General features: G+C 37.1%; 4 protein-coding genes across 6 annotated transcripts; 3 read left to right on the forward strand and 1 right to left on the reverse strand.

Moving 5' to 3' along the window:
• Positions 1 to 23,306: 23,306 nt before the first annotated feature.
• On the forward strand, positions 23,307 to 24,239 carry LOC141659132 (dau c 1 isoallergen Dau c 1.0301). Its single transcript, XM_074465886.1, has 2 exons — positions 23,307 to 23,624; positions 23,757 to 24,239. The coding sequence occupies exons 1-2, from the start codon at positions 23,444 to 23,446 to the stop codon at positions 24,038 to 24,040; spliced, it is 465 nt and encodes a 154-aa protein (XP_074321987.1). The 5' UTR covers positions 23,307 to 23,443; the 3' UTR covers positions 24,041 to 24,239.
• A 1,089-nt stretch (positions 24,240 to 25,328) lies between these two features.
• Positions 25,329 to 26,318, forward strand: LOC141661858 (pathogenesis-related protein 2-like). Its single transcript, XM_074468869.1, has 2 exons — positions 25,329 to 25,697; positions 25,819 to 26,318. Exons 1-2 carry the CDS (start codon positions 25,511 to 25,513, stop codon positions 26,109 to 26,111), a joined length of 480 nt encoding a protein of 159 aa, XP_074324970.1. The 5' UTR covers positions 25,329 to 25,510; the 3' UTR covers positions 26,112 to 26,318.
• Positions 26,319 to 41,760: 15,442 nt separating this feature from the next.
• LOC141659134 (uncharacterized) lies at positions 41,761 to 44,876 on the forward strand. Of its 3 annotated transcripts, XR_012549629.1 has the most exons (4): positions 41,762 to 42,041; positions 42,156 to 42,240; positions 42,333 to 44,327; positions 44,750 to 44,876. XR_012549629.1 is itself a non-coding variant. In XM_074465888.1 (3 exons), exons 2-3 carry the CDS (start codon positions 42,196 to 42,198, stop codon positions 43,397 to 43,399), a joined length of 1,077 nt encoding a protein of 358 aa, XP_074321989.1. In that variant the 5' UTR covers positions 41,761 to 42,041; positions 42,156 to 42,195; the 3' UTR covers positions 43,400 to 44,876. The 3 variants fall into 3 exon arrangements, 2 of the variants coding, with proteins under 2 accessions (XP_074321989.1, XP_074321988.1); XM_074465888.1 differs by having other exon boundaries at positions 41,761 to 42,041; positions 42,368 to 44,876; XM_074465887.1 differs by having other exon boundaries at positions 42,333 to 44,876.
• Positions 44,877 to 54,111: 9,235 nt separating this feature from the next.
• Positions 54,112 to 55,836, reverse strand: LOC141661859 (uncharacterized). Its single transcript, XM_074468870.1, has 4 exons — positions 55,490 to 55,836; positions 55,363 to 55,414; positions 55,206 to 55,273; positions 54,112 to 54,669 (listed from the first exon to the last, which is right to left on the reverse strand). Exons 1-4 carry the CDS (start codon positions 55,652 to 55,654, stop codon positions 54,199 to 54,201), a joined length of 756 nt encoding a protein of 251 aa, XP_074324971.1. The 5' UTR covers positions 55,655 to 55,836; the 3' UTR covers positions 54,112 to 54,198.
• Positions 55,837 to 61,909: the final 6,073 nt, after the last annotated feature.

Consider the following 61,909-nt stretch of genomic DNA (forward strand, 5'->3'; position numbering starts at 1 on the left):
TAGACTTGTATCTAATATTCATAGCTAAACTTTCTGTCATTGTACCAACAGTTGAGATGTCTCTCTGATTTTTTTCTTGTAAGAGCATAGAATAAGCATGATTTATAACATGTAAGGGATGCATAAGTAGAATCTGAACCCTAGTGCTGGTAAAAGTCTCATTTAATCCCATGAGAAATTGACTCAGCTTTGTTATCTTTTCATATTGCTCTAATTTCACAACCCAAGCATAATTGCTTGCAGCACAGATGCATTTTGGAATTGGAGATAAGTTATCCAATTCATCAATTAAGCCTCAAAACTGAGTAAAGTAGGTAGTTATAGATTTTGTGCCTTGAGTCAATGATGCTAGTTCTTTACGAAGATTAAAAAGTCATGTTACAATACTCTGTGCAAATATAGTGGCCACGTCTTCCCAGATCTGTTTAGTAGTGTATAAATAGACTACACTTTTCCTAATTTTAGATGAAATTGAGTTAAGAAGCCATGAAATTACCAAATCATTGCTTCGCATCCAAAGAGAAAGTTGAGGCAAATTAGCAGCCGGTTTGACTTGTGTTCCATCAATGAATCCAAGTTTCAGCTTCGCGAAAATAGCAATTTGTACAGATCTACTCCATTGATGATAATTCCGATCTGTAAGTTATTCTAAACTAAGAGATAAACCTGAATGATCAGACGAACTCAGATAGTATGGATGATTGATGTCAATCACAATATTTGCAGTAGATGTAGCAGCGGATGTATTAGCCATGGCTGAAGTTGATCGATAACTTAACGCACTCGCATATGAACGCATCTATATCTAAGCATTTGTATCTATGTATCTGTACATGTATCTATGTATTAATATCTAGAGATTGAATTGTCCAAGGCTTTGATACCATGTTATATCAGTAATAGAGATCTAGAACAACAATAGTATTGCAGGAAATGAAAATGTTGAAGAAGTTGTGTATCAAAGAAATGTATTGTTTATATACTGAACTTGTGAAAACTTACAAACTTGAAAACTGATCTAACATATTATCTATCTATATAGACTTATTAGAATATTCTAGATCTAACAATCTGTAAGTTGCAGTAACTAAATTTGGTGCTGCCTTATTCTGTAAGTTGTAGTTGTCCATCTCAGCATTCTTTGTTGTCTTATCTGTTAAGTTGGATTGAGTAGTAGTATCCATAACAGATTAAAAATTATGTGCTAGTCACTTCAATCACTACTCACTAAGGTAGATAACCAAGTGTTCATCTTAATCCATGTTTAGTGAAGAACGCCCATCGATCATGGAGTTGCCTTCCAACTACGTTTCCACCTAAGATCCTAGCAACACACCCCTTGGAAAGAAACACTGGAAGTGCAGACAATTAACCTGTAGATCAGAAACTTAATGATGAAGAGAATACAGAAATTTCACATTTAACTTAGTGAATCAAGTTGAGTACAAATATATATTTATATATACCTGAGTCTTCTAATCAACTCCTAACCTATTTCCCTCTTATTTTCCTTACTCGATTAATGCAGTACATTGAAAACAACCCTGAGTTAATTTGCATAATTACTTGAGGATATGCCCTTTGACTTTGGTTGACATGAATTAGCAATCTCTTCCACAATAACCCCCTAAAATTTGGAGTGATGATGTTTAATGCTTTTAATTTTACCGACAAGTTAGTTGTAGGGTACAAAGGTTTAGTGAATAAGTCTACCGTTACAGATTTCTAAATGATGAGGATGAACCAGGACTTAACATGATCTTTGACAGGAAGACATTCTAATTTTATGTGTTTAGTATGTTCTCTTAATACCTTATTGTTAAATTGAGTGTAGAATAGTTGTCACAGGCCAGAGGAATTGGAGTTGGAAACCTAAAATGTGTAGAAACCAAACTGATATACCTTGAACACATAAATATAGATATACCAGATTTACACAAAAAGTGAACTGGGAAAACCAAAATGTTTATTTCTTGCAACTACTTAGATAAGACTAGTAATATGCCAGTGCACCCGGTTTATGTCATTTTGTTAATTTCAATTTTAGTAAAAGTTAAATTCCTTAATTAGTATAGGTATATGTCATTTCGTTAATTTTAACTTTAAAAAATATTGATTTTCATATATCCATTTTTTTAAAATACCTTGAAATACCTATATAAATTATGCTTTATCTTGGACAGATGCAAATTTGCATGTTTAAAGTTATTGAGGTCCGGTTTTTTTATGATCAGAATAAGAAGTTTATACTTAAAAATTGTTTGAAAAAAGTTCCATTGACTTTTGTTTAGATTTCATTCAAAATAAAAATAAAATGGCAAGTAAGATATTAGTAATAGAAAAAAGTGCTAAATAAATAATTAAAATTGTAGGGATTAATGTTTAGAATTTACCTGAAATCAATAAAACAAGAAAAAAAATACCAAAAGAATCGTTCGAGGCACGTGAGCACCACGCTATCCTTAAAACAGATAAGCCACTTCCGTGTGTGCTTGAAGGTGTTGTGGCTTCTTCTGTCTCTCAGGATACAATGAACAAAGGTAGTCTCAAGCACTTGAAGAACCGCCTTCTACGAACCGATCAAATACTACTTTCTATCTCGCAGAAAATTCCTAGAGCTCTAAGATGATCAAATGATATATAAAATGCTTGAAGGATATAGGAGTAGGATTGTGTAACTTATACACAAAATCAAACTTGTAACTTATGAAATAATGAGTTATAATAATGAATCATCAATATTATGTCATTATTAGGGAGTTACAAAATTAAAATAATAAAAAGTACTATAATTTTTATTCAAATAATTCAACGATCCCCCACATGAATAAAAATTATTTTCCAAAATGACTATTTTGACACGGAGATAGAAAGTCACGGCAGAAACTAACATAGGATAAGTAGGTATTACCCCTTGAACCTTCCCTTGTAAGAACATATTTACATTTCTAGAATTACGGTAGTCACGTTGACCTTGAACTGCCCTTCTGTATTGTGAAATGATGATACATCCCCCACCGGAGTCTTTCCTATATTTGTTCAGTTCTCACTGTTAAGCCCATTTTGGTCTTGAGCTTTAGCCCGGTTCTGTGAGTTTTACCTGAAATTATCCCTCATAATTTCTTCTTGAGGCGACCCCACTTCACCCACATAGGTGATCTCTTAAATAATACCAACGTATTATTCGATCGACATATTGATACATAAGGATCAGTAAAAGCATAGCTTAGCCTTTTCCATATTTTATCACTGTTTTTCATCATAGAAATGGACCCAGGAGTAAAACCCCCACAGTGATCTCACTAAATCTTTACAGTTAGGTTGTCCCTTTGAACCATGATCTTGGGATATCCAGTCAACAAGGTTGGGTTTTCCTTTGTAACAACTTTTCATATGGGCTTTAGTTTCATTCCTTGCGATGATTCTCAACTAACTCTCTTGTCAACCCTTTGGTTAGCGGATCCGTCGTGTTATATATTGACCTAATATAGTCAATAATAACTTTACTTGAGAGTAATTTTCTTACGAAATTAAGTCAACGACAAATATGCCTCGACATTCCATACAAGTCTCTTTCAAAAGACCAATTTTCCATTCTTTGTCATTCTATCCAATTTTGTACGAATTCAAAAGAACTACATACTCTACCAAACATCAATACTCCAATTCATAATTGAAATTACTAATTTTCAGCGTCCCAAAAATTAGAAATATCAATTCACCAATTTACCAAATTTGAGCGTCCTCAAATTGGCAATTCATTTTGATCTTGTTACTTAATTTGAGTGTTCTCAAATTAGCAACTTAACCGTAATTTTTGAAGTCATTGATTTTGGTGCCCATTTAGACTCACACATCCTTGACCAAATATGAGTCTTTTCTCACGTATCCGATTCGACGGACTGGACTTTCCTTTGGTTTTTTTCCCGAGGAAATATATATTCAAAAAATTGAAACATTTCTCGACACCATTATTATATTCTTGTGTATGTCGGGGATTTCTAACTCTTGCATACGAAACATATATGACGTACTGTTAGACACATACCCAATAAAATTACAATTCATTGTCTTTGGATTTAATTTCACCTTGTTCGGTTCCGGTACAAGAACCTTTACAAGGCACCCCCGCACTCATAAAAATTTCGAGTGTTCCATGTTTGGACTACACTAATAAGCTGAACATTATACTCATCATCTTTCAGTTTTGGTGCATCCTCGATTAAGAACCTCATAAGGTTCAAGGTAGTCAATTAGAATAACAATTTTTTCTCCACCTCTTCAAATTCAACCCATTGACTAAATTTCTCCGATTGTTTCCGCATGAGCGGTTACCGATACAACTTTATTAGGCACCGGAAGGGTCACCCATATTAGGCACTGCCTCGGCAGTTACACTCCCGTCACCAGTCAAACTGGCCCAAAATTCAGTCATTTCTCAAATACACTGAAGAAATATAAGATTCCAATAACCCACATTCAGTGATTCTTGATCAGCTGATGCTGTTAGTCCCTTAACAATGTAACAAGAATTATAGAAGGGGGGTTGAATGGAATTCTTGAAACTTTTTTTGAATAAAAATGTTCTAACTCAAATATATATATAAGTGAATTGATTAGCAGAATGCGGAATAGTTACTTGAAATGAATCACAACACAAGTAATTAAAAACAAGAGTCTTTAAAAACTTTCTGGTGGATTTGAATGATTCCACCAGAGATATATAATATATATCGAGAGAACTCTGTGTGCAAAAAGCTCACAGCTGCTTACAAAATGATAACAACTAAGAATGAGAGAAATGCTAAGAATACAGCTTACAAAAGTTTCTCTCTTGGTTGCTTAGTTCCTTAGTTACTATTCTATTGTTGCTTCTTGGTTTATATATCACCAAGATTACAAAGTAATAAGACAGGATAATAAAACAAAAACTATCAAGTCTAATACAATGCTGCTTCATTACTCTATTCCAGCATCTTTGAATATCTTCATAATAGCATGGAAATGGCAATGCTTCTTTGTTCTCGAAAACCCAGTTGAATAGGCTACCACATTCCATTTGCATACACTCGACGCATGTGACTGTGTTGTCACTGTCAACAGATATTTGAATTCTTTATCCGTCGTGTTTATGATCATCCGTCGAATTAATGATCATCCGTCGGGTTGTTGATCATCCGTCGAATTCATTGTTGTTTATCCGTCGGGTAGCAATCAGGCACTTGACTTCATTTTATTTATGCAGAATTACAAGACATCATCTATGTACAATTAATCAACCTATTCTGCATATCTAGTTACAGTCAACATGACTTAGGTACTACTACAAATTCTAAATAATGTGTATGCAGAAATGTCAACATGACTTAGGTACTACTACAGATTCTAAACAATCTAGTTACATAAGCTACTCACTCGATGGATAATAAGTCATCATCCGTCGGGACTAAAATGAGTTATCCGTCGGGACTATAATCCTTATCCGTCGAGTGCTATATTTTCACTAAGTAAAATCTACCAAGGTGTTTTGTTCATGAAATCATCAAGTACACAACATATACACAACAATCTCCCCCAATTTATGTCTACTGGTATTGTAGCCATAAATTAAGAGATACTTGATGATAACAAAACACCCTAAAAATACAACTTCAAAAGAAAGTAGATAATACTGAAAAGTGCTTCAATTAACAAAAATATACAAAATTTTGCTCACAGTCATTTTCAAGATGCTCCCTTAGCTTGAGCAAATTTATCTAGTTCCTTGAAGGTCTGGATCTCTTTCCAAGCTTTCTGTTATTTTCTTCAATCTGATTTTGGAGCTGCCTGTGGAATTCCAGTTCATCAGATTCTGAGAGATTTAGCTTTTCTTGCATTTTCAAGAGAGTCTCATTGCTAGAGATGCTAAATTGGTCTTCTAATCTGAAAAATCTTCTCACTCCTTTGTCATCCATGAACTCCATCAGCCAGTAGGGCCTTAGATGCACTATTTTCCCTGTGTAAGGGATGATTAGAGTCTTTGGGAGTGCATCTTTAGCTCTAACACTCCTTAGTTCTTCAATGTTCTTCAGTACCAATCTTCTTGCAGTAACATTGAACCCAAAGTTCTTCTTGAAAGATGAATAAACCTTAATCAGTATAGCTTGGCTTTCTTGAAGGATCCTGTGAAGTGGCCACTGAATCTCCTTTCCTCCCTTGTACTTGAACACTAACCTTTCAGGTAGGTTTCTGTATGCATCAATTCCTCTCACTTCATCTAGTTCATCTAGATAGAGGTTTAGATCACAAAACTCCTTGATGTCACACAAGTACATATAATCTCCTTTGTTGACTTTAGATTGAGCTTTGACTAGAGATTTGGATTTGAGAGGTGACAACTTCACTTTCTTGACTGCTCTTGACTTTATTCTATTTGGCTTGTTAAGGATTGGCAGATTGAAGTCAGGAATTGGTATGTTCTCCCATTCTATTGGCTCATCCTTAGGCACAATAGGTTCACCATGAATGTTCTTGTAAGGATCCACCACCTTGATATCTTCAAATATCATAGAGGGTTTTGATGCTCGAGTTGTAGTTGGAGTGGATTCCTTGGGAAACTGATTCTCCAATTCCTTATCAATAATGTTCAGTTTCCTTTTGGTTCTTTTAGCCAATTCCTTGATTGTAGGAGACTTCTTCTGTTGCTCAACTTGCTTCTTTGGATCTTAAGATTCAATGATTTAAGATGGCTGAGCAGGAATTTGTTGAGATAAATTTACAGCATGAAGCTTGGCCAAGATGGCAATTTGCTCTTTCTTTTGTTTAGCCTTTTTAACATCTAGAGCAGCTTGCTTCTTTTCCTGCTTCAATCTAGCATTTTCTTCTCTCTTTGCTTCAACAAATTGAGGGTGTCCAACCACTACACAAATTTCTTTCCCATTCCTGAAAACTTTAGCAATTCTCTTTTTCAAAGCTGAATCAGCTGGATCTTTGTAGAAGGCAATTGACCTTGACAGAAGTTTATTTTCATCAGGCTTAAGTGTCTCATACACAGTATCCAAAGGGTTCTTCAATGATAATTTTGGATAGTTTACCCTTGGTTTCAGAATTATTTTAGCCTTTGGAGATTTGATGTAGGATGACTGCCCCCTTTCCAGATAGTTCATGCTCACATAAATTTGCTTGACTTGAGAGTGATGGATGGCTGACTTTACTGGCTCCTTGACTAGTCCAAACTTCTGTTGTATATCCTCATCAATCTTCTCCCAGTTGATTGGCTTCAACTGCTTCATATCAGCTGCTCTAATGTTGGCTGCTGCTGCATTTATCAAATCTATACTGTCTGTAATTGGTGGCTTTGAGATAGTAATTGAAGGCACAATTACTTTACTGATTTGAATTTGAAGCCTCTCCCCCTCACTTGGTCCTTTCCCCCTCTTTTTGTTATCATCAAGTTGAATAGAGGAGGGGGTTTGAGCAGCCACCAGTTTTTGAAGTAAATATGTGTTGAGCTTGATGAAGATGAATGGCTGTTAAAGATGCTTCCATGGCTGACATTCTTGTATCCAAGACATCTATCTTGGTTGCAAGATCAGAATTTTTCCTTAATTGCCTCTTGATGTCAAGCATTATAGCTACTGGATGCTTAGAATCCATTTTGTCTGAAATGGCCTTCTTCATCTCCTCAATATCACCCTTGATGGTGTTTACATCCCTAGCATGTTGGAAGCCTTGAATTTATTGAAGTTGCAGAGAGGCTAGATGTGCCTGAAGAAGCTTCTTGGTGCTGGCATTTGAAGTGGTTTGAAGAGCAGTATTTTTCTGATTGATTAGTTGGATCATGGTTGTCTTGAAGTAGTGCTCATCACAGTGCTTTGAAAATACCCATGATGGCATACCTGATCTTGAACTGGAACCTACTTCTCCCCCTATGTCCATTGCTTCATCTTCACTATCCCCACTTTCATCACCAAAGAAATCAGCTGAGCCACTGTCTCATAATCCACATCACCAGCTGCAGAGGGCAAAGCTGTGATGACATCCTTAGCTCTTATCATAGACTGTGTGGTAATCACCAGATTGAGCATTCTTTCTGCATTGTCATTGCCCTGTTCAGCTAGCAGTTGATAAGCTGGAACAGGGTGAGTAAATGCCTCAGCATCAAGGGAGGTGGAATCTATAACAGCTTTAGGTTGCTGAGATAGTCCCTCCCTGTCTGCATCATGGACATTCATTGACTCAATAGCAATGACATCCATCCTTATAGCTCCAGTACCTGCATTTCTCTCATTTTCTCTCTTTTGTTGCATCAGGGTCTCACCCTGGCTCCCCACCTTCACACCCTCACCTTCACCTTCTAAGGTGGGACTCCTCTCACTTTCTTTTGGCAATCCTGAAGAAATGGATTGCATAATTTCACTCATTTCCTCTCCTTTTTCCTGGGAGCAACCCAGACTCTCACTCAAAACACTCTTCTCTCTCAATCCTAATAATGACTGTACAACCACTAATTCTTCTGCACTTGAAATAAATGAAGTTTGAAGCTGTGCAGAGATACTCGACGGATGAGTGATATCCATCGGGTGAGTGGTTTTGCTAACCAACGGATAACTACTGTTAAGCTTATCCGTCGGGATACAATCACTACTCGACGGATGAGCAATATCCATCGAGAGAGTAGAAATGAATGAACTAGGAATGGAAACTATTGTGGACTCTGTGCTGATTGAAAATATTTTGGGCACAGATGATTCAACAGTTCCTGAAAGAATGGGCAAGTGAGCCAACAAATCATCTAAAAGATGATGCTCACTTGCACTAGATTTTGGCTTCCCCAACAAAGTTAAAGAAGGGGAATCAGGAATTGATGTGTTTATCATATCCACATCCAGTGAGTTTGTGGGTGAGTTTGGTGTTTGAGGTGCTTCAATTACTAGAGATTTTGGCTGTGACTCCACATTTATTGGAGTCACATCAAACTGAATTTGTGAAGGTGCAGTGACTGTGTCTTTAGCACCAGTTTTCACAGTATGTGTACCCTGTGCATCCCCAAGGGTTTTAGATTTCTTCTTTCTGGCATAAGTTTGGGGTGAGATTGTGTCCCTAACCCTCTTGGCCTGTGCTCTTGGTTGAGAGATTTGTTCAATAGCTACATCCTTTTGGGAGGATGCAGCTAGAAATGAGCTTTTATCCTTTTTAAGCACTGCAGTTTGTTGGGAAACTGCAGTGTGGCTAGGCTGGGAACCACTCAACTCTCCATCCTTATTCTTAGGGTTTCTTTTATGTTCACCCCTTCCCTCACCTGTCTTACCCACCTGCACACTCCCCTCTTTGGTTTTGGTGGATTTTGTAACTAGCATCTTTTGAGAGATACCAGAGGGGGTTTTCTTTGATTTGGGTTTTGAAATTTTTGCAGGTTTGGTAGCTTGGGTAGGCAACTGTTGGGTCATTGACACAGTTTCCATAGCTATACTGGAACTCAAAGAAATTAGTGAGTTTGGAGTAGTAGTAGGGATATATGAACTTACCTCACTTACCTGAAGTGCTTCCATTACAGAGAAATAGAACAGTGGCACCTCCTTGTGATGATTGGCCCTGTTCAAATCTGCAATGAGCCTTCTCTCTTGAACCTAACAATCTAATTTATTGTTAGGGTTCTCAAGCACAATACCCTCAGAGAGATGGTTAGCTAACTTCATAAAGAATCTAGCATAATACACATTATTACCTCTTTTATTTAACTCTCCTAGTTTGAAACCCAACTCAAACAAAACAAGGTCACTGAAATTATAGAACTTATCTGTAACTAGCATGTAGAGCATGTTAAGCATAGAGATATTGACTGAATCAAAATTACTGACTTTACCTAAAAAGACCTTTGTCACTATATCACACATAAAACTCCATTCTTTCCTAAGGCCCAGTCTCCTAATGTTACTTAACTTAGAAGTAGAAAGAGCATAGTTCATGGAATTAAGCATATTGATTATGTCAGTGTCAGTGTGTGGTGAGGTCACAGTGTTATCAGGAATCTTGAAACATGCTTTTATAACATCACTATTGATATAAAATTCCTTACCTTTGATGGTGAGTATGATTGTCTTATCTGTTGAGTTGTATGTAGCAGTGGTCCACATCTCTTCAACAACTTCACAAAAGATTGTGGGTGATTCCACCATGGCATAGCTAAGCTTGCAATTCTTCACAAAGTCCATCATCTTGTGATAGTCACCAGATTGCTGAATACCCTTGTTTATTAGTGCAGTGAAATTGTTCTTCTCATAAATAAACCCAGTTTGAGACATAATCTTGACAACGGGCGCCATTGCTAGAGAATGAGAGCTTGAAGAGAAAGAGTAAGTGCTTTGAAAGAGAAATAACTTGAAGCAGTTGATTTGAGAATGATAAAAGAAAAGCAATTGAAATGAAATAAGCTGTTATACTATCTCAAAATTAACTGCTAAAAATAATAAAGTAAAATAAAGTAACCAATTAAAATTGCCTAAAATAGTCGTTTAAAAATAAACTGTAAAAATTCACCCCATTATCCATCGTGTTATGCTTACAAACTGTAAGTATACTCGAAGGATAATGTTCAGGGAATTAACAGCTGAGATTAAGACAATTCGACGGATGAGGATAGACTTTTATCCGTCGAGTCATAAAATATTCCAGAAAAATAATTAAATTTTATTAGCAAATAGTATACCGACGGATGATCAAACTCGATGGATAAAGATCATCCGTCGAGATGTAAATTTTGACTTAGCCAAAATTTCATCCAAGACTGAAAAATCAATTAAATTTTTGGCTACATTTCAACTTGCAAATTATCTCATATAGATTTAAGAATAATTAAGCATACCTAACTCACTTACCAACCTTGAAAAGGTGGATTCATCCAGTGGCTTGGTAAAGATATCTGCAAGTTGCTTCTCACTTGGAACAAAATATAGTTCCACAGTACCATTCATTACATGTTCACTTATGAAGTGGTACTTGATATCTATGTGCTTTGTCCTTGAATGTTGTACTGGATTTTCAGTGATAACAATTGCACTTGTGTTATCACAGAATAGGAATCCTCTCAACTTGTAAACCATAGTCTAGCAATTGATTTTTCATCCATAAAATCTGTGCACAGCAACTGCCAGCAGCAATATATTCAGCTTCGGCTGTAGAAGTAGAAACTGAATTTTACTTTTTACTGAACCAGGACACAAGCTTGTTTCCTAGAAATTGACAGGTTCCTGTTGTACTTTTTCTATCAATTCTACAACCTGCATAATCTGCATCTGAATAACCAGTTAGATCAAAACCAGAATCTCTAGGGTACCAAATGCCAAATTTTGGTGTTCCCTTGAGATATCTGAAAATTCTCTTAATAGCTATTAAGTGAGATTCTCTAGGATCAGCCTGAAATCTAGCACATAAAAATGTAGCAAACATTATATCCGGCCTACTAGCTGTTAAGTATAGAAGTGAACCAACCATGCCCCTATAACTTGAAATATCCACAGACTTTTCAGTAGTGTTTAATTCAAACTTAGTTGCAGTAGCCATGGGAGTTTTTGCAGATGTGCAATCCATTAGATCAAACTTCTTTAAAAGATCAAAAATATATTTAGTTTGACTAATGAATATTCCATCACTAACTTGCTTAACTTGCAAACCAAGAAAGAAAGTTAGTTCTCCCATCATACTCATTTCATACTTACTTTGAATCAATTTGGCAAACTTTTTTGCAAAGTTTCTCATCTGTAGAGCCAAAAATAATATCATCTACATAAATTTGAACAAGTATACTAGAGCCATTAACATTTCTAAAGAATAAAGTTTTATCTACAGTACCCCTTGTGAAATGATTTTCCAAAAAAAACTTTGATAAAGTGTCATACCAGGCTCTAGGTGCTTGCTTCAATCCATAAAGTGCTTTCAAAAGATAATAGACATGTTCTGGAAAATTTGGATCTTCAAAACCAGGAGGTTGACTGACATAGACTTTCTCCTCCAAATCTCCATTCAGAAAGGCATTTTTGACATCCATTTGATAGACCTTGAAATTTGCATGGGCTGCATAGGCTAAGAAGATTCTGATGGTTTCAAGTCTTGTAACAGGAGCAAATGTTTCATCAAAATCTATTCCTTCTTGTTGACAATAGCCCTTAGCAACCAATTTAGCTTTGTTCCTGACTACTATACCATTTTCATCCATCTTGTTTCTGAATACCCACTTGGTGTCTATTGGATTCTTTCCTTTAGGATTGGGCACCAGCTTCCATACATTATTCCTTTCAAATTGGTTTAGCTCCTCCTGCATAGCTAAAATCCAATCAGGATCCAACAAAGCTTCTTCTACCTTCTTTGGGTCTTCCTTGGAAAGAAAGTTGTTGTATAGACATTCTTCTTGAGTTGCTCTCCTGGTTTGAACTCTAGAAAAAACATCACCAATTATGAGTTCAAAGGGGTGAACTTTTGTCCATTTTCTTTGTTGAGGTAGATTAGCTTTAGATGAAGAGGCCTCATTTTTGTCTTGATGTGTGATTGAGTTTTGATTGTTAGAAACTCCCCCTGAGTTTGTGGATCTTTGATTTGAGAAAGGGGAACTTTCTATAGGTGATCTATCCTGACTTCCTGCTCTTTTTGATATCCCGAAAAATGGTGAATTTTGAGTACCGACGGATGAAGCTGGTTGTCTCCCGACGGATAACGCAGATTGCCTCCCAACGGATGAAGCATTATGCAACTCGACAGATGTTAAGTTTTGTGCTTCATTTGTAGTAGATTTTTATGCATTATCCTTTGACACTGTTTCTTGATAACTTTCATCATCACTGTCATCACTAACCATCTCCACATTGTCGAATTTGAGGCTCTCATGGTAATCTCCATCTTGAAGTCCTTCAATCTTTTTATCATCAAACACAACATGTATTGATTCCACAACAATGTTGGTTCTTAGATTGTAGACTCTATATGCCTTACCAACAGCATATCCAACAAAAATTCCTTCATCTGCTTTAGCATCAAACTTCCCATTTTGATCAGTTTGATTTCTCAGAATATAACATTTGCAGCCAAAGACATGAAGAAAATTTAGAGTTGGCTTCTTGTTCTTGAACAATTGATAGGGAGTCATGCATCTTGCTTGATTAACCAGGGAAATATTCTGAGAGTAGCATGCAGTATTTACAGCTTCAGCCCATAAATATGTTGGCAGTTTAGATTATTCAAGCATTGTCCTAGCAGCTTCAATAAGTGATCTGTTCTTCCTTTCCACTACTCCATTCTGTTGTGGAGTTCTTACTGCTGAAATCTCAAGTAGAATCCCATTTTCCTCACAGAATGCTCTCATGACTGAATTCTTGAACTCAGTTCCATTGTCACTCCTGATTCTTTTAACTTTGAAATCAGGATGATTATTGACTTGCCTTATGTGATTGATGATGATTTCACTAGCCTCATCTTTAGACTTTAGGAAATATGTCCAAGAGAACTTTGAGAAATCTATAATTACTAGGCAAAATCTTTTCCTTGAGATGGACAACACATTGACTGGTCTAAACAAATCCATGTATAGCAGTTGCAAAGGTTCTTCAATTGTTGAAACAAGTTTCTTCCTGAATGATGCTTTAATATGCTTCCCTTTTTGACAGGCATCACACAGTCCATCCTTAGAAAACTCCACTAGAGGAATGCCTCTAACCAGTTCTTTCTTTACTAGCTCATTCATGGTCTTGAAGTTTAAATGGGATAGCTTCTTGTGCCATAGCCAACTTTCATCCCGACTTGCTTTACTGAGAAGACAAGTAACAGATTCTGCATTAGATGAGTTGAAATCAGCTAGGTACACATTTCCCTTTCTCACACCAGTGAGAACCACTTTGTTGCTTCTTTTGTTAGTCACAACACAGGCTTCTAAATTGAAGGTTATTGAGTTGCCTTTATCACAAAGCTGGCTGATACTCAACAAGTTATGTTTGAGACCATCCACTAAGGCAACTTCCTCAATGATGACATTGTCCTTTGAAATCAAGCCATATCCCACAGTATAACCCTTGCTGACATCTCCAAAAGTAATACTTGGGCCAGCTCTCTCCTTGAACTCTGTGATCTGGGTAGAATCACCAGTCATGTGTCTTGAACAACCTCTATCCAAGTACCAAAGATTCTTTCTGTCTCCCTGCACACATCAAAATCAAATTAAGTTGATTTTGGTACCCAAGTTTCCTTGGGTCCTGCCTTGTTAGCTTTCTTTTTCTGTTTCTTAGGCTTTATCTCATTTGACTTGGGGATATCAGATTCATCCTTGGTCATTTGAGTTGGGCCTTTGAAACCATTCATTGCAACAGAATTATCATACATTTTATAATCAACAGGAAATGGCATGTTATTAGTGAACATGTTATTCCAGTAAGGCATGCTAAATGGCATTTGTGGCATACTAAATGCAGCATAATAAGGATTAGGTGCAAATGGCATATTAGCAAACTGTGCATTCATATTCTGTGTAGACATAACATTTATAGGCATGGGAGGCATGGCATTCATGTTGGGAAAGTGAGGTGGCACAGACATGGGAGTAGGCATGGCAGATTTGCAATTAACAGACAAATGATTTACACTACCACACTTGACAAAGATTTTTCTAGGAGCATATTTATCAGGTGTGTAGTTATTGTGTTTTTTAATCCCTACTTTACCATTTCTATTATTTTTCTTTTTAGCCTCTGTTTTCACTTCAATCTTTTCAAGTCTGTCATTTAACTGTTTGACAGTCATGTGACCAACATTAGCCTTTTTCCCTTTCTTAACTTGACTCGATTCTCCTGAAACAAAGTTCTTGGAAACAGATCCATACTTTTCATTCAATAACAAGTTTGGCTTTACTGATAGGCTTGTTTACAGCCGACGAATGAGGATTTTCATCAGTCGACGGATAACCCTTTTTGTTATCCGACGGATGATCCTCATCATCCGTCGAGTCTACATCTGTTATCACTCCATCCACCAAATTTGGTTCTAGTTTCTCCTTGTTCTTTTTCCAGGATGCATCACAGAAGGACTCGATTCCTTGAACTTTGGTGATTTGAGCATGGACATCTCTAGATGTTTTCCATGCCTTTATCACCTCTTGTTCACGCTCAAGCTGTTTCTTCAAAATTTCTTCTTTCTTCAAGGACTCAGTTAATTCCTCCTTGGAAATCTTACACTCAATTCTTAATTTTTTAAAATCAATAAACTGAGACTCTAGCACATTGTTTCTCTCACTCAAAAACAAATTGTTTTCTTTGATTTTAGCATTTTCTTTAGTAAGAGACTTAAGTATAACACGCAAATGATATAACTCTGTAGACATGCCATTTATAGCATCATTACACTCAGCTTTAGATAAATGTGCAAGGTTTGTAGTAATTACCTGATTACTTGAAGAACTTGTTTCTGTTTCATCAGACTTGGCCATTAGGGCTAGATTGACATAGCTGACATCTTCATCTTCATCCAGACCATCTGCTGCCCAGTCATTTTCTTGTGTAATGAAAGCCCTATCCTTTTGTTTGAGCAGCTCAAAGTATTTTTGCTTATAATCCACAGGCTCAAACTTTTTCTTGCTGGAATCTGACTTTCTACACTCACTGGCAAAGTGCCCTGCCAAGCCATATTTGAAACATTTGAATTTTGATTTAACCACCATGTTTCTATCTGGATTGGCTGCTCCAAAGTTCTTTTTGAACTTAAGCTTGGAAAATCTTCTGGAAAGAAATGCTAAATGTTCATCAATATCTTCCATGTCATCTTGGCTCAAAGAATCTTCACTTTCTACTGCAAGCCCCTTGCCCTTGCTTTTACAGACCCCTGAAGTTGACTCAACAGCTTCCATCTTCATCTCCTTCTCTTTCTCTAACTCAGCAACTAGTGCAATGGACCCTCCTTTCTTCTTTCCTTTCTCCATCCTCTCATCTTGCTCTATTTTAAGCTTTTCAGGATTCCATACAATCTCTCCAAAGTAAACTCCTTATAATCTTGTGAATTTCTCAATGAGACTGTCATTGATTTCCATTCCTTTGGAAGAGATCTAAGGAATTTCAGATTGGAGTCTTTTGCCTGATAGACCCTTCCATGCAACTTTAGAGCATTTAGCAGTTTTTGAAACCTACTAAAAATGTCAGTGAGAGACTCACTTTCTTCATTATGAAAATGCTCATATTGCTGAATCAGTAGTTGCATCTTATTTTCTCTAACTTGCTCAGTGCCATCACAGATGATCTGTATTGTATCTCAAACATCCTTGGCAGTTTTGCAGTTGATAATGTTGTCAAACATATCACCATCAACTCCATTAAACAGGATATTCATGGCCTTTTTTCCTTCCTGACTTGTTCAATATCAGGATCAGTCCATTCATGCCTTGGCTTGGGGACAGATGGCTCATTTCCAATTGCAGCTCTCATTGGAACATGAGGGCCTCTTTCTATGCAGTCCACATATGCCTCATCTTGAGAAAGCAAATGAAGATGCATCTTTACCTTACAATGATGGTAATTATCTTTATCCAGAAAAGGAATCTTGACTTCAACATCCTTCTTGTTCATCTTGCTGTATTGTTTTGATCTTTAAACTATGTGTTCTTCAAGAGCTTGCTCTGATACCAATTGTTAGTCCCTTAACAATGTAATAAGAATTACAGAAGGGGGGTTGAATGGAATTCTTGAAACTTTTTCTGAATAAAAATGTTCTAACTCAAATATATATATATAAGTGAATTGATTAGCAGAATGCGGAATAGATACTTGAAATGAATCAAAACACAAGTAATTAAAAACAAGAGTCTTTAAAAACTTTCTGGTGGATTTAAATGATTCCACCAGAGATATATAATATATATCGAGAGAACTCTGTGTGCAAAAAGCTCACAGCTGCTTACAAAATGATAACAACTAAGAATGAGAGAAATGCTAAGAATACAGCTTACAAAAGTTTCTCTCTTGATTGCTTAGTTCCTTAGTTACTATTCTATTGCTACTTCTTGGTTTATATATCACCAAGATTATAAAGTAATAAGACAGGATAATAAAACAAAAACTATCAAGTCTAATACAATGCTGCTTCATTACTCTATTCCAGCATCTTTGAATATCTTCATAATAGCATGGAAATGGCAATGCTTCTTTGTTCTCGAAAACCCAGTTGAATAGGCTACCACATTCCATTTACATACACTCGACGCATGTGACTGTATTGTCACTGTCAACAGATATTTGAATTCTTTATCCGTCGGGTTTATGATCATCCGTCAAGTTAATGATCATCCGTCGAGTTGTTGATCATCCGTCGAATTCATTGTTGTTTATCCGTCAGGTAGTAATCAGGCACTTGACTTCATTTCATTTGTGCAAAATTACAAGACATCATCTATGTATAATTAATCAACCTATTATGCATATCTAGTTACAGTCAACATGACTTAGGTACTACTACATATTCTAAATAATGTGTATGCAAAAATGTGCTACAGACTTATTGTTACATAAGCTACTCACTCGATGGATAATAAGTCATCATCCGTCGGGACTAAAATGAGATATCCGTCGGGACTATAATCCTTATCCGTCGAGTGCTACATTTTCACTAAGTAAAATCTACCAAGGTATTTTGTTCATGAAATCATCAAGTACACAATATATACACAACAAATGCGTTAAGGTTGATAACATATTGAATTTTTCTACTTTTCCAATATTCAAAACTATAATCCATCTTACTTGACTAGGTAAGGAAAAAAACAGAAAAAAATCATGGCCATGAATTCATATTCATGCCCATGAATTTCTATTGTACCTCAAGTTGGTTCCCTTATATGAGCATGTTTCGTTAACACTTTTATAATAAGCACATCCGGTCAATATTTAAAATACGTAAAGAAAATACATATGCATTAATATTTAGAAATGCATAACAGTATAACATGATGATGGTACATTGAATTCAATCTACTTGTACATTGAATGTAATCTACTAAATATGTAGCGTCTATCACGTTTCACCCATTTTCACCTTTATAAATTATCTCATAATTGGCAGACATGCAAACATATAAAGAACCTAGAGTTGCTTTTGACACATCCTCTATGGAGCAAAGGGGTTTTAACCATCGACAAAATATGAAATGACCGCGTAGATTAGCAAAATAAAAATTTAAGCATCTACTAACACATCCAAGTATCCAACCAAACTATCATTAACTCTACTAAAGAACTAAAATAGTATAAAGCTACACATGCATAATAAATCAACACTAGTATTATAGCAGTAAAAAGAAATAACTATAGTCCCGAAATATTCAAACAAATTAGTTTATTGATCAAACCAATTTATATGAATTATGTTATCTATTTTAAGCTTGTAGGGAGTAATGTTTAGAATTTACCTAAAATCAATAATACAAGAACAAAATACCAAAAGAATCGTTCGAGGCATGTAAGCATTACGCTATCCTTAAAACAGATAAGCCCCTTCCGTGTGTGCTTGAAGGTGTTGTGCCTTCCGTCTCCCAGGATACAACGAACAAAGGTAGTCTCAAGCACTTGAAGACCTGCCTTCTACGAACCGATCAAATACTACTTTTTATCTTACATAAAATTCCTAGGGCTCTAAAATGATCAAATGATATATAAAATGCTTGAGGGATATTATTTCAAACCAAGAAGTTAAGGTCCCCTTATATAGGAGTAAGATTGTGTAACTTATACACAAAATCAAACTTATAACTTATGAAATAATGAGTTATAATAATGAATCATCAATATTATGTTATTATTAGTGAGTTACAAAATCAATTTTATGAGTTACAAAATCAAAATAATAAAAAGTACTATAATTTTTATTCAAATAATCTAAGAAAAATATAAGTAGGTGTTGTCAGTAATAAAACTCCTAAATACAGTAAAAACTCCAATTCCACTTTTCATGTCAATGGCGGTAAAGTACAATTCTAAAATAAACAACGAATGTTTGGTAGGATGAAACAAATGAGGTGAAGATAATAAGTTGCAACAAATTTAACGTTTTCTTTTTTGGTTGTCGGAGGATGAGGATGTGATAGTATTTGACATTGTGATCATTTCATACTTTTATTTTAGTTATTTGTATTCACCTCTGCACTAATTGTTTTCCATATCTCTGAGAAATGGATACATGTGGGACATGAACAAATTATTAGCGCAACAGTTATGTTTTTAACAGAGTATGATCTACGGGGAATTTTTCATCTACTGTTATACTTGCTAATATTATTCTATTATATTATATTATGAGTCTAATAATTTAGCATAGCAGTATAAGTTATCTAGATTCTTTAGATTCTTAACATGCCATGCCTATGTCATTATTAATACAATCTTAAAACTGGAGTAGTAAGATTAGAATTAGAGTCGTCATAACACGAATTGTCATTATATGAATTAGTAAGATAAAAATGAAAATGAAAAACATGTCTGAGTGACATATATAATTCTAATACTTCATAGTAAAAATGAATGTGGAGTGAAGAAGTATAGTACTTCCATGACGTATTAGAAACCAAAATAATGTCATCGAAACAAAATGCAGGGTTGCTGGTTATAATTAAAAATCAAACCAAAGTACCGATGGAAATTAGAAATAACATAAATGAATTCAAACAGGATTGTCTAATCACATTATTTAAAATAAAATGAAATCATTTGAAACATCCATAAAGCTAGGATATAGCAGGCCTGCAACAAAATTATGCATACTGCTCATTTCTCCTGCAATATCAAAGAAAAAAGTATTTATTATTTAAAATTGATTAATATTGTAGTAAAAGGGTCATAGAACTTAAGTTATTTCAGGATATGTGAAAAAAACATTAAACAGTAGTGCAACATACGGTTTTAATCTTCTTTGAGGTTGACAGGGAGGATCCAGGAGTATCTCCACTGCTGGACAAATCAGCCATGTTTTGGTGCACATAAATAAGTTTTGAGTGGTGTTAAACTTTCTATATAAGTAATCTAAAATCTGATATGTAAGAATAGGAAAAACAGTCGTCCAAAATAAGTATAAAGAATGTCAGTGAAAATAAATACGGATATGGTTAGTTTGTATAGTATTTGTAGTGTGAATATTTTACTTTTGAGAAATTAGAAATTAGAAACAGTAGTTCCTCTGTATGATGCATAAGATGGTTAAAGAGAGGAAAACTATCCTCTTGGTCACAGGTTCGAATCCCACGGGAGGAGAATTTATGATTATGCCTCCTGAGTCAGAGCCTGTCGCTTAAATGCGGTTTACCTTGGTTCACATGGTTTGCAGGCTATTGCGTGAGCCCGTAGGGTTTACCCAGTGCGCACCCTAAGGGTAGCGGCTGCGGGTTACCTACGATAAAAAAAAGATGGTGATGGGCTATTAGGATCTGATTTGTACGCATCAGTGACATCGAAAAATTTGCTCGTCAATTGAACATTATTATCATTTATGATAACATTGAACTTAAGTTCTTTTCCAGTGATATCGTTAAGCTTTTGAGGATAAACATTGTTACTTTTGCTCTGAAAAATTATAGTGGTCATTAAGATAAATCATCAAAACAACAACTATATCATGTGTGTCAGTTTAATACCATTGGATTATCAGTAACCAACTTGGTAGGGTTTTAAGCAATAACTTTTTTAACAATACGATCCATCAGAACAAAGTTGTAAGCCTCTGTTTCATCACCATCAAGAACAACGATTTTGAACCTAGAGTGCGCGTGTAATAAATTAATATATTTACAAATTAAAAACCGAGAAAACTGAAATCGACTACCGGTTAACCGTACTGAAAAATAATCATTTCGGACAGTTCGGTTACGGTTAATAAGTAGAAATTGAACTAAACCGACTTATACGGTTCGGTAACGATTTTTGGTAAAAACCGAGCCGAGCAAAACAAACCCATGCACACCCCTAGGTTAATCTGACCGGCTTTACCCTAGTCGTTACTATGTAATACCGACCGATTATTCTCATATGACCGATTTTACGGTCGATGAGGGCTCTGTTTCTTGTAATATGGTATTAGATGTTGATTTAGGGAGAGGTCTCGGGTTCGATTCCTCTCACCCTATTTATTTAATTTAAATATTTAATATTAGTATTGGTAGTAGTATTAACTATAGGGATATTCTATATGGTAGCACCATAGAATTGGTTTTTCATTTTGATACCATCAATTTATTGGCTTCTACCCGTGTTAACCCTATACATTTGGTTTTTTTACTTCGAATACCCCCGATTAAATAAAATGTAATAGAATTAATTTCGGACCGAAAAATAAATTGTATATCTTATCTTTGCAAAAAATGGACTTTTGAATCATGTAAAATGGAGTTAAAACGAGTGAGATATATTTAAAATTCATAACAAAACTTTGATCATTAATATTTTACTCATATCGACTCCATTTTACATGATTTAAAAATCTATTATGGCCTTATTTGGTTCAGTGTAACCTTGGAACTTCCTAAAATCCCATGTTTGGTTGTGTAATTTCTTGATTTAGCTAAATAACTCAAAGTTCCATGGTAGCTCTAGTTTCCACAAAACAAAACACTTTAAGCTAGTTGCTTTGGTGATACGTGATTTTTTTGAGTTATGTAGTTATCACATATTCATAATTTTTTGTTCTGGTATTATATATCAATTACCAAAACTCTTACTTTACAAAATAAATAAAAATTTGTAAATTTAGATTAAATGTTAAAATAAATTAATTTCATTTTAAAATTTATTCATCTTATTATATTTTATATATGTAAGTATAAATTTAAATATTTAGTTTGAATTTAACATTATATATTATTTTATATTAATAATTTCATTATATATCTTAGTTTGTCTTTAAAATATTATATAAATTGTATCTTATTTAATAATTTATTTTAAATTTAATTGTTACATAAAAATTCATATTATTTTATTTTACTATTAGTATTTATAATTAAATTGATTTATCATACAACAAGTAAATTATTTTTATTATTTTAGATGAATAATAATCAATAATATAGCTTTAAACAGTAAGTCAAATAAAAAAAATAAAGTGACAATAAATCACGTATTTACAAACCAAACACAACATTCTACTCTTCACGTTAATTAGTTCATTGTAACTAGGTTTTATGGAATTTCAAGTTACCAAATAACTATAAAATCTGTGAAACAAATGAGGCTTATATGTATTTTTTTCACAAATAATTTAAATATACAATTTATTTAGCTAACCGAAATCAATTATATTACATTTTATGTAACAGGATGATATCCAAAATAAAAAATTAAATATACAAAATTACCAAAAGTATTAATCAATAAATTGATGGTACGTAGGGAAAAATTCCAATGGTATGAAGAATAGTGAAACCCAGTACATCCGATGTGTGAAATAGAAGGAAAAAGAAGGTACTAGTGTTAGCACACTTGGGAAACGTGATTTAGAGTACATTTGGGCGAATGGATTCTTAGCCATACCTACATTCAGCTGAACGAGTTGTTAGTCGACGCCTTTATATCTTTCTAGTGATAAAATTTTGCTTTCCGAGTCAAGAATGGAAGCTTCAAAACTTTTCTACACAACCATGTCAAACATTTATCTTATTAACTCTCGCCTACTTGCTGGTTGATAGTTAACAGTTGACAGTTTACTTAATTTGCACCTTTCTTCAATCAACCTCACTAATTGCCTTTCATCACCGGCATTGTTTTTTTCCCCAAGACCGGCACTGTTAATTTATGCACCTCCCTCCTTGTCATAGTTTTACATAGAGGGGGTCGCGCTTGAACAGTTTTTCAGCATTTTTATTTTTTATTTTCAATCATAGTAAAATGTATAATGTAAAATCATTGTGTAAAGTGTTAAAAGTGTATAAGATCCTTTCCAGCAGTCTTGCTAGCTCTAACACCATTAGGTAGGGATGGAGTATGTATATATTAGCAACCCGAAATCTGATTTTGAGACCCGACCATTGTTTGCATCACGGAAATTCAAAACAATTCATTTGATTTAGTAACAAAAGTTTTATGTGTGTATTAAAGATGAGCATTATGTTAATATACATACCCTGGTATATATGCTTAAATTTATTTAAGTTTTAGTAAATGTGCCTCGGGTGTGCATATATGACATTTTCCTCTCAGCCTATAGAAGTCAATGATTTCTAGAATTACTTTGAAAACTTTAGCTCGGTGCAATAAGTAGTCTATCTATCTAAGTATTTAAATTATCTTGTAACATCTTGAAACGGTAAGAATGAAATACATACATTAATTCCAGTGCTATAAATAGCTGCTCTGAGTTGTTGATAATCATAGTATCAATCTCACAGCATAATCTCTAAGTTCCTTAATTCACAACTTTATTTTTCTTTGCTTTTATCTTCTGCTTATCATTTTCTAAAAATATCATGGGTCTCCAGAAGCACGAACAAGAGATTACTTCCTCTGTCTCAGCAGAGAAAATGTTCAAGGGCTTGATCCTTGATGTCGATAACATTCTGCCCAAGGCTGCTCCCGGAGCTTATAAGAATGTCGAAATCAAAGGTGATGGTGGAGTTGGAACCATCAAGAACATCACTCTTCCTGATGGTTAGTTTCTTTATCCATTGTACAGCATATTAGTTTCTTCTGATTTTTTTTGCTTTTTTTATATTTTGCATGAACTATTAAATCACATAACAAAATCTCACTTATGTTTTGATTACTTGAATGAATACCCAGGTAGCCCAATCACAACAATGACTCTGAGAACTGATGGCCTTGACAAGAAGGCATTCACAATCGATTACAGCATCATCGATGGAGACGTTCTGTTGGGATTCATCGAAAAAATTGAGAATCATCTTTCAGTTGTGCCAACTGCTGACGGAGGCAGCACTACCAAGACCACAACCACATTCCACACCAAAGGCGACGCAGTTGTCCCAGAAGAGAACATTAAGTATGCTGATGCTCAGAACGAAATGCTTTTCAAGGCTGTTGAGGCCTACCTCATTGCAAATTAGTATGTCACTGGTGTGGGTTTTTGTTCTTTGTGTGACAAGTAATTGCATGTTTTCTAATATTTTAAGTATCATGTATCCCTAAAATAAAGATTCACAACTACGAGATATGTTATTTTAAGGAATTGGTCTGCACATTAAAGTGCCTTGACTATGTATTGCGTTTCCACAACAATAAACGTTTGCTGCTATGTACACTTCAGTTCTTCTTCTCAATAATGATTTTGCTTAAATATTCTGGTGATAATAGTACTTTAACTTTAAAACAGGCAGGCCCTTGACATAATCAGAATAACATAACTGCTAATAAATTACGTAGTAAAGCAATGTTAAATATATAGGTATTTAAAAATATATAGGCAATTAAAAATTACGCAATTCTTATTAAAAATGTACTTAGTAATAATTAAATTCGACCTTACGAGTCTATATTAGCTAGACAGTTTAGCATTATCAGCATAACAAGTTTAGTTATATTACAAAATGGAGCCCGGTCCCGGCACCGTTTTTCAGGGACGTCGTTTTTTGTAACAAACGGTTTCAAAACTGTTGAATTGTTTACTAAGGCTCTGAACTCTGATTAAAAACAATTGACCCCAACCCTGTGCAAACTCAGAATCGGATCTACTCAGTTCCGTCTTTAAAATTCACGAGGAGTAATCAGTCAATTTTCGGACTACTCGTTTACGGCATCCGAGTACTCGGCCGAATACTTGCTTAAATCTGAATTAATTCACCTCCGATTAGTGGTCCGAGTTCCGTCCACCTATTCACTTGAATAGAGTGACCTATATATATCTACCGGATACCAACCTTAGTTTTGTTTTAAATTACCACCCCCAAGACATTGTAAATTTCTTTAAAGCTCTGGCTTTCTTATTAACTCCCTTCTTCAATTATTACGATACCATCTGAACCCAGGGAGGCAACTCATACACAGACTGTAATACTACGATAATCGTATGAAGTAAGGGTCAATGGTCAATTTTGATATACTTAATTAAACCAGGTTTATATGTAGTCTGCAGTTACGATTTTTTTCTATAATACCTGCACCTAAACGCCACGATCGGCCGGCCAACACGACCTTTAATGCTTTCGTATTTACATTACATATACGTCGAAATGCCGAATGGTATTCAAAATCTGAATGTATATACATCAATTATCTAAAATATAATTTCACAAATTAACTAACTAAAGGTTACTGATCCCTTGCTAACATGCAAATAAATTTCTACTTGTACATTAAAGATGATCAACTCGACTTAAAATCAGACGTCTGATTAAATTTAGAGGCATAAACATGCCGTTCATGTTTGGTGTCTTGTATAAAAATAATCAATTAAATAAATAGGAGCTGCTAATATAAATAGGTACTCTGGTTACCATATTTCCTCGTACCAACTACAAGTGATCTTCTACTACAGATATCTTTGTTCTTCATCTGTTTGTGTAATCCGTTAACGCGTTATGGGTGCCCTGACATTCACGGAGGAGGTTGCTTCCACTGTCCCTGCAGGAAAACTGTTCAAGGGCTTTTTCCTTGACATTGATACCATTCTTCCCAAAATATTGCCAGACTTCATCAAAAGTTTCGAAATCGAAGGAGATGGTGGAGTTGGAACTATCAAGAATGTCACTCTTGGTCTTGGGGCAGGTTAGTCCCCTGTAATCTATTATTAATCCACAGATTATTACGTAAGCAGGGGAAATGTTATTATCCTACATTCCGAGTCTTGCAATTATCACCATAATGTAACTGTGAATTTGTGGTACAGGCTTGAATGTTGTTAGCATGAAGCAGAGAATTGATGTGATTGACAAAGAAGCATTGGCCTACAGCTACAGCGTTATTGGAGGGGATATACTGTTGGGGAAACTTGAGTCTATTGTTAATCATTTCACAGTCACTCCCACTGAGGAAGGTTGTGTGGTCAAGAAGACAACTATTTATAATCCGATAGGAGATGAAGTGATCCCAGAAGAGAATATCAAGGAAGCTGCTGAGCAATCAGGAAAGCTCTTCAAGGCTGTTGAGGCCTACATCCTTGCCAACCTTGATGCTTTTTGATTAACAAAATTTACCATCCAGTGTGTTTATGTATCTTGTTTTCAATGCCTTCATTGTGCTATCGGCATGGTTCATCTGCCAGTGCCACATGGATTAAGCACCTTTCAATCCATACTCCAAAATAAATTCTTGTTATTTGTATTTCGATCAACACATAGCTGTGCTACTGTTGTAATATATTTCCTCTTTTAGTGAAATTGTGATTGATTAAGCAATGGTTTCTCCTTTTCTAAATTTGATTAAGTAAATCTTGTTGCTGATCATGCCAAGAATCAACATATTAACTGATAACTCCGGTGAGCGGGCGGCTCCGTCCGACGCCGTCCCCGGACCTTCTGGGTATAAAGGAGGTGTAGCTGCTGGTTGAGCGTCTGCAAAACAACACCGGAAGGGGGGTTTGGCTTCCACGGCGCCTCCGATGTAAGAATAAGAGCAGGGTTTTGGAGAAGATGAAGATGTATGTGTGAGAATAGAGAGGCTGCTGTGTCTGTGTATGGATATGAGAGAGTGAGTATGTAAGAGTGTGAATATTTTCCTAACCCCTAAACCCTTCAGCCTTGGGGGTATTTATAGCCCAAAGGTAGGGTTTAGGGGTTGTTACCTCTAAATCAGGGCCGTTGGATCTTGGGAGCAGAGGACGCCTGACTTGGGTGGATTGCTCACACGTGTCCAGGGAAGGACCACCTCCAGGGTGTCCTAACGGCCTTCTGACACGCGTCATGCTTGTCTGGTGTGCTGGTTGTTGATAGCTGTCACCGTCACGTGCCCACGTACCCTTCCTTGGCGGGTTGTGGGATGTGCATGTGTTTGCTGGGACCCCCCTCATGGTGGTCTTGACCCTGATCCGGATCCAGGTGGGCAGATGATCCGGGTCCCGGGTTGGATCCGGATCCGGGTCATGGGATGAACCCGGGCCTGGTCCCTATACTTGATTGTTCTGGGAGAGGGGGGTCTTGGTCCATCGGTCGAGCCTGGTATCTTTTAGATCCAGGTTGAATCCTAGCCGGGTCTCTTATACCCTATCATTTGCCTCCCACTCCCTTATGCAGATTCTCTGTATGAGGGAGTAGAGTAAAATGACATAGCTGTTGCCTTTGGAGAAAAATTTTGTCAGTCTGTTGGCTCCCAATCCGGATTTGCGTTGAGTGGATAGGTCTGGATTAAGGTAGTAAAATTTGGTTGCTTCAGAAAAATTTCTGCTCCTGGTTGCCCCCCAATCCGGAATTGGTGTTGTAGACGCCAATCTGGATTAAGGTATAATAGTTACTTTAGATAAATTTCTACTCCTGGTTGCCCCCCAATCCGGATCTAGTGTAGTAGATGCCAATCCGGATTTAGGTAGAATAGTTGATGCTTTAAAAAAATTTTTGCTCTTGGTTGCCCCCAATCCGGAATTGGTGTTGTAGATGCCAATCCGGATTAAGGTAGAATAGTTGCTTTAGAAAAATTTCTGCTCCTGGTTGCCCCCCAGTCTGGAATTGGTGTTGTAGATGTCGATCCTGATTAAGGTAGAATAGTTGCTTTAGAAAGATTTCTGGTCCTGGTTGCCCCCCAATCCGGATCTGGTGTAGCAGGGAAATACCCGGATTGACCTTGGGTAATTTTCGCTTCCAAATCTGTATCCGGTTGACAATGATCAGGATTAGGGTTTCTGGTTTGGGTAGTGGGCCGTGGAATCTGAAAAGTCGAGGAGTTGTAACGTCTTTCAGTTTATTCCCTCCCACGAATTTGAATTTTGGGCAGTTATTTCCTAAAAACTCGGCCCATAATCATTATGGGTTTTAAATGTGATTTAATATGTATATATGAATATATAGGTACACAAGGGGTTTTTTTTTGTAATTGTTTTCTAGCCAACCACACCCTGCCACGTGGCAGGGGCTGCTCCTTATCTGGGGCCCATAAAAGGTTGTTCTCCACTTCCGCCTCATTTCTTATTTTCTCATCAAAGAAGCCATCCAATAGTCACTTCTCTCTTTCTCTCCCAAAAAAGATATTTCGAAGGGCTGCCCTCTTTGTCGGAGTTCTCCGCCGCTGTGTCACCGTGGTTCTCCGTTTGCTTCTGATTCGTGAGTTCCCTTCTTTCTTTCTTCGGTTTCTTGCGTTTTTTCTTTGAATTGATGCATGCTCGAGTTTTGTTTTCCATTCACGAATTGGAAGTACAAATCGGCCTTTTTAGTCTTATTTTGTGGTGGGTATTGTTGTTTTGTGGTTTTTATGTTTAGATCTGTAGATTTTCTGTTTTGTTTGGTTCGATTTCGGTTGTTTTTTGTTGTACTTTTATGGGTTTGCTATGCTGTTCTTCGCGTGTATATGTGTGTATGTATATGAAGAGTCATGTGTTTTGGTATTTGATTCGTTGGCATACTGTTTGTGGTTAAGGGTTTCGATTTTGATCCGGGTAGGGGGCATAAGACCTGGGTCCGCGGTAAGTATTTGGGCAGAATCATATGACTTGGGCTTTTAAAGCTGTTTTTTGTTGCTATGGATCCGGATCAGGGTGCTTGCCACCGGGATCCGGGTCCATGATTTTTAACTTTTTTGGCTTATAGTTAACATGATCCGGATCGTTGATGTTTTTCTGAGTTGGACTTGCATTGGTGGTTCGGATCATTAGGTTATGGTAAAACTAACATAACGTACTTGATCTAGACCTCTTAGCAAAATAAATAAAATCTGTAGGGCCCAGGCTAACTGATCTTCATTTTAATAGGTATATGGTCCGGATCAAGAGGCTTCCCAGGAGAGCTTTAAACTGTTAACCGGGTTTTAGTGGCGAGGAGAGCGATTCTGATCCAGCCGAGGGGACACGGATCCGGGAAGAGATGGGCAAGAAAGCATCCCCTTCCTCTGAGATAATCTCGAAATTTAGGTATAAGAAGATCCCGGAGAATTCGGTTCCCTTCACTCCTGAGGGGTATTGGATTGGCGTAAAGTACCATTTTATTGAGAAGCCTGCGGAGATCAAGAACGAGGTCTACTATAGCAGGGTTAGGTATGATAGGCAGCCCAACGGTCACCCCGGGGTGTACAACCAGGAGGCTCTTGAGAGGATGTTTGCAGAGTTTCCCACAAGCCGGGATCATTATCAGCTGAAGGATTCGTTCTCTGAGGCGGATCCGGGTGAGATGAATGAGGCGGTCCGGGCTGCTTTCCAGTTGACGCCTGATGTTGAGTGGAGATGGTCGGAACCCCATGAAAGGATCTATCATCGGCCGGAAGACGGCTTTGTTCCGGTCTGGATGGAACATCTTAAATCCGGGTGGAGTCCCCGGTGCCACATGTTCATCAAACACCTCTGCAAGCATGTGTACAAGATATCCCCAATGCAAATTACTCCAAATGGGATAAAGTCGATGACTTGGTTCATCGCTTACTACAATAAATCTGGATTCCTGCCTACTTTGAAGCTCTTTCACCAGATTTTCTCTCTCTCTAAATCAAGCCAGAAACCTTTCTATGAGATTAGGTTCCGGGCCTCGGAGTGCGGTTATGGTCCGGGTAGAGTTAAGCCAATCATGCATCAGTCTTCTTTGAAGTATTGGAATGGGGAGATTATCCTGTTGAAGGGATATGACTTGGCTTATCTCCCCTACTTTACGACTGAGGGAGTTCAAACTAAGTTCAACCCGGATGTGCTTGAAGGCCGGGCTGTTTCTCAGATCAGATGTTTCTGTGAATCTCTCGAGTTCCAGCCGACTCGGGACACATTTATGAATCATAGGCTGCTCTTTAATCTCGGTTGTAAGTTTTTCTTTAATCTATGCTGCCTTTGATCCGGATCCCCCTCCCCTCCTGACGATCCGGATTATGTTTCTTTTTTCCTTTGTAACTAGTTTTGATAGAATATTTGCCAGGCCTTTGATCCGGGTCCCCTGCTTCGCTTGATGATCCGGATCAAGGTCCAGTTTGCTTTTTTTATTTGTAACCTGTTCGCACAAGTTATTTGCCTTTGATCCGGGTCTCTCTTTTTTTTGCTTGATGATTCAGATCAAAGTCTAGTTTGCTTCTTTACTTGTAACCTGTTTGCACAAGTTATTTGCTTTTGATCCGGGTCTCTCTTTTTCTGCTTGATGATCCGGATCAAAGTCTAGTTTGCTTCTTTACTTGTAACCTGTTTGCATAAGTTGTTTGCCTTTGATCCGGGATTTAATCTCCTTTTGTTTCATTTCTTCAGGTTTGCCTCATTTCAACCGCAATTTCCTAAAAATCATGTCTTCTTCTGCTTACGCTGCTGCTTTCAACACTCTCGGGTTGGCCTTTAAGACGAGCAAGGGAGCCCCGAGTCCCGAATCTGGTTCCGCAGATATTGAGGGAGGAGCCGAATCTTCCGTTCCTCAGAACATCCCGGACCCGGGCCACGAGTCTGAGCCTGAGGTCCAGGAGATTCCGGGTGGTGATGATCCTCCGAGGAAGAAAAGATAGTCCGTCCCGACCAAGCCCCACCCGGGGAAAACTGTGGTTTCCAACCGGGTTATATGCGACTCGGAAGGCAGAGGGCCAGATGGAGAGGCCGTGAAGATAGGTACCAAATCTCTGGTCGACCTAGTTGGGTTCATGTCCAGTATCCCTTCCGAAGATGACTGGGAGGAGGTTGAGGGATACAGCATGGCGGCTGCCTTGAAGAGGGTGACTGGGTAATGGGGGCAGGTAATTTCTGAATTTCCAAGTTCTTAGTCCCGGATTATGCCTCCCAATTCATTCTGTACTTAGCTTCTTTTTTGTCTCTTCTCAGCTTGGGAGTGCCATATCTATCTGCTCGGATGTCGCTTTCACGAAGATCCGGGCGGCCAACAACCGGACCAATGTTGAGAAGATACGTGCTAATAGTTTACAAGGAGAGCTGGAGGAGGCCCGGGAGAGCTTTCGGACTGTTGAATCCGGGTTAAATGAGAAGTTGAAGGATGCAGAGAACCGGGCTGAGGGGCTTGCCAAGGAGGTCGAGAGGCTGAATGCTGAACTTGTTGCAAAGGAAAACTTGAACAAGGATGCCATAATCGCCGAATTCAAGGCCAGTGATGTGTATGACTTTGAGGTTTCCCAAGCTGGGGTGCCTGAGGTCCGCAGATCCTAGGTCGTTGCCGAACGTCACATCAAGACCGACCCCTTGACATCCTGGGAGAGCTTCATCCAGGAGTTTCTGGCTGCGAAGGCTGCAGCTGAGCAGGGTCAGGGGGAACCAGAACTCTATGACGGCCCCACCCCCAGCTTCCTTTAGAATTGGTGTAGCTTTGTTAAGCTTCTCGGGCCCAGCCCTGTAATTTTTCTTTTGCTAGGATTTGTGATTTTCGTACTTGAACTTGGGTTGTTTGTGATGTTTGAATTTGTTCCGGATTGATGGCAATCCGGATTCTGCTTTTAATTTTTACTTCCATTGTAGAAAATATTTGCTTTTCTTTCCTCTATAGTTTCTATTTTTATGAGGAGTCCGGATCCTGGCTCTATTACGCAAATGATCCTGATCCGGGTTGTGGCTAAGGCCCTCAACCCAGATTGGGTTTATAGCCGGGTTGTTCCGGGTATGAAGCGTTAGCCGGGTTGACTTTGCTTTTCCTATAGTATATCAATCCGGATTCGAATGCTTATACGGGTTGACTTTTGCTTTTGGATTTGGTTTTAATCTGAGTATGATACCTACCCGGATTGATGTTTGCTTACTTGCTTTATGTACTTAGAAAATAATGAGTACATAATGGTTGTTTTCAACCCGGATTCGAATGCTTATCCGGATTGATTTTTGCTTTTAAATTTGCTTCCAATCCGGGTATGATACCAACCCGGATTGATGTTTGCTTACTTGCTTTATGTACTTAGAAAATAATCTGAGTACATAATGGTTGTTTTCAACCCGGATTCGAATGCTTATCCGGGTTGATTTTTTGCTTTTGAATTTGCTTTCAATCCGGGTATGATACCATATTCGGATTGATTGATTGCTCTATTTACTTAGAAATTTTCTAAGCAAATAGTGGTTGCTTTTGTTTTTTGCTTCGAACACGGTTATAAGACTATATATGGATTGTTTTTTTCTTTGTTTACTAGTAATTTAAAAGTAATAACTTTCTAAGAAAGGGAAATTCTTTTCATTGACTTGAAATTTTCTTCATACAAAATATAGGATCATAGATTGGTTGATTGTCATAGGCTACAAGTTTTGGCTGCTTTTGGTTGCTTCTTCTACTGGTAAAATTTTCTGAGCCTGAGTCCATGCCATGTATTTGGTATCTCAGATTCATCCATGTTCATGAGCTTGTATGTTCTTGGCCTTAGAACTTCCTTGACTTTATATGGGTCCTTCCACCTTGGCATTAGCTTCCCAGTATTGGTGCGATCTGAAGCTTCCGCGTCTCGAAGGACCAAGTCTCCAACTTGAAAGTTTTTGACCCGGGACTTCTTGCTGAAGTGCTCTTTGGTTTTCTCCTTATACTTTTCCATTCTTGCCACCGCCTGCTCTCGGACTTCATCAATTAGCTCAATATTTATCCTGAGCCCCTCATCATTTTCTATTTCGTCAAAATTGATTGCTCGATGGGAGGGGGATCCTACTTCAATTGGTAGCATAGCTTCAATTCCATAAGCCAGATTGAAGGGGGTTTCTCCTGTGCTTGTTCGGGGGCTTGTTCTGTATGCCCAGAGTACATTAGGTAATTCTTCTGGCCATTTGGTTTTGCTTTCCTTGAGCCTCTTCTCTATCCCCTGAGAAGTATTCGATTGGTTACTTCAACTTGGCCATTCCCTTGAGGGTAGGCTACAGATGATTTCTTGTGCCGGATACCCCGTTCTTGAAGGTGGGATTCAAATTCTGAACCAACGAACTGTGGCCCGTTATCTGAGACCAGTACTCTCGGGATCCCGAACCTCATCAGGATGTTGTCCATGAATTTGATGCAATCTTGTTGGTTTATTGTTCTCATGGCCTTTGCTTCTACCCATGTTGTCATATAATCAATTGAGACTAGTAAGTACCTGAGGTCTCCTTTGGCCCTGGGGAAGGGTCCCATGATATCAATGCCCCATACAACGAATGGGATTGGTGACAAGACTGAGGAGGGTAGGACAGGGCTCATCCGGGTTACATTGCTGAAAAGCTGGCATTCCTTGTATTTTTTCACAAAGTCTATTGTATCATGGTGAATAGTTGGCCAGTAGTATCCTTGTCTTATGATTTTGTGAGCTAGGGCCTTTGCTGACATATGATCCCCGCATATCCCTTCATGAATTTCCATCAGGCAATAATGTGCCTCCCCTGGGCCTATGCACTTCAAGATTAGGGAGGAGAAGGTCCGGCGATAGAGTATACCCTCTTTGATGAAGAATTTTGCAGCTTTGGATTTTAATCTTTGAGCCTTCCCTTTATCTTCCGGGAGCTCTCATTTCTCCAAGTAGTTGATAAATGGAGTCATCCAGTTCGGGCTGTTGTCTATTTCCATGACCTCTTCAGAATTTATGCTTGCTTTCTGCAATTCTTCGAAGTAGACGGAGCAATCCAGGTCTGATGAATTTTGAACAAGTTTAGATAGCGTATCAGCCTCTGAATTCTCCTCTCTGCAGATTTGAATGATTTGGGTTTTTGGTATCAAGGCGAGGTAGCTTTGGACAAGGGCCTAGTACTTGGCTAGAACTGGATCCTTGGCTATGTACTCACCGTTTGTTTACTTTACCACGATCTGGGAGTCACTGTAGATTTTGAGATCCTGGATCCTGAGGGTTTTTGCTAGCTTCAACCCTGCAATCAAGGCCTCGTACTCTGCCTGGTTGTTTGTTGCTGAAAAGCCAAATGAGATGGCTGTTTGAATTGTGAATCCTTCTGGGCTCCTTAGGATGAGCCCGGCTCCTGATCTTTCATTTGTTGAGGAACCATCAACTTTGAGAGCCCAGGCTCCTATGTCTTGATCGATGTTTCTCTCAGGGTCAATGCTCATGGGCACAGGCTCTTCTTCCGGGAAATTGCATTCTATGATGAAATCAGCTAGAGCTTGGGCTTTGATTGTTGTTCTTGGAATGAAACTCAAGTTGAACTGACTCAGCTCCACTGCCCAATTTACCAATCTTCCTAAGATATCTGGCTTGTGTATTATCTTCCTTAAGGGTTGGTTAGTTACCACCCGTATCTCCCTTCCCTGGAAGTAGTGTCTGAGTTTCCTTGATGTTGTGACCAAGGCAAAAGCAAACTTTTCTAGCATTGGGTATCGGGTCTCCGCATCTTTTAGCACTTGGCTCACATAATAAACTGGTTGTTGTTTTCTATTCTCTTCCCTGATCAAGGCTGCTCCAACTGCCAGGGCCCCTGCTGATAGGTAAAGGGATAAGGGCTCCCCGGGTTGGGCTTTGGTTAACACAGGGGGTTGAGAGAGGTACCTTTTGATTTCTTCAAATGCGCTTTGGCATTCTGGACTCCAATTGACTTCTTTCTTGTTGGTTGCTCCTTTTAACAGGTCAAAGAAGGGTAAGCATCTCTCGGCTAGCTTTGAGATGAATCTTCTGAGTGCAGCCAGTGACCCTACTAGCTTTTTCACATCTTTTTGTGTTCTGGGAGGTTTTATTTCCTGGATTGCCTTTATCTTTTTTGGGTTGGCTTCAATTCCCCGGTTGTTTATCATGAATCCAAGAAATTTTCCTGCCCATACTCCGAATGTGCACTTTTCTGGGTTGAGCCTGAGTGAGTATTTTCTCAAGTTGTCGAAGCATTCTCTCAAGTCTCCTATGAGGCCGGATATGCTTGTGGACTTTGCAATCATGTTGTCGACATATAATTCCAGGTTCCTTCCAATCTGGTCTTTGAAGATTTTATTCATTTCTCTTTGATAGGTTGTTCCCGCATTAGTCAATCCGAAAGGTAGCATCACATAGACATAGACCGCCATGTGGGTGATGAAGGTTGTCTTTAGGATATCCTTGGGATTCATCTTGATCTGGTTGTACCCCGAGTAGGCGTCCATGAAACTTAGCATTACGTACCCGGATGTTGCGTCGATCAATTGATCAATATTTGGCAAGGGATAGGGGTCTTTGGGGCATGCAATGTTCAAGTCTGTGTAGTCGATAAACATTCTCCATTTCCCGTTTGCTTTTTTCACCATCACAACATTTGACAGCCATTATGGGTATTTGACTTCGCATATTATTCCAGCTTTGAGTAGTTTCTCAATTTCCTCATCTATTGCTTTCTGCCTCTCTGGGGCAAAATTTCTTCTCTTTTGCCTTACTGGCTTCCTCTCTGGGTTGACGTCCAAGCTGTGCATTGCTATGAATTCATCCAACCCGGGCATGTCTCCTGGGGTCCAAGCAAATATATCAGAGTACCCTTGGAGTAGTGATACCAGGTCTTTTCTGAAATTAGCCTCGAGTCCGGACCCTATCTTTATCCTCTTGGAAGGATCGCTTGCATTGATCAGAATTATTTCCGTTTCTACAGCAGCCTCTATCTTGGATTGATCCATGTTTGATACCAACTGTTGGATGTGGGCCTCTGTATTCTTCTTCATATAGATTTGACCTTGGGTTGTCATCTCTTTTTGGTTGCTTTCCCCTACTTCAATTGTTTCAGGGTTGGTTGCTTGCACAGTAGGGTTGACCTGGCCAAGGCCTAGGCTCAATTCAATCTCTTCTGTGATTGGTTGCTTTTTTGTTCTTCTGAGCTTGGTTTGGTTTCTTTTGGATCTGAGAGGGACTCTATGATCTGAACTTCTTTTCTCGCATCATCCCTTGAGTGGGGGCAATGTTTCTTAATACTTTGTTGTTTCCGAAGTACCACGACCTTTCTCTTGTTGTCTTGATGAGTTTCAGCCATTACCAGAGCCTGGATATAACATCTTTCAGCTACCTCATAGTCTCCCTTGATTTCTCCTACCGGTTGGTGTTGGAAATTTGATTTTCAGGTGTGATATGGAGGTGATTGCTTGGAACCTGGTCAGGGCTGAGTGCCCAATTATGCCGTTGTAGGATGAGGGAGTATTGATCACGTAGAACTTTATCACATGGGTAACTTGGTTTGGGGCCGACCCAAATATCACTGGCAAGTATAAGGTTCCCTGGATCGGGACCAAGTTATTCCTGAACCCAAACAGAGGGTCCTCTTGGCATTCATTGGAGCGTACGCTCCCAAGCTTCATCCGGTCTACAGTATGCTTGAAAAGTATGTTTACTGAAGATCCATTATCTATCAGCATCCTTCTTACTTCGTTGTCAAAAATATCAAGTGTTACCACCAAGGCTTCGTTGTGATTCGGGTTGACCCCTTCATAATCCTTGCTGCTGAACGAGATCATCATCTCTGGGTAGGATTGGACGGATAACACTTCATCTCCTGAGCCCGGGCTCCTAGGGGGAGAGTGCGACCCTCCTAGGACCACATTTACTACATTCTTGTCCTTTGCCTTTCTTCTCTCTAATTTGTCTCCCGGGAGATGTACTGATTCAGGTTTCCTTTCTTAACTTGATCTTCAATGAAATATTTGAGAGAGAGACAATTTTCAGTTTTGTGCCCATGGGTTTCATGATAGTCGCACTGCCTGTTGAAAGGCCTGCTTTTTGGGGGAGTCTGCATTGGCTTTGGAGGATAATAGAATGGCTTTCCCTTGATCTCCTTCAGTATTTCTTCCTGGGTCATGTTTAGTGGCGTCCATTCTGGCTCTTGCCTAGGCTCTCTTGCTTGCCTAGGTGGACCGGGATCGCTTTTGGATTCTGTCTTAGGACCCAGTCTTTGAAATATTGGAGTATTTTGTACAATATTTGTCTGCTGTTTTGGTTGCTTTGTTTGAACTTCTTCTCCTGATGGTAACCCCCTTTCGGTGGTCATCAGAAGTTTTGTTCCCGGTCCCCTCCATTCCGAGTCATTCTCATCGCCTGGAGAACGTCTGTTTCTTTTATGAATCGGGCTGCCATAGAGTAGGCAGCAACTAGGCTTTGTGGCTCTTTGTTTATCAACTCTACAATGTACCTCTCATTGTGCTCTGGATCCAGGTTCTTTTGAAATATGCTTAGAGCCTCCCTCTCATCAAGGTTCGAGACTTTGTTGATGGCTTCCTGGAATCTCCGCATATAAGCTGAGAGTGCTTCATTATCATATTGGCGGATTGTTTCCAGGTGACACATGTGCATTTCATGTGTCTTATTGGCTCTGAATCTTCTAAGGAAGGCTCCTCTGAATTCTTTCCAGGAGTGAATGCTTCTTGATGGGATCCTGCTGAACCATCTTTGAGCCCCCCTTTGAGGGTCGAGGCGAAGAATCTGGATTTGGTTAGGTCGTTGTAGTAATATATCTGAGCTATCTGTTCGAAGTAGTTGAGGTGCTCTTCCGAATCCAACAATCCATCGAAAGAGTCAAAGTTGTAATGCTTGAGATTTTTCTGTCTGAGGATGTCTTCTAGGGAGTGACTGAAGGGCGTGAGGGTCTCCCCAACTTCCAACCCGGAATCTTTTTCCATTTTTCTCTGGAGCTCATAAATCATGTCTTTTAGGTCCTTCTGCCCCTCCTCTTCATCGTCAGAAATCAGCTCGGGGGTAGGGTCCCTCCGAGTTCTTTTACCTTTTGTTTTAGCCAAGAGCCTCTCCTCTTCCAACTGCATTCTTTTCTGAATTTTTTGCTCAAGCTTTTCCTCTTCTTCTCTTCTTATATGTTCCCTCATTTCTTCCAACTTTTTCTTTCTGGTTGCTTCTATCTCCTTCTTACTAGGCTCTTTTTTATTCTTTTTTGCCTTAGTTCCGATTCGGTCGAAGACAAATCTCCTAGATTGCTGAGAATCCCCAGATTCTTCTTGCTCCTCATCTTGCTCATATTCTATCTAAGCCCGGGTTTGTTCATCTCTGTAGAGTCTGATTGCTTCAGCCAGTTCATGGCTTGTTAAGTTGGTCATATGCTCCTCTGCGACTGGAACATTGGTGTACTTATAGTGATTGAGCTCTATGACATTTCTGGCATCCCGGGGTGTTATCAGCCTTTCCAAGACCGGGGTGTGTTGTGTCAATGGTTGCTCCTGGAGGGTCTCTCGATCTCCCCCAGGTTCATGGGACTGAGACTGGTCCTGATCCTGGACCTGGGTACTGGTTGAGTGCCTACCAACTGTGCTTTTCCTGGTCTTGCCATTACCACAATTGTACAAACAACTGACCAAGATTTGAGGCTAAAAATGTGGATCTAAGGTTGCTTTTTTGTAGATTACAAAAAGTTTCCAGAACAACAGCAAACAAACTTTCTGGACTTTGCTAACAATAATACTAAACAAGAACAGCAGGCTCTAGAACACAAAGAAAATATGCAAGCTAAAGCAGTTCTGGGTTTTAAAACTATCAAGATTACCAAACCCCAGGCTCCAAGACTATCAAGATTATCAAACCCTAAACAACCAAAATTAACAAACAAGAGCAGGCTCACACAAACGTGGCCTAAAGTAACGAGCTCACACAAACGTGGCTAAAATGAACATTCATATTCAAGAAAGGGTATGGTTGCTTTTGTTCTTACAGGTTTAAGATGTGGACTCTCTTGAGAGTTTGCTGATGAAGGTGAATCCAGGGTAGGCCTGTCAATGGATCGGGTTTGGATCGGATCGGCCTAAATTCATATTCATATCCATTTATTTTTTCGGATTCGGATTGAGATCGGATCGGCTCCGGATTTTTTATAGGCCGATCCATATCCGGATCCGTTCGGATCACGGATTTCGGATCGGATATCCGCTCCATTTATGTATATTTATTTTTTAACTTAAGTTATTACAATATCTAATCTGAAATTGACAGTTCCGAAAAATATTAATAAACAAGTAGAATACAATGAAGTCCAAAGATAAATTACAAACTACAATACGATTTTTGAAACAAACATACTATTGGGCTGTACACTATTTTAAGTTTAACAATGAAAAAATTGATGTTGCGAAATGAAAGTGTTATATGAATTGAGACTTGGGTCATGCGGCTCGAAACGGTAAAAGAATTAGGGTTATAGAAATGGACTGAACTAAAGAGACCGAACCAAACGAAATATAAATAATGAGACTTGACTAGAGGATAATACGTTTAAAATTATAATTATTAAAAATTATTTTTAGTACATTATATATATATACCGGATCGGGTTATTAACGGATCGGATCGGCCTAAATCCATATCCGCTCCATTTATAATCGAATTTTTCTTATCGGATCGGATCTCGGATCGGATTTTTAATAAATCGATCCATATCCGCTAAAATGGCCTCGGATCGGATCGGGTCGGAACGGATTTTCGCTCCATTGACAGGCCTAATCCAGGGGCACCGAGACCCAAGGATGGAGGCCCCTCCTTCTAGCGCCAATGATAACTTCGGTGAGCGGGCGGCTCCGTCCGACGCCGTCCCTGGACCTTCTGGGTATAAAGGAGGTGTAGCTGCTGGTTGGGTGCCTGCAAAACAACACCGGAAGGGGGGTTTGGCTCCCACGGCGCCTCCGGTGTAAAAATAAAAACAGGGTTTTGGAGAAGATGAAGATGTATGTGTGTGAATAGAGAGGCTGATGTGTCTGTGTATGGATATGAGAGAGTGAGTATGTAAGAGTGTGAATATTTTCCTAACCCCTAAACCCTTCAGCCTTGGGGGTATTTATAGCTCAAAGGTAGGGTTTAGGGGTTGTTACCTCTAAATCAGGGTCGTTGGATCTTGGGAGCAGAGGACGCCTGGCTTGGGTGGATTGCTCACACGTGTCCAGGGAAGGACCACCTCCAGGGTGTCCTAACGGCCTTCTGACACGCGTCGTGCTTGTCTGGTGTGCTGGTTGTTGATAGCTGTCACCGTCACGTGCCCACGTACCCTTCCTTGGCGGGTTGTGGGATGTGCATGTGTTTGCTGGGACCCCCCTCATGGTGGTCTTAGCCCTGATCCGGATCCAGGTAGGCAGATGATCCGGGTCCCGGGTTGGATCCGGATCCAGGTCCCGGGTTGGATCCGGATCCGGGTCATGGGATGAACCCGGGCCTGGTCCCTGTACTTGATTGTTCAGGGAGAGGGCGGTCTTGGTCCATCGGTCGAGTCTGGTATCCTTTAGATCCAGGTTGAATTCTAGCTGAGTCTCTTATACCCTACCATTAACCACTGTAACAAATATTTTCATATATGTTAAATGAATGAGATCTATTTGCCTATTTTTGAAAATTAAGTTGCATCTGGTAGCCATTGGCTCTGACTTCCTATGTTGTAACAAGGATTTTACAGATGAGAAGTTTGTAAACTTTTCTGTGTACTGATTATAATCAAATTATAATGTAACAACGTAACGAATGTGGTTCGGCTCATAGGGAGGGGCGGGATTTGTAGACCGCAGATGAGACATAATATGAGAGGTTCAGTTTTCGGATCAGAGTAGTCGGTAGCAGTTCAGTTTTAGACTTGGTTAAATTTCCGCTTGAGCACAATTTTGAGAGTCAGGTCATCAAAAAAATATTCATCAATCAGTAGGGAACTCATCATGGGCAGATTAGACTTGTGTCTAGGCCCGACGTGTAAATGCTAGGACCCCTGAAACTGATTTTGACTAAAATCCATAAATTTCAAGGTCCGCCTTGCGATCGAGCTAAGCATGTAAAAGTTTGGCTCAGAAAATGGAAAGAAACTTGAACAAGTTTACAACAAGCGGGTGGAGGGGTAAAACTTATAACAAAAGAGCGATTACCCCGTGAACAACGCCAAGTTTTGGTAAGACGAAATTTAACAAAATTTAAAGATTGAAGTCAATCATAACAATTTTCTTAGAAATCATACTAAAACATAGCCAAACTTGGTTCATTTGTTACGACCTAAGGGCCAAACACATAAGAAACTTTGACACCAATGATAAAGTATCTTGATCAGTTCACTGTTTGATTGGTCTAATACAGGCAAACAATTACCATGCACTTCAAAAAATCTAATCTTATCTCCGTATTGCTTTTAATCTCAGTTATCATAAAGAATTTTCTAAATAGTCACAACCCACAATAATATGTACCATTTTCTTTTGCACATCCTCGGCGCAAGAAAAACAAAAAGCTTGAGTGCCTAGTTTCTGGATTAAATGAATGAAAATAAATTAAAAGTAGTCCTCAGTATATGTGATTTTAAGATTCTTCAACAGGAGTTTACTTGCATATAAGTTAGATATGCAAAAATAGCAAAGTTGACACGAAAGAAACATCATTGGCTGGTAAGCATAAACTCTATACAACTCAATCTTAACAATGGAATGTATCACTTATCGATCTTTTTCTGAAAATGAAAGGCTGGACGATATCATATATGCTCCAGAGGGCCTATCTAAAACCGCTGCATTACTAAAATCACCCAACTTATGCATGAATTTGTATTTAGACTTGCAGATATTCATGTATAAGATATGATTGTATGAGACATGTAATCAGAAAAGAAATCTCTTTTCGAATAATACTTGTAGTGATCTCTTTCTTCCAGCCAAAGGATTCCTCAAGAATGGATATCCACCCATCACAAACAAAAAGGCATCAAAAGCTACTTTCATACTATTGACTAATTAGGCACTACCCCTTACGTCTAATAACAATATTAACTTGTCATCATCTTCTTTTTGTCCCACTCAAATTCCTTTCCACGGCCAGCTTTCATGATTTAAATCGCGCACACTATCATGAACCGTCCCCTCTAATATACATTGCCTAAAATTCTGTTTGGCTAATTATTCTAAGGTACATACAGAAAACAGCACATTTGCAAGATGACACTGACCTGAGAAAGATAAGCAGAAAACGCTTTTCTCTCCGCAAAAATATTCTTTACATGCCCCCACACCGTCTGCCTTTAAAATATTCTCTAACCATTCACAGATCAATGACATATATAATACATTGATTCTGAAATCATTCTCTCCACCCTGTATAGAAAACTTCTTTTTGGTTTTCCACCTCCCCTTCCTCCAGGCAGTCATGATGAATCCACCAGAATTGGAGGTATGCTTCAAATCCTTGAGTATTTCATGCAACAGATCATATATGTAACTAGTATTAGCATTTAAGCTTTTCTATTGTAGTTACTTTTGACCATGTTCATATCGAAATTTGCAGAAACCGAGAGTAACTGAGATACTGGTCCGGATGGACTGCAATGGATGTGTACAGAAGATTAAGAAGGCTCTACATGGGATCAATGGTGAGTAAAACATGCTCTGTTCTGCCATGTTCATACTTATTGTCTCGGCACTATCTTAACCACTTCTCCCTTGTAATTTTGATTTTCCACAGGTATATATGATATGTATGTTGATTTTCCTCAACAGAAATTGACAATAATTGGGTGGGCCGATCCTGAGAAGATAGTTAAGGCCATTAGAAAATGCAGAAAGACAGCCACCATCTGTTCTCATTCAGAACAAGCTCAATCAACAGATTCGCCGCCTGAAGGGGGGCAACCACCCACAGAACAAGCAAACCCCCCTCCACCAGAAGGTCCACCCGCTGAACCATCCCAGCCAGGAGAGCAACCAAAAGACCCACCACCACCAGAAAATCCACCAACAGAGGTATTACCACCACCTCCAGCTACTGATGCAGCCCCACCAGCAAGCCAACCAGGACAACCTAGCGGAACCAAAGATGTTGAAGAGGTACATGTAATATATCACCACCCCCCGGACTATGGCTACAGATACAACTATGGTCCTAATGTTCATGGATATGGTGGACAAGGAAGCAGTGTCATAAATGCTCCAGGTATTCAAGCAAGTAACTACCAAGCTGCTGGTCCAGGAATTAGACAGCAAGCACCCTCGCCAATATATGTGGCTCACAGCTATAATACATATAAGCCATCACCATATGTCACTGAATATCTGTCTCCACCACAATATTCACAAGAGCCCAGTAAACCAGAACCACCACAACATGTGCACTACAGTGAACCAGAGCCCCCAAAGGTTTACAGTAGGCCGGAGCCACCACAGGTTTACAGTAGACCAGAGCCACCACAGGTTTACAGCAGACCAGAGCCTACACAAGTAATAAATTACAGCAGACAAGAGCCACCACAACACATGAACTACAGCAGGCCAGAGCCACCACAACACATGAATTACAGCAGACAAGAGGCGCCACCAGTAGTTAATTACAGCAGACAAGGGCCTCCACAATACATGAACTATAGCAGGCAAGAGCCACCAAAGTACTCATATTACAATACACCAGAGCCACAGCAATACACGTATTACAGTAGACTGGACCAATACAGTGAGGACTATCGCAATGGGAATCGCAGTGGAAATATCACTTCGGTGTTTAGTGATGAAAATCCAAATGCATGTAGAATAGTCTGAAAACAAACAAACTCTGCCACCTAAGAAACCTAACCAAAAAGTTAATGGACAATGAGCAACACCGTAAAACCATTAACAATTCTGGATGAGTAATATTTGCTAACAAGCATTTGCTGATGCCAAGGGAAGAATAAGATTCTTAGCTTGTAAGTGCGGGAAGAATTTGTCCTACATTCCACTACTTTGAGATCTAAAAGATAATTTCTAGGAATCGTCTCGTGTTAAAAGTCCTAGAAATCTGTATAACTTGATTCTAAGCAAAGATTTTTTTTCATATTGATAATCATAGTCAATACTTGTTTTATGAAAAATTATCTTCGTTTTTTGACAGAATGAAAAATTATCTTCATACCAACTATTATGTCTCCTTCTACAAACTTGCCGAATAAAATTAATCTGTCCTCGAACTATTCCAATACGAGTAACACAATTCAGGATCCTATACACGGGATCACAGAGTACTCGTGATATTAACACACAAACAAGCACTGCAACATACTGATGCTAATCCTTCTTGTATGATATTAATAAAAGTGCACATCTACATAATTTTTTTAAAAAGTATAATAATCTGCTCCTTCCAATAGATAAACTAATACTGGTAAATCTATCTATATGATAAATCCTGAATCCACAATTACAACCCCTTTTTACACCCCTACCCCAAGACTTACTATTCAATTACATGAAATACCATTGAACTAACAAAATAAGCCATAATTTTTATGCACTTTTCTCACTGCAGGACCACATGTATAATACAAACTGCACAACTCAAACTCAAACTCAAACATAGCAAATTCAAATCAGATTTCAAAGTTTGAAAAATTGAACTTTACCGCCTGTGATGTTATTCGCCCCCGATTCGGCGTTTTTGAACCACGCCCTCGATTTGAATGTCTTTTTTTCATTTGAATCTTAATATCAAGTGTGTTTATACTTTATTTTTTTCTTTATAGATGTTTCAATCATGTATAAACTTGATTATATTGGAACGAAGCTTTGGTTTTTGTTTCTAATTTGCTAATTGGTTCTTGGCCATAAGTTGTTATCCTTTATTTCTGATTTTGTATATATACCATCAATTGTTTGATATAATGTATCACCGAAGTATGTTCTTTATTTTCAATTATAATGCTTACTTATTATCATTTTTTTATTAATTACTTATGGATTGTCATACTTATTACTAATTTGCAGATTATTTTCAAATTCTCACTTTACTACCCCCGCTATCTCCCCCAACCTTTCTCTTCACACGTCAATTTCATATATCAGACTTCAATATTTACATTTTGTTTAGGCATAATTATAAATTTTATTTTAATCTTTTTTCAATTTGATATGCAGGCACAAGACTTATATTTAGACCGTATTCCGACAAATAAGGTACCTGATTTGTCAGGCAAGTAGTTGCTTCCTCTTTCATTTCTTATAACATGTGTGTCATGTGTGTGAATAGTGTTTTACATATTTTTGATATGATTTAGTAGAATATTTTGAATATCATTGTTATGAAAAGTTAGATTTTGTTAATATGCTTCAAACAGTTTGAATATGAATATTTGTTTGTTCCTTCTTACAGGATAATTACTTTAGACATATGTTTGTATTTTTGATGAAAATGTCTAACCTAATTGTTGTTGCATTGATATGTGCTTTATAAAGGACTCGGTCAATTATTTTACTCAAGGTGCCTAAATGATTTTTTTGACTTTGTGAAGAAGTAATTAGACAAACTCTTAATGTATTAAACGAAGCTATATTGAAGCTGGACAAAATGCTCAGTGCTACACTATTGAATGTTAGGAAATACAAATTGCTGCAAACATAAGAGTAATGGAAACACTCCTACAAATTCAAGTTAGCTTAAGTTTATAACACTAAATGATGAGATTCATGTTTCATTAAACTGATCTTCCCATTGGGCACAAGGCCAAAAAGGTGCAACAATTAAGTTTTGCTTTCAATTTTAATTTACCAAATATAACTTAACACATTGTAGTTCCATTACTTGCAGTTGTGTTAAGCTGAATTAGCGGGCTCACTGGCAGTTTGTATCAGCTTACAGTGTAAACCTATTTTAATAGCAGTCGCATAATTTACAAGTAATATTATTGATTTCAATATTTGTAGCGTCTTTATACAAATAAATAGTGTGCTGCAGTATAGAACTATATATGGCTTAAAGAAATAATATGTTTGGTGAAATATGAAGTTAAATCAACCACGTGCACTGCCTAATCTTAATTGACTGCCAAATAAAGTTGAATCCGAAATTCCAAAGCTGAAAGGAGCTGAAAGGAGGTTGTAGGTTCTGTGGAAGGTGATTTGTTAGCTATACTATAAACAACCTTTTAAATGATATTATATTTTGGTCTTCTTTAACATGTTTAGACATCGGATTGTTTCTTTTGGTTGATTGCAGAAGTTAAGCTCAAATGGACAGACTTACGCAAAAAACAATGAGTTTTAAGATCAATGATCAAGCAAAGTTGAAAGACTGAGAAACAAATCTTTTAAAGACATTATATCTATGGTTTTTAAAAATATTTTTAGTTTATAGATGCTGAAACATTTTTAGTTGTATGTGTAAATTTGTAATGATGGGTTACTTTTTTCGAGGAATAAATCATATTTATTATAATTGATATTAGAATAAGTTACTTGCATATTAAATTAAAAAATTTTAAATATGAAACTAATCCATGTTACATCAATATTAAACGCCAAGCGTAGCGGGCAAAAATACTAGTATACATACATGATGGTCTGATTTTCTAGAATAATTTTTTTGCTAATTATATATAGAACATCTTAATGATAGTTGACTTACACTAAACGGCATAGAAATACCCTGGACAAGAGATTTGACATGAACTTACGAAATTCATTATAAGAATACACAAAATGCCTAGTCCACGGCCTTAAACAGGAAACAGGAGGCTCAATCCTTATTTAGTTAGGCTGATGAGTGATAAATCATCACGAATGTGATGAACCTACCACATAATGTGAACATGGTCAATGAAACTATCTAGGAAAAACAGGGTGACAAGAGAAAAGGTTGGGGAGGGGTGAAAAAGCTTATTTGTTCTAAATTCTGATTCGACAGAAATTATTTCTTTTTATGTTCGTGAACTTGTAAAGAAGTGGAATACTTGAATTTAAAATATACTGCTGCAATATATGACTCCAAGGATTATGTACAAGTTATTGAAATCATTAATATATTGCTAGCTATCTTAGGCAAAGAACACACTCTCACAGTGCAGTGTTGCTTTAGTAATCAGTTTCAAACTGTAAATTGAAAGTAATGCAAAAACACATCCAACATCTTAACAGCATAAGCAGGGACAAGAAACTGAGAAAGGGCAATCGATTTGGCAAGTAATTCTAACAATCGATTTGGCAACATCTTAAACAATCTGAGCTGTTACAAGTTGAAAGCATGCAGTCAGCTGCAATGAAGCCACCTCTTTCAATTTAATGTAAAAAAATACTAAGATTGTTTACAACTAGTCTACTCTAGTCAAGATATTTAAGTTCCTGTCTTAAACATTACCATATGAAAACGGAACAAATCCAATTCTAGTGATAGAATTCTAATTTTAAAATTTCAGATAGAGGGCACATTAATTTTTAGATGATGAACACATAGACACATGCATTAAAATGTACTTTTATTACCACTAATTTCTACATAAGCAGCGTGTATTAGTAGAAACATATTTTCCAGGAGTGAGCAAATGTCTGGTCTCGCCGTTCAGAAATCTAACATTGAGCATGATTGTTTGTTGACAATTTCAAGTAAACAAAGAAAGAGCTTTAAAATGGTTCAAACTAAAGCAGTTTGAGTAATTGACTCTTTAACACAGGAGATACCAAAGATATGTGTACGAAATGTCAAACCTTGTACACATATTCAAGCATTCCTCACATGCAATGCAGTTACCATGATTGGGTAACATTCTTTTGGGTGCAAGATCTGCTAAAAACATTACAAATCGTTTTATTAATTAAACTTTGGTAATTGAAAAGATCACAAACACCAATAAATAATCCAATGTATATTTCTAGGAATCCAACTAGTTTACCCGGTTTCTCACATACCTAACAAAGCTTTCAACAACTTGTAGGCACACAAAAGCTGTACTTGCTCTCTATCTGAAACATGAAATCATGGTCAACCAAATGCATTAAAAGAATAAACTGAGCCGGATCAAAATCGACTCAACTTAACTCCTACTATATTCAAATACATTCAGTTAATCCGAGTTCTAGACTAGTCTGACTCGGAGTCAGCTCGAGCTCGATAAAATAGTATACAATGATCATTAAGAATCAGAATCGGGAATGATGATGAAGGGTATGAGAATGGGATAAATGAGAATGAGAATAATATGAAATCAAGGGGGAAGGGAGGGTATGCTTTACTTAGCTAGAGCCAACGATGTTCCCGTTCCATACAAACAAATTACTAACCCATACAATAACACATGGAATTGAACTTCCGATTCCCATTAACCGGGTTCATTATCTATTAACAAAATACCCCCTTGACAATATTGAGTTGGTCTTGCTATAGGGTTTACAACTAACTTTTAAAATTTCGAGTTGGTCAAACTCGATTCAAGCTCGACTGGGACTGAAAGCTAGTTAAGAGCCTTGAACTCGATTCATGTAATACATGAGTGGAGTTTGTACTTGCATAGACAGCATTATATTTACTGCGTAACCACAGAAGCTATACATGATCCAAAAGAATAAAATAGAAGCTTGTTTCTGTGAAACATTTTATGTGACAACCCTGACAAATATTTATATTATGACTTGTAAGCACTGCATAGCCAAGTGCCAGGACCGACCGCATGTTAGAATTCATTGGATGGTTTTGTCCTTGTTCATTAAGTGCTAAAATTTATTCGCTGCAATTGCTAATCTACAATTGCTCGTCACGCTTAGATCGTATTGGATGATACTTCTATTTCCTTAATTTTCAGGACGGATAGCGCCCCTCTTGCAACATCTTCAACTTGATTGTCCCTGCTATTTCAGTCCAGAAGATCTACTTCTTCTTAATTTTTTCACTCTGCAGTCTGCACCAAGCCAATTTATGTTACTAGTAATTAAACATTTATTCAAAAACTACTTCTTTAATATCAAATTCCTTGTAGTAACTGAAGACATACAAGCATGTAATGCTGCAGCTAATGCAACATGGAAAAACAAAAACTGTATACAAAACAAATTGTTAGCTGCTTACAAGTCAAATAGAATAGTCAACCTGATTAGTCAAAGTTAGTTAGTTAGCTTAGCTGTTAAGTTTTAGTCCTGTATAAATACATGAAGACAACTTGTCATTTAGTTTTAACAAACTAATAAAAATCTCTCTCCTTTCTCTTATATCTTTCTCTTTTATATTTGCTTCTTTATAAGATCTACTAAAGTTTCAATGGAGATTACATGAACATATTAGGTTCCTGCAACTCTTTATGGTATCAGAGCTTACTGAAAGTGTAGTTTCGAGCGTATATATCTTCTCCGAGGCTTAATTGCATCACTTTCAGCAATTCAATTTCAGGTTTTATCTTCAATTTCCGCGCTAAAATCAAGTTTTTATGATTCGTTACTTCAGAATCTGTTACAAGTTCTTGTGAAATGTCAATTACTTGTGTTTTGTTGGAATTGCGATTTGGAGTATCATTTGTTGCTTATGATCTGTTTGATTAAAGGTTTTACGATAAGATTAGTGTTATCGTAGTAATGTTAGGTCAAAATTTGGGGAAAACAACTCGTACATCATATGCTAATGTTGTGATGAATACTTCTACTCAAAATGGTGAAAATAGGAGTGATAGCAGTAGTTCGACTCAAAGAAACATAGTCAATGATGAAGAAGTTTCAATTGAGTCAAATCTGCATCCTCACTATCTTCAAAACATTGATCATCCTGGTTTAGTGCTCATTGCCAAGAAATTAACCGGAACTGATAATTTTGGTCCATGGAAGCGTTCTATTACTATTGCTTTGTCAGCCAAGAATAAAATTGGTATTGTTAAGGGTTCTTATCCTCGGCCTAATGATGACTCACCTTTGAAAACACATTGGGATAGAGTTAATGATATGGTTATAAGTTGGATAATGAATACTGCCTCTGATGAAATAAGCAATGGAATGGATTTTGTTACTTCAGCTCAGGATCTTTGGAATGAACTACATGACCAGTTCTCCAGTGTTAATGGTCACAGGGTGTATCAAGTGTTAAAGGATTTACATGCCTTGGAACAAGGAGAGAAATCAGTTGAGATTTACTATCACAGGTTAAAAAACCTTTGGGATGAATACACATCTTTGGAGTCCATTGTGGCTTGTAAATGTGGTTATAAATGTGGATCTTCTAAACTTCAGGAAGATAGGGAACAGAGAAAGAAATTGCTTCAATTTCTCATGGGTCTTAATGATAGCTATTCTACAGCTAGAGGTCAGATTTTAATGATGTCGCCGTTGCCAACTATTTCACAAGCTTTTTCTCTTATCAAACAAGATGAAAAACAAAAACAAGGCAATCATATTTCAGTCTCTTTTCTTGGTAACGCTACTGAAATGAATTCTAAAGTAGCACAAACTGGTCATTCTGGTCAGAAACCTTACCAAGGCAATAAACCAACTTTGAAATGCACTTATTGTAATAAGGAAGGACATACTCGAGAACATTGTTTCAAGCTTGTGGGGTATCCTGATAAGAAAAAAGGCAAAGGGAAGAACAATGGTCCTGGCTTTACTTCTTCTGGTTTTCGATCACTACCACAAGCACAAGCAAACTCAAATGCATCTGCTGTTGCTAATCATATTGATGTCCATGGTTCAGGTAGTCCTCACTCTATGCAGCATTCTTCATCTGACTCTTCTGCTACTTTGGGACAGCTACAACAACAGGTTGCTCATATGAATCAAATGATGCTCCTTCTCATGCATAAAAAAGGCAATCTTTCTTCTCCTGAGGATCTATTATCATTAATGGCAGGTATGGCTTATTGCCTTCATACTTACATGCCAGAAATCTTGAGTCAAGTTTGGATTATAGATACAGGGGCTTCAAATCACATGTGTTGCAATAAGAATTTGTTGTTTGATATAGTCACAATTCCCACACCACTGAAAGTTGCTTTACCTAACAAATAAATTCTCTTAGTCACACAATTTGGTTCTGTCAAACTCAATACACACATTATCTTAAAAAATATGTTGTATATACCTGATTTCAATTGTAATCTCTTGTCAGTCTCTAAACTGACACATGACAATAATTGTTTTATCATTTTTCATGCCAACAAATGTGTCTTTCAGGACCAGACACAACCAAAAGCTCTAGCTACTGGTGAACACCATGATGGCTTGTATTACTTGCTTCAATCAAACTCTTCTTTCACATCTTCATTCGCTTCTGTGCATACTACTTGGGATGCAGCATCTGGACTCACTAATTCTAAGCTGTGGCATCTTAGATTAGGACATCCTTCAGATGTTGTATTAAAACGTGTTCATTCTCTTGAATTTTATGTTCCTACTTGTAAGAATGATTGTCCTATTTGTCCTATGTCTAAACAATGTAAGCTTTCATTTCCTAAGCAAAGTGAATTTCATGCTTCCAATGTTTTTGACTTGGTTCACATGGATGTTTGGGGGCCTTACAATACTTGTACTACTGGTGGTGCTAGATATTTTCTTACCTTGGTAGATGATCATACTAGGGCTACGTGGGTATTTCTCATGACTACTAAACAACAAGTCTTCTCTATTTTCAGTGCTTTTCTTGCTTACACACTAAATCAATTTGCTAAATCAGTTAAGATGATTAGAACTGATAATAGGAGTGAGTTTTTTAACTCTTCTTTCAACTCTCTTTTGGAATCACTTGGTATTGTCCATCAATCTTCATGCCCCTATACACCTCAACAGAATTCTAGAGTCGAAAGAAAACATAGACACCTGTTAGAAATGGCTAGGGCCTTACGGTTTCAATCCGGTCTTCCTGTCAAATACTGGGGGGATTGCATCCTAACTGCAACCTATCTCATTAATAGGCTACATTCTCCTCTTCTTCACTACAAAACTCCTTTTGAATTGTTACATAGGCAGTTACCAGATTATTCACTTTTGAGAGCTTTTGGTTGTCTTTGCTTTGCATCTATCCATGATACGGATAAGTTTGCTTCCAGGGCTGTTAGGTCTATTTTTTTGGGATATCCTTTACATCAAAAAGGTTACAAACTACTTAATCTTGACACACATTCTGTTTTTGTGAGTAGACATGTTGTCTTTCATGAACAAACTTTTCCTTATCATACACTTTCTTCGACTACTTCATATTCAACTTTAACTTCTTTCACTGATTGGTTATGTTCCAATTCATCTTCACCTTTTGTCAATCCTCTTTCTGTTAACAAGGATATATCTTCATCTGACATTGATTCTGTGGTACCAATTAATAATCAGGATTTAGATTTTATTGATCCTGTTCATATTGATAGTCCTGAATCTGTCAATGGTATTACTAATACTGGTACTCCTGATAGGCCTATACCTGTTACACAACCTGAATCTAATGAGTCTATACCTGTTACACAACTTGTTAGACAATCACACAGGTCTCACAGGTCTCTTGTTAGACCCAAATGGTGGACAGACTATCAAATTAATGGTCCTACTAAAGCACATCTTTGTTCTTCTGGAGATTCTGCTTCTAAGCCTATCAATATAGAACCAACTCATTATTTTCAAGCCATTCAAAATTCAAAATGGATTGAGGCCATGGAAAAGGAGTTACAAGCTCTTGAGAGCAACAACACATGGTGCTTAGTTCCTTTACCTGGTGGGAAGAAAACTATGGGATGTAAGTGGGTCTACAAAATTAAGTACCATCCTAATGGGGAAATAGATAGGCATAAAGCCCGACTGGTGGCAAAAGGATACACTCAGTCAGAAGGGATTGATTACCATGAGACATTTGCACCTGTAGCAAAGATGGTTACCATTCGAACCCTTTTAGCAGTTGCAGCAGCAAAAGGATGGATAGTTGAGCAGTTAGATGTCAATAACGCATTTCTTCACGGGGATTTAAATGAGGAAATTTATATGAGCTTGCCTTTGGGTTACATTAAGAATCCTTCTATCCCTAACCTTGTTTGTAAGCTGATTAAGTCCATTTATGGGTTGAAACAAGCGTCTAGATGTTGGTTTTCTAAACTTGCTAATTTCTTACTAGAAGCAGGGTATCAACAATCCAAAACAGATCATTCTATGTTCACTTACAGTCAAGATGATGTGTTTTTAGTCATAATCATTTATGTGGATGACATTTTGATTTCTGGCAACAATCAGTTTGCCATCTCAAGTCTGAAACAGTCATTGGATGTCAAGTTCAGCATCAAGGATTTAGGTAGCATCAAATACTATCTAGGACTTGAAATTTCCAGAAATATGAATGGGATTTTTGTTACTCAACAGAAATTTATACATGATCTGCTAGCTTCTGCTCATTTGACAGACTGCAAACCTCTTTCTGTTCCTATTGACCCTCATCTCAAATTGTTTGACAATGGTAAATCAGGGCAATTGATTTCTAATCCTTTTCTTTACCGAGCATGGGTTGGTAAGTTACTATACTTGAATTCTTCTCGGCCTGATATTACTTATTCAGTTCAAATGCTCAGTCAATATTTACATGCTCCAAGGGAGAAGCATATGGCTGCATTAATAAGGGTTCTCAGATATCTCAAATGGACTGCTTCTCATGGGTTATTTTTTCCGGCAAAAAATTCTTTAGTACCAACCATGTATAGTGACAGTGATTGGGCTGGAGATGCCAATGATAGAAAATCAGTAGGAGCTTATAGCTTAATGCTTGGTGATGTTGTTGTATCCTGGAGATCGAAGAAACAACAGGTAACTTCCAGAAGCTCTGCGGAAGCTGAGTATAGAGCTCTTGCTGATGCTTCTTGTGAAGTGATTTGGTTTCTTAATTTGTTGACAGAATTACGTGTTAAGGTTTCAGGACCCGTTCCAATGTTTTGTGACAGTAAAGCTGCTGTTGATTTGACTGCCAATCCCGTATATCATGCTCGAACCAAGCACATTGAGTTGGATTGTCATTTTATTCGGGAGAAAATTCAGGCTGGAATAGTTAAAGTTCATCAAATTCCTACTCTACAGAATGCTGCTGACATTCTAACCAAGGGTCTTGGCAAAACTCTTCATTGGTCCTGTGCTTTCAAATTGGGCATCACTTTTTCATCTATGCCTCCAATTTGTGGGGGAGTAAAGGGATATCTGTCAATGGGGAGGCTGAAGACATACAAGCATGTAATGCTGCAGCTAATGCAGCTAATACAACATGGAAAAACAAAAACTGTATAAAAAACAAATTGTTAGTTGCTTACAAGTCAAATAGAATAGTCAACCTGATTAGTCAAAGTTAGTTAGTTAGCTTAGCTGTTACAACTTGTCATTTAGTTTTAACAAACTAATAAAAATCTCTCTCCTTTCTGTTATATCTTTCTCTTTTATATCTGCTTCTTTATAAGATCTACTAAAGTTTCAATGGAGATTACATGAACATATTAGGTTCCTGCAACTCTTTAGTAACCCACTATGCCATGAAACTAGACACATATTAGCGGTCTTCATGACCCATTCTGTGAACACCAATAGTAAGGAAGTAAGGTGTTATTGATTCCCTTAAATTTATTAAATAAATAATGTTGAAGTTGAAGTCTTGATAGCATATGATTCTACTGTCAACCTAGACATACAGATTCTAATTTTAGTGCTCTTTCTGTTCTGGACTCAAATATCGGATAATCACAGTTCCCTCTTTGCAAACTCCAATAATTCTCGGGTTTTGTATAGTTCCTGCTCCGGTAGTAAGGATAGCCATGTGCCAGATAGTCCGACGGATTGAAAACTGGGATCTCTTTTGTTGACGAATTGAAACTTGAGAATTCTTTCCGTGATGCAGCATTGATCTTCAAGCATTTCTCTATCACTCCTACCTCTTCCTTGAACTTGGCTTTGATGTCGTTCATTCCTTGTGAATTCTTACTAGACCTGAACCTCTTTAAGCTAAATAGCGCCTTCAGCTTTTTGGAGTTTTTAACGGATGGAGGGCGTGCCACAGGTGGTAATTTGTTGCATTGGTTGCAGATATTTTTTCCCCTTTCCAAATCAAATGCTGCTCTTTTTGTCTCGTCAGAAACACATGCATATGCCTGTACGAATTATCCAAATTAGACACTCTAACCATAAATTACAATTATTAATGTTACAAGAATATTCAAACTATCAAGTGCTGTAAATGCATTGCCACCACACATAGGTTTGATTTAGACAGAACAGCTTGCTTCAGGTGCCTTGTCTTTTTCGAGTTTAACCAACAAATCTTATATTTGGTGAGTTGAGATAGTACTAACGTCATTGTCTTTAATCTCGCAGATACTACATTTAGTTGCCAATTACTGATAATTAGTTAACATCCTTTTCTGCTGCTGAGTCCTTTTAGGAACGAAAGCAAACCAAAGAATAAAGTGGAATTAGCTTCCAAGAGAGAATAAAATCAATGTAGTATTATACGAAAGGTTTAGTGCTTCTATTCTGGAGGAACCATCAAACATCATAAAGATCTGAAGAAATTATTATGTTTGCATGTATCCCTATCGATCATATATAGCAGGACTATCCAATTCCATCAATACTATCAAGTTGATTGAAATCTATGTAAATATAAAAGAGAACGGAAAATTCTTACATCATAGAGAAGCTTGAAGGCCATCCCAGCTTTCGGGTGCTTATTCTTATCAGGATGAAGCAACAATGCTGCATTATAACAAACATTCTTCACCAATTCATCAAAACAAACCAAATTATAAATCCACATACACATATATTCACATATTCAAACTTGCCGAATTTGTGATACTGCTTCCTAATGACATCCATTCCCACATTTTCTTCGACCTATCAAAAACCTTATTATAAAAAACACATTGTTTTCAAGAACCAAAATCAAAAATGTAGAACAACATAACCTACCTGAAGAAGAAGATACCAATCGATAAACGGAGAAGAAACGACATTATCGCGACGACGACGATGCCATTGAGCACAACCTATGGCACGGTTCGAAATGTTGCAAATGTTGATCACTAGCTGGGATTTTTGATCACCACCGTCTGATCTTTCTCCTATTCTTACCATTGTGAGAAATGAAGGACAATGATAAATTTAAGGAGTGGATGTATAAATAACAGAATGTGATATCAAGGTTTTGCATTAAAGAAGTTAACTAATAAGGTGGAACGGTTAAGGAAAAAAAGGGGCACACATTGCGGTACAAAATATTTATATTTTTTGAAAATTGAAATTAGCTTGGTATTGGTGAGAAGAAGCGAAGAGCCGGAGTGCTTCCCGTTAATCTATACACGTGGCATTTTATGAGTGGATATAGGAGAAGAAAAAATCACGCAATTGGTAAAATTTCAACTACACTAATTGCTGTATATACTTGTACTTAGTCCTTGGATCTTTCTGGGATTGCTAATTAAGCCCACTTTTTCAAATTTAATTTATGTTCCATACTCCCAGATGTTGAAATTCTTGTTTAAAGAAATATACCAAGATTAAAAAATTAAACAACATATTTAATCAAATTTATCGAAAAGAAAACGATAAATTTACTACGGTGGACTATGTTGATAAAGGGAGAAGGAGGATGGTTTTGAGGAAAAAAGAAAAAAGAAAGCATGGCATATTAGGGGCCAACATGTTTAATTCATATTTAGAATTTACGTAGATCCACCCGGTTATACATCTAGTAATGTTACCGCAACCAATGATCGGGTTTTCATAAACAATCGACAGAATTACAGAAACATAAAACTCGAATATGCGACAAAGTTCAGGATAAAACACCGATCGTCAATGTGCTCAGCCTGCTATGTTTTTTGAGTAATTAGTGGGTGGTTGATTAAGAATATTGTTCTGTTGTGAATGAGATTTGGTGGGGAAGATGATATTAAGAAATTAAGAGCATAGTACAATTCTGATTGGATTGGATTAAATGAAATGACAAGTCACCCGTGAAGGAGTCCTCCTACTTGCAGATTTATTCATATTTTGAGTATGCCATGGCATGGAGATGCTGTGACTGTGAGTGTGAACTGTTAAGAATGAGAGCCTAACATGAAAACTCTGTTTTACACTTTACTCCTCAACAGTATTCCCTTGAAATACTATAACCCTCACAAGGCTGTGTTTACTTAGGATAATGGAACCAAAATGAATGGGATTAAAATTACAAGCAAAATATTTGAAAAAATATATACATGAGAATATAGTTAATGAAAATGAGTGATTAAAATTTTTTTTATGTCGAAGATTGTATGAAAATTGATGTGCATGGGAATGTATCATTCCCTTCAAACACATGGGTTAGAAATTTAGTTTAAATTATTTGAAAAACTGAATGAAAGAATGAAAATTATAAACAATTCATCCAATTTTCCCAATAATAGTACAAATCTTACTTTATTCTCTCCCCATTTCATTCAATCAAGTGTTAAAGGATCTTTTGCCTCATGGTAGCCTGCTCCGGTCTCCTTACGAAACTTTCGTTATTGGGTTAGAAAATGATTGCAGGATTCACTGTGGCTAGGGGTGCACATGGGCTGAGTTGTGTCGATTTGACTCTTTTAATGACCCAACTCATTTAATATGGGTTATAAAAATATCAACACATTAATTTCAAAAAAATTATGAAACCCAACCCTATTAAGCGTATGATGGGTTGGGGCGGGTTGGGTTAATCGGGTTGAGTAATAAACAGAAGACAGATAAACAAGCATGCGGGTAAACTCTCAACAACTAGTAGATAATTTGCAGATAACAAGAACCATACAAGTGTAGTACAGAGGACAAGAATTTCAGTATAGTAAAGTATCTATAAATGCAAGTGGGAATACGAAAGCTACCAAAAGAATGTAAAATCCAAAATAATTTTACATGAAAAAATCAAAATGAAAAAAAAGGAATGAAAAAAATGTGCAGGATTGGAAGCTGGTGAGTGAATTATTAGTACTGTTCATATTCCGTGCAAATATATGCAAGTGGAAATGCTAAAATATTGAAGAGCTTGACACATACATTATTTAATTCTATCCCTAATTTCTTATAAATATCTTCAAAAGCACAATATATCCCAAATAGATCTTTTTCAAAGTGCAATACCTTTGTAAATACTTGCACATTTTCTTCACATAGCTGCATTTATACATATATAATGGCTAGGATAAGGTGGTGTGTTCTTGTCTGCAACATACTGTTCTACGCATCTGTATCTGCTGATCATGTTCAATGTGAGTCTTCTTTTCTCATATCTTTCATTGATTTTACAGCTTTTACAATAATTTGTTGTAGATTTAGAATACAGATCTTGAAACATATAAGATAACACTTGTGAAGTTCGACATTTATGTTTAGTTACTTCTTGATCTGTTTTGAGCTTTTATATCCCAATGGACTGGGCTTAGTAATAGAATCGGGTATAAAAGATATAAAATGGATTGGGTTTAGTAATAGAACCGGGTTGGGTTGGTTTAGATTTTTAAAAGGGTAAAATCTGACCCAATCCATTATTAACGGCTCAAGTAAAAAATTACCCAACCAACCCATGGGTTTAAACGGCTCGGTTTGAACGGCTCATTTTCGAGTCGGTTTGGGTTGGGTTGTGCGGGTTACGTAACCCATGAGCAGCCCTAACTGTGGCGAGCCCGTGACTTTTTTGTAATCCAAATTTTTTATCAATATGGATAATTCATAATTTTTAAGAATGTACTTTACTAAAAAAATAAATTATTATTACTATTATTATTTTAATGGTTAGTTTTCTTATTATATTATTTTCTTTATTTATAATAATTATTTTTATTATTATTTAATTGTTAACTCTACTAAGAACAAGTTCTTAATAATAAAATTTTAATTTTCTATTTTATGTCTATACTTTGTCATGTTACCTAGAACTAGGTTGAGTCAATCGGGGATGAGTTACACAGAGTCGATTGTGAAGGTTTCCGCATGTTGATTTAAAACGTGTATTTTAACTAATTTTTTCTCAACTTTTTTTCATCAAATTAGTTGAATTTTTCTCGATAAAAAATGCTTTTGGTTAGGTTTATTGAATGTTGGTTTTCGTTTTGTTTTACTTAGAATTTTCATACACACTCTATATTCTCTTTACTCATCAGTAAAATTATTTTTTAACCTTTTTCTTGCCATTTTATTTTCTTGTATGTTATGATGGTAGTAGCCTTAGATACATCCACCCATTCGTCCCTTCCTTTTTTTCTATATTAATTTTGATTATCGATGGGTTTATTTGTTTGAATTAGATTCAGATTTGGATTTAGTTTTAATATAGTTTTGGGCAGGATTGGTGGTTAGATTTGGTTATAATTTGAATTTGGTTTCGATTTTGATTTTGATGTAGTTTGTTATTTTGATTTTAGATTTTATCTTGGTTTTATATTAGACGGGGATGCAATTTGACGATTTTGATTTTGTGTTGGTTTATATTGATTGTTGGCTATTGTTTTCGTATACGTCATTGTAAAAATTTGTTGGTTTAAATCCAATATAATTGTATGGATTTGGTGATCAAAAATATAATTGGATTGGGTAATAATTGTATGGGTAAATAATTATTATTATAATTGGATTGAGTAATAATTGTACGGGTAAACAATTATTATAATCGGATTAGGTATGTCTTATTGGTTAAGTTTTGTGATAGCTATATATATGTTGTCGTGTTGTTTGATAGAAGAGATGAGTGTCTAAGACGTAGACTTAAGTATCTCTCAAGAGAGAATGCTTAAGTACTGTTAGGTTTAGGCAATCATTGATTGGAACCATTGAGTTGTTATGTATTAATTGTATTATTAATAATTTTTTGGATTAATAATAGAATTTTGGACGTGGTTTTTCGCATAATATATGTTATGTGTATACTCTATATTGGTATATTGAATCCCGTATGTTTGTGTGTGTTCCTCGTAACAAGTGGTATCAAGAGTCGAGTTGTTCATGATGGATTGGGTTGGAGGAAAATTCGAGATTCAATTTGTATGACAGAATACAATGATGGATTTGATGATAAGAATGTTGAATATAATTCTAACTACACAGCAACAATGAACAGTTATATATAATACCAAGAACAAGGCAAATAACCATATTACCATTTAACAAATTACAGTTGGGTCAATCGAATGATAAAAAAGTTAAAAGCTACTTCCAATCCAAGCCTAGGGATTTGCGATTCAAATTATTGGCCTTTATATCAATGTACCAAGAGAGATACCGAGTTAAAATATTGATTTGATATTACTTTTCTTTGCAATCCAGCACATTATGTAGCCATAGTAGCTGCGCTATTACTATATTTTTCCTTCAAGCAGAGTGTGCATGTGAGGGAATTATGAGTATAATTCTTATGAATGAGCACCACTTTTCCAATAGACCTTATGTGCCAAATAAAATATTAACATTTATAGCCAATACACAAATCATCAGAAAATATTTAATATTCTAAAACCATACATAATTAAAATTAGTTCTACATTAACTGAAAATAAGGTTCCAACTGAAAAGTACGGAAATATTGGTCAAGTATCTGAACAAACAAAGTCACTTGCAAAGCTGCAAATTTACTTCACCACTTTACGGAAAAACTTATGTCACCCTGATTCTCAATCAAGGTGAATTCTAGAGTCTTATTTTTCTTCAATATGTTATCTGAGATGAATTTATTCCATCCAGCTGAAAAACGGCCTTTTCCACCTAAAACAACTATAGTATGTTGTCATGTACCATTTCGAGTTATTATCTTGATCCTTTCACCAGACTCCCAATCACGTCTTCTAGGTTTAATATCTTCTGGAATACGCTATATTTAGCAAGAAAAATACATCAGTTGTAATATCCGGGATATATCATGTAATTATTTTTGCTAATAGATAATTATTATGTATGTTCAGTATCTATTCTGTGAATTATTTGTTAAGTGTTATATGTGTTTGGATGTTTAAAAATAATATTAATTGAGTATTTTAATTTTTATATGTCCAAAATAAAATATAGATAATTGTCATATCTTCCTAATTATTTTTATGTTGATTTATGATTTTATAGGAAATATATGGATTTTATAAAAACTTTTTCCAAGTATTTAAAAACTATTTTATACAATCGGGAACCAACCGACGTCATCCGTTTTTACGTTTTTATAAACCGAAACTCTTCCGAGAACTCCTTCCTAACCTAATTGCAATATTCCGAGCATTTTCCATGTTTCGACTTTTTCGATCCGGCGTACGGTTTGTCCTGTGCGGGTCTCGGTGCAACATTTTCGATACATTATTCGTTTCGGTAAATCAATAAAACTCGTATTTTCGATAAACGGGATTTTTTTATTAAACTATCACAATTATCACCTCGTAATACGTGTAACCAGGCGCTGAGACCAAGACCGCAGTACAAATTGTATTGATTTGGATAATTATCCCGAAAACCGGTATCGTTTGGATCAGTTTTTATAAATAAACGTACCATTTTGTATCTGGAATGATCCAATGGGAAACTAATTTTCCGTAATTATAAATAGCCTTTACCGTATTTTATTTCGTACCAGAAATCATTTGCAAATAGTATTTACAGAGTTTTTACAGAGAAAATACTATAATTATAAACTGTTCTTTGTAATCAAACACAAATTCGGAGGCGTTACCGATATCGGATTAAGGCGTGCATATACTCGAATCAAAGCTTGAAAAATTTTCTATCTGATTCTGCCATCAATTTCAACCCAGAATCAAAGGGTAATTTCCTATAAACTGATTTATATTTGAATTATTAAGAATTAAAAGTATGAATTTTTGTTCGAGCTATTGTTTGGATGATTTGATGCTTGCATATTGTAGATCTTTTCTTCCTGATCATTTTGGTATGTCATATGATCGATTTGGAGTTCAATAACATGTTCAAATTAGGGTTTGATTCTCGAATTGTATAATTAGGGTTTATATTTGTTTGAATGTTCTTGATTGAATTTGGGGGTTTCTTATTTAGGGATTATTAGATGTTCTAAAGGGATGGGTTTTGTTCCCCTTGAAATTTGCAATATATTCATATATAGCACGTTATCAGACGATTCCTGGATCGAACGGAGTTATCGTTTGAAGTTTCGCTGGATTTTATATAAACTCGTCGGCGACAAGTTTTCCTCGGGTTATTACGATCGATTTACAGCTTGTTTGATGGAATAAATTACATGAATAAGTTCCTAAGATTGTAATCTACGTTTCCCCATTTGTTTGGTCGTGTTCTGGACTGTTATTAGACTCGTCGGAAAGCTTCGAGTCGCTGGAAATGGCTGCGCCGGCGACGTGGGGAAGG

Source organism: Apium graveolens, chromosome 5, assembly GCF_009905375.1.
Source record: "Apium graveolens cultivar Ventura chromosome 5, ASM990537v1, whole genome shotgun sequence".
NCBI classification, from domain to species: Eukaryota; Viridiplantae; Streptophyta; class Magnoliopsida; order Apiales; family Apiaceae; genus Apium; species Apium graveolens.

Excerpts from the sequence above, each read along its gene's own strand:
- LOC141659132 (XM_074465886.1), top strand. The coding sequence starts at position 23,444 with ATGGGTCTCCAGAAGCACGAACAAGAGATTACTTCCTCTGTCTCAGCA. Across the intron at positions 23,625-23,756 it reads GAACATCACTCTTCCTGATG|GTAGCCCAATCACAACAATG; the intron begins GTTAGTTTCTTT and ends ATGAATACCCAG.
- LOC141661858 (XM_074468869.1), top strand. The coding sequence starts at position 25,511 with ATGGGTGCCCTGACATTCACGGAGGAGGTTGCTTCCACTGTCCCTGCA. Across the intron at positions 25,698-25,818 it reads CACTCTTGGTCTTGGGGCAG|GCTTGAATGTTGTTAGCATG; the intron begins GTTAGTCCCCTG and ends TTTGTGGTACAG.
- LOC141659134 (XM_074465887.1), top strand. The coding sequence starts at position 42,018 with ATGATGAATCCACCAGAATTGGAG. Across the intron at positions 42,042-42,155 it reads TGAATCCACCAGAATTGGAG|AAACCGAGAGTAACTGAGAT; the intron begins GTATGCTTCAAA and ends CGAAATTTGCAG. Across the intron at positions 42,241-42,332 it reads GGCTCTACATGGGATCAATG|GTATATATGATATGTATGTT; the intron begins GTGAGTAAAACA and ends GATTTTCCACAG.
- LOC141661859 (XM_074468870.1), bottom strand. The coding sequence starts at position 55,654 with ATGGTAAGAATAGGAGAAAGATCAGACGGTGGTGATCAAAAATCCCAG. Across the intron at positions 55,415-55,489 it reads ATTGGTATCTTCTTCTTCAG|GTCGAAGAAAATGTGGGAAT; the intron begins GTAGGTTATGTT and ends GGTTTTTGATAG. Across the intron at positions 54,670-55,205 it reads CCTTCAAGCTTCTCTATGAT|GCATATGCATGTGTTTCTGA; the intron begins GTAAGAATTTTC and ends TAATTCGTACAG.